The sequence below is a fragment of the Talpa occidentalis genome, unplaced genomic scaffold (assembly GCF_014898055.3).
Source record: "Talpa occidentalis isolate TD23 unplaced genomic scaffold, MPIMG_talOcc4v2.1 talOcc4.4, whole genome shotgun sequence".
NCBI lineage: Eukaryota > Metazoa > Chordata > Mammalia > Eulipotyphla > Talpidae > Talpa > Talpa occidentalis.
Genome location: NW_023604295.1, coordinates 15,827,487 through 15,899,575, shown reverse-complemented (window position 1 = coordinate 15,899,575; position 72,089 = coordinate 15,827,487).

The following is a 72,089-nucleotide window of genomic DNA, read 5'->3' as shown; positions in this document are numbered from 1 at the left end:
CTTTAAAACAGAAAAGTGTATCTTTTTTGACATAGGAAATAAAAGCGATGCTTCAAAGCATAAAAAAGGAAAAATATCTCCCAGGTTCCAATCTATCTCTAGTTTTGCACTTCCTTACTACAGTTCAAACTAATCTCTGTCTAGAAAATCATTCCTCCATCCATTTAAAATTGCAGGCAATAGGTAGAAAGAACTTTCTACCAAAACCATCTGCTTCTAAATAGGATAGTTTAAGTCTGATATGATATCTTTCTTATATAATGTTATTGAAACGGAAAGTAAAAAGCATTACACCCTCGAATATTTTTTTTTCCTTACAAGGACTTCACGGTTGTAGATATTATTGTTCTTGACATCCATTCCTTCATTCCTTCTGCTCCTCAAAAAGGATTAGACAGACTATCACAGGCAAACGAATCACCTGTGTTTTTGATGAGTAATTACCCTCCCTCTTCCCTGCCAGGACGTCTCAGTCTTATGACTTGCTTTAATCTGTGAGATTTGAGCCATTAAACTTTATGTCACAGTTATATCTTATGTCACATCAGAGCAGAAGCTATCACTGGAATTGGAAGGTTCAACTCATTTTTCCTTCTCTCCCTTGGCCACAAAAAAAAAAAAAAAAAAGAGAGAGAGAGATATGTTCTTGTAGGGGCTGGATTCCTGCAATGGAGACAATCTGAGAGAATTTAAATTAAACTGAGCTAAATATCACTGTTTCAATCTTTAACGTGAGCAAGAAATAAGTGTTATTGTAAGCGACAAGATTTTGGAGTTGTTTGTTAGGCAAGAAAGATGAATATTCTGACTTCTATAATGAATATCAAAGCAGTTATACTGGTTTCACTATCCCAAACCAGGCTTTTACTCAGCTTATTTTGAATTAGAAGGATTATTTTTATTTTGTGCCTTACTATTAAATTTTTTTTAGATGCAAATGATAGAAAATCTAAAAGTGCTTTGAAAAGTAGTGGGTGGAATTTATTGGTATACATCACTCAGAATTACTGAATTTTAAGCAGAATTGAAATCTGAAATTAAAATAATTTTCCCAGGACAAATCCTTCTATTCTACCATGTTCTGGATTCATTGTGAAACTCAAGGATGTAACATGGTGTCTGCCAACTCTTTGTGGCTTATATTTTCATAGGTACCATTATAATTATAAAGTTCAATTTTTGAGTGTTTCCAGTGTGGTACTCTTGTAAGGAATTTACAAGAATTAATTCATTGAATCTTCATAATTATTCCATGAAGTAGAAACTGATACTATCTTCATTTTAAAGATAAAGAAATTGCTATACAGGAAATTATGTGCAATATCTCATGGTAACCTCTATTAGTAAAAAACTATAAGAAAATGTTATATTTTTGCAACATATTATCATACTCAAAATAGTTATACTTGAACAAGTCTTCAGCCTCACTGTCAATAGTTCAAACTTGGTCATAATTCTATCATTTACTGAATCTTTCTGCTAAATTAAATCTAGTGCTCTACTTGTCCATAGCTGAGAGTTACGTTCTCTGTTTAGCTGTGTGAATTTTTTTTTACCTGAAGAATATGTAAATGAAATGATGACAAGGATGTTCCTCAGAGAAAAATAAAGGCATTGTTATTAGAAGTAGGTTGTACAAAAAATGTTTAAGCATCTGAGATTTTACACTATTTGCAGGCCAGCCAAAGATTCATGGATACTGAAAAAAGATAAGAGATTCCTGGTTCAGATACAAAGGACTTTGTTACCATATAAACAGCATGAATTTTGTGTTCTCTCTGCTTCTCACCTCAACTCCTTCCTGAGTAGGTGACAGAGCTGTTCTGGTAGATATGGGGATTTAGGCTTAAAAAAATGAGTGTGCCTTTCATTGGCTTATAAAAGCCACAAAGTTGATTATTCTGTACCGTTAACCCTATCAGTAAATCAAAACAGAAGACACATTTAACAAATTGCATGTTTAAATTCACATTGATAATTAACTACTTCAGTTATGGGAAGGGTATTACTAGTGCTGTTACTATTATTGTGAGATTTTATAAATAGAAATTTTATGAAATCATAAATTTAGGGCCTGGTTTCAGGCATAATGAAAATTACTTTTAGATACAGTTAAATATAAAAAATACATAAAATTAGGACGTACCATGTTCCCATTGCTGAAACTCAAATTCAAACCTAGGGTATCGTAGCACAGGGGTTTAGTCTCAGCACTATGAAGCTATTGGTAGCCACTGCAGCATGAGTTCAATCCCTGGCCAGGGAGCTAACCCACATGGCCCAGCAGACCTCTGCTGTCTTGCCTGCTGTTCCCCTCAGTAGTGTAATTCATTTAATCCACCTGTTCTGCTACCCACTCTGTCTCTGGTAAATCCTCTCACCCCCCCCCACACCACTGGTCTACACCCCAGCTCTTGTATGTATATACAAATAAAACAAATCTTAAAAAAAAAAAAATTCAAACCTAGAAGAAAATGAGACAGACTATTGAACTTATTGACACTTAAAATCTTAATTTAAACTAAAGTTTCTTAATTTTAATTCATTGTCTTATGTAGCAGTAAAACAATATCCTTTTAGCAGTAGTTTGAATCTATAGATCTTCTTCCTCATTATTTTTCTGCTTACTCTAAGTCTCTTTCTATTCAATACTGTAAGAGCTCTTACAAAGATGCCATTCCTAGTTATTTATAAGCTTGTTAAAGTCAATTAACTTATGTCTCTGTAACTACACTGAGCTCTAAGCAAAATGGCAGAACACACTTAAGCGACTTAAATAGTTGATACAAATAGCATAGTAGAATCTGGGTTCACTAAGAAGGAGCAGGTTAATTTACTGCTCTAACAGGAAAAATTTTAGAGTGAAGAGATATCCTCCCTAGAGAAAAAGCTGCATAATTTTCTTTGCCTTTTGAAAATAACTGTTATTACTATTCCAGGTGTTCATTATTGAAATCTTAATTTGTGTAAAATCACTATTTCTATTTTTCTTAGGGCTGTCCTAGAGTCAGCATAGCCCTAGTGTCCAGTGCATTTCTCCTTTACTCTGGTAGTTTATCAGTTGCTCTTATTCCTCTTGGGGACTTAAGGATCATTGCTATCATTCAGGTCAAATTCTGAAGACTACCATTTTCTGTCTTGCTCAGATCACATGTCCATGTGTCCTCACTGTCCCCTCCCCCAACCCACTGCTTCTCAGGACCATCCTTAAGGTGTTGATGGACTGAGTGGAGAGAGAACAGAGTGCCCAGGAAGACTTTGCTCTCACTAATCATTTATTTACCTTCCCAAATCTTTTATAAAGGTTTTTTTGTATTTTTTTTTTTTTTTTACTGTTTTTCTTTTGGGAGAATTTAGGTTTCTGGAAAGTAAAATCCAGTCCACACCTGGTTTTCCTCCCCCCTAATTTCTACTGTCACATCTTTCATCTGAGGTAGAAAGCTCAGAAGATTCTAATTACTAAAATAAGACCAAAGAAAAAAACCCCTAGATACTGAAGAAGGATAATTGTTAATTTTTCAAAATACACTTTCTTGCCACATACATAAGTTAACAGTTTTAGAATCAAAACAAAGGATTAAGGAACACATAAGCAAAACCAATCTGAGTTAGCCTGCTTGAGAAAATATTGATGTTCTATTTTAGAGCATGAATAGCTTGGGGGAAAAAATACACCTTGTATCCTCTGAATACAACTTCTTGTATGATAACATGGGCTGTGGGATAAGGGATAAATTGCTTGAACACTACAGATTATTCTTTAGAAGACTGCCTATGAAAGGAATATCAAAAAATTATAAATTTTCTATAATCTCTATGTGTAGCAACAAAAGGAGGTTTCAGTAACATATTAAAGGAAAATAAATTGAAGGAAAACTGAAAAAATATACATTTATCTCATGTATATACATTATACTGTTAGCAAAGTAAGAGGATTTTTATCATATAATGTGAATTTTATTTTTTAAAAAGCATTGGAATGTGATTTTCCAAATGTTAATGAGATCAGAATATTGATCAAATAAAATTTAACATAATATGAGCCCTGATCAATAAATTTGGGTTGTAAACCCTTCCTAAATAATACATTTGTAAGCATTTAATAAATATAAGTAATTTAATTTGTATAAAACTATCTCAGTTAATTTTTCTCCAGCTACAAATCCCTTCAAGTTTCTCGCAGCACACATGCCTTGGAATTTGTGAATTCTGTTCCTTCTTTGAAAGCTCTCTTTCGCAATGTTTCTCCTCCAATTCCTTCAAGTCTCTGTTCAAATGTTACTCTACGGGAAGAGCATTTCTGAAAATCCTGTATAAAGTAACACTGCTCTCGTCACCTTCCATTCTCTATTACACTTTTGTTAACATTTTCTTCTTGTCATTTATCACACACCTTATGTTACACATTTGGAAAATAGGGCATTGGACAGAGATATTATCTTGTCTATTGCTATATCCATTTTGCTAAGAATAGTGTCAAATATTTCTGAAATAAATATGAGTAGAAATCATCTTACCACTCAGTAAACTTTACATGTTAAATTTTGTCAAAATAATAAATTTTATTTTACACTTGTTAGGTTGGATTCTTTTCATTTATCAGAGTATGTTTCTTAAAGCTTCATGACTAGGAGGCTCTATGATAGATAGATGGTGAAGCATAATTTTTACTTTAGCTTTAGGCAAATCATTGAAAAAATAAATGGTTGATCAGTTATTTAAGATTGACATAATAAGATTCCCATTATAAGTTCATAATAAGATTCATAATAAGATTCCAATGTTTGTAATAAGATTCCAATATTTCCAAAATTATTAACTTATTTTGTGAATGTTTGACTACATAATGCTTATTTGGATAGACATGTGCACATACATCTATTTTCACTTACATTTTTTTTTTTTTAAGAGGCACGTATTTTATTTATTTATTTATTTGTTTGTTTGTTTATTTGTTTGTTTGTTTATACATGCACTGGGTACAGTCAGAAGCGCGGGAGGGTGAGAGAATTCACCAGAGCCAGAGCGGGGAGCAGAGCAGGCAGAAGGACCGAAGTACACTGCTGAGGGGAGCAGCGGGCGGCAGGAGAGGTCTGCGCGCCATGTGGGACCCTCCTCCGGGGGAGCCACTGGGGATCGAACCGGCGCCGCAGAGGCCGCGGGGAGCTTCACAATCCAGCGCTCAACCGCTGCGCCACCGGGGAGGCCCTCACTTACATTTTATTACAGTTCTATGAATTCAATAGCATTGTTATTTTCATTTTCCACACTGAAAAATTGAGGTTTCTAAATACTCAAGAAGTAAAGCACAGGTCTGAAATTTAGAAAAGGAATTCTTCAGCTTATACTGAATGTACCAGTTTGCTTTAAATACGGCATTGTACTCCAAATTGCATTTTATTTATTGAAAAGTCACTTCAGAATATGTCTTCTTAATAGTGTTAAAATATGGATTAAAACACAATTTACTTTTTGATTGAAATTTTTATTTTCCTAGTTAAGAAAGCAACAGCAGTGATACATTGAGATTATGAGAAACATTAAGTTGCTGGAAGTGGTTGAATTAGTTTATTCTAGTGGGTAAAAAGTTGTTTAAGTGAAATTAAAATAAGTTAGGCAGTGAAATTGAGTACTTCTATTTCAAATATGTTTACTCCCCTATTAAATCATATTGAATCAAGTTACTATAAGCTTTGGGAATTTGTTTGTTTGTTTCCAGAGTAATTCAATTACTCTAACAGCAGTACCATAGTGGACTCTGGAGAAGTAAAATTCAAATTAGTTATATAAAAGGTTAGAATGATACTTTTAAAATTTCTTTAAGCATTTTATGACCGTTGGCATTGTCACAGTGCTCCTGGGAGTACAGCATGAGAAACAGGACCTCATTTCAAAGTGAGTGTGTTTAACGAGTTAGAAAAAAGACTAAATGTCTCCATTTAATAATGGAATATAGAATAGATCTGAGACTTTGTGTTTACTACACCTTTGTGGAAGGTTATTTATTATTATTGTTGGTGGTAGAAATTAAAATTGAGTTGAACTTTCAAGACAAATTATGCACAAATATAGGAAACGTTTTTAATGGGAAATCTTCACTTTCATCAATGTCTTACATTGAAATATATGCCATAAAAAGCATTTCTTATCATTACATCATGACTTACAACTTAATGTTTTTTCTATTTCTTACATGATAGTCTACATAACAAGCCCTTAGTAATTTAGTTTGGTCATCTGATTGTATAGGAGGGTACTTCTTCTTGTGGTAAATTTTATTGACACTATGGTAGTAAACTTGCATCTCAGACTAACGGAGGGTAACTTTCAGAATGAAAAAATCATTTCCAAGAAGACTTGGACAGTCCATTCACTCAAAGAAATCTCACAGCCACATAATTACAATTTATTCTATAAGAAATGCATATATTTGCACATTTGTATAAAATCTCTTGTGAAAAAGTAATTTATCTATATTGTTCTTAGGAGAATCCAAAATCTTCCAGCATACGCACATCAGAGAAGTAATATAATTTATGTTATATTCCACTGTTAGACTGAGGATTCAAAGATGATAAATGTAATATAAATTCAATAAGTTAAGAGAATATTAATTTTCATCCCCTTGTGGTAACTTGGTTAGTGTTAAAAGATCAGCTAGAAACTAAAGGTGAGTTTTCTTTATTTTCCTAGTACCATTCCTTTGCACAGGTTTCTTTCTAGGATAATTGATAGTCTCTGGAGAACTATCTGTCCAGTGATCCAGGTCATTTTCTTGGAAACATTCTAGGAAGTAAAGAATAGATATCTCAAGCAGGGAATATATTTCTTTTTCATTGGAAATGCCCAACTATTTTTATCATATTAGATAAGGAAAGGTTCCTAGCCATTTATAAGAAAATGCTCATTGCATGCCCCTGAGTCCTGTACTGATATAAACATGGGATTTCAGAGCACCCTTTTAAGATTCTTATGCTCTTCCTTCACAGTCTGGTGGACACAGATACCTCACACAAACAAGGACTCCAGTCAACCTTTTGAGTAATTGGTGGCAACTACAAAAAGTTAATAAGAACAGACAGTCTTTACTTATAACATTTCAAGAGATTTTTAGACTGCTACAATGGCCCACACTTGATTTACTAGAATTCATTCAAAATCCAGCTGAAAATTTAGGAAGTATAGAAAAACAGAATCTTCACAGTTTAAGACAGGAACCATATGTTGATTTTAAACTCACAGAGCCAAATATGTGGTTTGTGTAATAAGCCTTTATACAAATCTTCATAATATTTGTGATGTTACAAATTGGTTACTTTTACTGTGAAATGTTATTTAATCAAATATTCTTAGGCCAAAACATGACTTGAAATTTATAAACCACTAAGAAACCAAACACAAGTTAGCAGTTTGTTTGTTTTATATATTACTGTTCATATTGTACTGTTAGTTGATTTTGTTCTCTTAAGCAAACCATAAATTCTATGAGTTTTATATGAAGGAAAATCTTGTCAATGTTTAAAAAGATATCATTAGAGTTAGTCATTTCCCTTCATTTCTTTGTGATGAGAAATGTCCTCTAAAAGTATTGTAAAATAAAAGTTATCATTGTTATCTCTTATTAAATTCAGAACCCCCTTCAGGATTTCCAGAGACACCCTTTAAAATCTTTAATATTATCCATTCCATTTAATATTATCCATTCCAAGTATTGTTAATCTATTTTGGGGATGAGAAAAAAAATGTTTATCCAAATATCAGGTATTGGTGGATTTCTATCACATTGGTAGGACTTGGTGCATCTAAGTATCCTACACTCTATTATGCAAATACCTCTCAGCTTCAGTCTTCAAGAACAATTAGGTTTTTAATATCTTTTGTAGAGGGGACAAGAATTAGAAAAAAATAAGAACATTAGCATTCTGAAAAGAGTTACCTTTAATCACTATTGTGACTATACCAGAGACAGTCTTAACTAAAAACAAACAAACAAACAAACAAACAAAAACAAAAACATGGAATCTGCTCTTTTTACCCCCATGAAACAGTTCCAGTAGAGGCAGGTGATCACACAGGTGTGGGATGGTGGTTCTCACTGTTGAGGGAATGTCTGCAAAAGGCTCTGTTAATTTTATGGAGCAGAAATGGGGAAGGCAGGAGAGGTAGAAGGAGGAAAGTAATGAATCAGTGTGAGGAGAAGTATTCCCTTCACCCTTTCACACCCAGGAGTCTTGGGAGAGGCACTTAAAGAGGACCTTTGCCTGATTTCAGATAGCGACCAAAGAATGAAGGCAATTGGACTATGAATACAGATACATCAGAGCGTGACCCTGCCTGGCCAAAAGCCAGAGTCTGAGACTATAACTTCCCTCAATAGCTGCAGTGTACTGACTTTGCACCAAGTCTCTCTGGGAATGGCAGGTTTTCCCCATGGAAGGCTGACAGAGAAAGACTTCTTTTGTAGTTGTCAATGGTCACGCCTCAAAAGTTGCATATTAAATTTTAACTAAGATCCTAAGGAGTAGCAAACATGTATTTAGAAATCTAGAAGCTTTTAGTGATAGAAGTTACTTCTCTTGACAGTACTTTGAACCATTTGTTGAGCAAGAACCAAGATATATCAAGCACCACACATATATTATCTTATTTAATCCTCAAAAGAATTGGTGACACTGATGTTATTATAATCACTTTGTAATGAGGAAGCTAGATTTGAGAGATTAAGAAATTTGCATCATTTATCATATCTGGTAGGTTTTCTAAAATGACATGGAATTGTTTGCAAAAACAATTATTTTTAAAATGACATTCCAATACATAATAAAAATTACTAATCATCTATCTCATGCCATAGTTTGGCAGATAATGTTTGCTCAAATCTGATCAACTTTAAAAGTGGGTGCTATATGAAGGGAAGCGTAATGAGAAAATCACTGAAATGAAAATGATGACAAAACATTTCTTGTAAATATGTATTGTGAAAGTGACATTTTATCTACAGCACATAGAGTATTATAAACTATAAAAAAGATATTTTGGTGGTTCCACAGAGCTTTGCGCTACATATTGAAAGAGAAGCTTCATTCTATAGAAAAAAGAAACCAACTACTGAATATCCAAAGAGTACAATGTTACATGATTCCTTCCCATTATTTATTTTTAAGGTGTGAACTACCTTAGGGAAAATCATGTTAAAAATGATAGTTATAAAGTTTCACATATAACACTTGTCACTGTATTTTGTTGACTTTGCTTTCCATGAATTCTCTAAGCAATTCTCTTTACACCAAATGCAGAAATAAGTTTCTTTGCTTTTTTGAATAATTAAATTTTTTGTTGTTCAAATACATGATTATAATGCAGTTCAAATTGCATTTTATAATTAAATAAAAATAATAACTGAATGCAAAATGATTGATAGAAATTGTCTTTGGTAAGAAAAGGATAAACTTATTAGAATAACATAAAATGACATGTATTTCATCTGTAAATATTCCATTAATATTTGAAGGAAAATATGGAAAAATTATAAGTTAATACTGAATGGTAGTTTTAGAGTTTGAAAGATTCTTCTCTAGATATTTCTTTATTTCAATATACAATACTTAATGAAAGGTTAGTATTCATTTTTCCTTAATGTCATAATGGGAAAATTGCTTGACTATTTACCAATAAGGAAGTTTTAGACAATAATTATTGCAGTACTGGATTGAACTGAAGAGTGATTTTTATTAAAAACATCCCTAAAAATAGCTTCCAACTGCCAGCCACTGCTTTTGTTAACTTATGATCCATGCTTCATCTGATAATTAGAAATGACCTTAATAAATAGGCAGGATTCAGAAACCATCTATATGGCACTATTTTATGGGCAACAGGAAGGCCAACTATCCAAAATTTATACCCTGAAACTTGATATGGTTTCTGAACTCAATTATTAGGGATTTATTCCTTTGATTCTCAAGCCATTTTCTGTCTTCTTAACCACTGTCAGAATGCTAATAATACTCTGTGAACTCCAAAACCATAGTATTTACTTTTTTTTTTAAAGCATCATTTAATCCAGACTTCTTATTTTATAATCTTATAACTGACTATAAATGATATAGCTAATCTGTAGGGCCTCCCTGGTGGTGCAAGGGGTTAAGACACAACCTGTGAAGCTATCCGCAGCCACTGCAGCACCTGTCCTGACTCGCTCACTGCTCCCCGCAGCAGTGTATTTCAGTCAGTCTGCCTGTCCTGTTCCCCACTCTGTCTCTGTTGAATCCTCTCACCCGCAATAGCATCTCTGGCCTGTACCCAAGTTCTTGTATGCATAAATAAATCTTTAAAAAAAAAACCTAATCCATGATTGAGTGAATTCAAATCAAGACTCCCTGTCAGTCTGGTTCTTTTATTTTATAATAGACCCTACGAGGTAGGACCCTACTAGGTAGGAACACCAGATACACAGTTTTCTGCAGGAGCATCTTTTACACATGATTCCCTACCCCAAATCCACAAATCAACAACCTTTCACTAGAAATAAAATAATATAAAGGGCAGATTTATTTTAAATGTGCTTTGCATACTTCAGCATGCCTTTTTATATTAAAGACTCACATAAAATAGACTTTGACTTCTGTATCATCTTCTTTCACATGCAAGAAAAATTAAGTCAATGAAAAGAAATTATTTATGTATCAAAATGTTAAAATAGCAGAGAATTGATGAAGCAATTATTCAACAATTATTATTTGAAATTCATTTGCTCAGTAGTAGTAAATACTTTTATTCTTACAAAGTGTGATACGTATTTCCATTGCTCCTTCCTATCTACTTAGTAATGTTATATAACAAAAACGTTGAATATGTTTAGCATCTCCAATAAGTTCAGGAAAAAAAAATCACATTTCCTACAGTTTCAAGAGGTAATATTTCTTTTCCTACTTCATTCTGACCTTAAGATTCTTAAGGTCTGAGTGTGACTGTCTACCATGGTTCCTGATAACACACCTCACCTCAGGGTGAGGTGTCCCAAAGGAATTTGTCCCAATTCTTACTGCTTGCAAGACTTTCAATACTTATTTTACTTGTCAATATTTATTTTATTTGTCTTACAATAATACCTTACAACCAGGTTGTCAAACAATTTTCACATCTTATTACAAACATAAATATCTTGTGTAATGCCTGGTACTGTCAGCCTTCATCTTTCATAACATCTAGGTTCTTTCAGTCCACATTCATCATGCTTTTCAGTCAATGCATTACAAAAAGGTTGTTAGCATGTATGTCATATCCATTTGAAAGGAGAATGTATTGGTATCTGTTCTAAGACCACGTGTCTAAAGCAGAAGGGTGGACACTGAAGGGAGAATAAATGATGCAAAGATTGTATTATAGCTATGTCAGATTGCATTTTGCTACATGTCTTCCCTATTCTTTTTTCTATAGATGATCAATCCTCTCCACTAACTATGCATCAAACTTCGTGTTTATCTCTGATTCAAAATTTATGATATTGTAAGGCATGATGAGTGTATAAAAATATTTAACCCATTACATGAAAACTACTATTCATTTGTCTATTTTTATTGTCCAGAAAGGTGGTTAGCAAAAAAAAAAAAAAAGTCAAGTATGTATGCTTAATGAAGATTGAAAAAATTTGCAATTATGTTTCATTTTTGTGTAGTGAGAAATCATTAATGTGAAAAATTGAGCTAAAGTAAAACATACATTTAAAGATTATCCATTAAAATATGGGCAAAACAAAAACTTTTAAATTAGAAATATTTTCATATAATTAGTGTAATTTTAAAGGTAGAAATGTACAAATGACAGTGTCTGTGCCAAGAATCAACAGCAATAAAAATGGATGGCTGAATTAATATGTGAAGCTTTGAGATTATATATATCGGGTATAGAAAGAAAAATGAAAAATAAGATTTTCTTTAGAAGATTATCCCGTTTTGCAGTTTATAGTGAATTCTTCATGCCAAGTGAACTTAACAATACAATCAGATATCTTTTATTTTTAATGATTCTAGAAAATGGCATTCTGGCTTTAAAAAGTTTAGTGTAGACACAGTAATACCAGTGGCAGGCACAATATGTGGTAGCAAGAACTGTTTTTTGAAAGTCAGTTTTTGTATTAAAATCAAGAATGTGAAATATAACAGTGCAAAATGCATTAAATATGCTTTGTTTTTATGGGTATAATTCCACACATTTAAATATTAAATACTCTTTTGATTTTTATCCATCTGCTATTTCTTCAGTTTTTCCTCTCTCAGCTTTCTAGTTAGATTGTTGTTAATATTTTGATAAGAAACAGTGAACTGAGTATAATCTTTCTTAAAGTAAATATGATTCCACTTCTGCTCCAATAAGAATGCTCAAAACTGAATAGGCATATCTAAATCCTTTAGGGGAACTCATTCAATGTGAAATTGAATAGATGTTCAGATAACCAACAAAACATATTCTCTTAGAAACTAAATTCAGTATATCCAAACTTGAACCTCTTCTCCAAATCTTCATCCCTGTCAATGGCAACAGTATTTATCTGATACCAAACACGCTATTCTAGAAAAAACTTTTTATACCTTCCTTTCTTCTTCTTTGTACTCTTGAGTATTTGTGCTTAACTTTCTTATCTGAAAATAAGATGTGAAAAGTTCAGCTATGTAAAATCAACTAAACATCTCTGGCAGGTGGTGCATATTAACAAATATTAATCCTAAATATCAATATCAAAATCATGTTCCCCATCAACAGCCTCTGGCCAAACTTTCACATTCAAGAAATCTCAATTTATACAGACCCAATTGTGTCTGTTACTTTAATTTTCTCTTTGGATTTTTGTTGCTACATGTTTGTAATGAACACTTGAATCTGCCTTTTTCATTTTCATTGAACATTGACTTATAAAACAATGTATATATTTTATCATAGAAGTGAGAAACCTAGCAGCAAAAAATCTAAATTTTTATAGTTAAAAAAACTTGCTTTTATTCATTCCATCAAACATATATAACCTTGTTTTTTCATTCACAAAATTATTTTGGCCTGATTTTAACTAGAATTTACTGAGAACTTACTCTGATATTGTGAAAGTCTGATATAATTTACACTGAAAATGGGAATGGAAATCTTAACAGCCTAACAAAAAAGCTTGCTACTATTGCTAAGATTGAAAATTTGAATATCTGCATTTCACTTAAACCACTCCTAGGTGTACACTCAATGAAAATTTTGACTTCTTGATACAGTAAGTTGGTTACTTAGCTATTCACTGGAGAACTGTTTGGAGTAAGGAAAAATGGAAAATGTATCCTTTCGAACAATTGCAGGTCAAACTAGTTATCAGTATATCACATTTGTAATGCAACATTGTTTTGAGAACTACTTTTGAGATTGCATTGATCTGAATGTTTATGTTCCTCCCCAAATCATATGTTGAAATCTTGTTCCTAATATGATGACATTTGGAGGTAGACTCTTTGGGAAATAATTAAGTATGAAGGAAAAGCCCTCACAAATGGGATTAGTGTTCTCATAGTCAGAGTCAGCTTAGTGTTCTCCACCATGTGAGGACACAAGGAAAAGTCAGTTGTCTGCCACCTGTGAGAGGACCTTATCACGCCAGTTCTCTAATCTCAGACTTCCAGCTCCATAGCTGTGAAAAATAAATTTCTGTTTATGAGCCACCTGCCCATGGTTATTTATTTAGCCCTGAACTGACTTAGAGAGGGTTATAAACTGACTCACATGTAGTATGACTTTGACTCTAAAAATTATTGGAACAGTCAGGTAAAATTCCCACAGTGAAGTAGAGTGGTAGAGGAGTACTGGACATGGGAAGACCTTGGTGGCCCAGTGGAGGTAGATGAGTCCTTGACATGTCGTGAATAAATTTTCTGGGAACTGGGAAAAAAGCATCAAGCATCCAGGTATCCCAGAATAGTCAGAGCACTTGCAGTCAGTGAAAAATAGGGTAAATTGTCAAATTTTAGACAAGGGTTTGTGCTCCAGAATAGATTAATTTCATCAAGTTGTCTAAAGACTCAAGTGCCAGCCCTTTCCTTGCTTGTAACTCTACTCATATCAATTTTTCACATAAATTAATGAAATAGATTTAATGTTGAAGTGGATATTTAAAGCAGAAGAGAGTAGCAGAGTTTGATATTTGTTCTTGAAACTGAGATATCTGGTTTAATTTTACCTTATATATAATTTAACTGAATTTTTAAACAGATCTTTATGAGGTTGACTCTTTAGGTTTTTGTTTTGCTGCTATATTAAATGTAAATGAATTGTCTGCCTTACCTACAATGTATCTTGTGTGTTCATGTCCCCTCTAAAGCCTTCTAAATATTTTTTTTCTGTGGCCATGAGCACTTTTATCTTATGTCAAAGGCCTGCCCATACATTCTCCTCAGTTGGTTTAGACTTACTTAAAGTCTTAGCTGTCCTCATCCCTAGTTTTAAATTCCATTTTTGTTCTTATATATTTGCTTCCTTTTCTAAGCATATGAGCCTAACAATAGAATCTATTTGCCTGTGTTTGTTCATCCCATTAAACTGCCTTTTAAGGGCAAGGACTGAATAAGAACTGTAAATCTCAAACCACTTATTGCAATGTCAGGCACCTGGGAATGCACAATAAATATGAGTGGGTGACAAATAGTGCCTCCTTGGAAGGCATAAATAAAGACAAGGAGAGTGAAAATCTAGTACCACATGACTCTTAAGCAACTTTCCTTGCCCTGAAAAACCCTCAGAGTTAAGGTCAAAAATCACCAAGTTTTGTGATGATTAGTTCGGTACTACTTTCCTTTTTACAGTGCAGGGTGCATAATGCTTAGTATTGATTTTACTCTGATGATTGCTTAACAAGCATAGTTATGCCTAAGTGACTGATGAGACAAGTGACCTGCCAAAGTAGCAATGGGAGAAAGAAATGTATCTTCTGTAAAGGTAAAATAATTAGAATGAAATATACTGACCAGACTTTGCCAGTGTTGACTTGCTGAGTGAAATTTTAAGTAGGTTTTTTCTTAATAAGTGGGAGAAAATGCATTGTATAAGGATATTAACATAACTTCGCAGAGGGTCTCTTTGATTTCTGCATTGGTTTCAGAATACTTATGCGATATATGCTTAAATAGTAAGATTGCAATTATTTACCTTAGGTTAAAACATCATTGTGTTATTAAAAATTCTGCCTTAATGAAAACGGAAAGAGTTATGTTTTTATCTAAAGTGATATTTGACTCTTTAAGATTTCTTTTCCTTAACAAATAGAACACAACAGTGTCATTAGCTCTGGTGATATAGCAAAAGTATGAGAGTTTCCAGTCCTTATGAGGACTATCACATCTCATTATAAACTGAAATAGCATGAAAAATGTTGCTAAAATAACATATACTTTTGCCTGGAATTTTAAACCATTTTAATTTGATCTTGTGCCATCATTCAACATGCTTTTCTATAAGGGCTCGAGATAAAATATACAAAAAATTAAAGTCCAAATTCAGTTTAATTGGGTGATTAAATAGATTAAATGAATACAAAAAATGACTAACACAAAGTGTGCCCTAAGACATAGGTTAACTGCAAGATTTAGCCCAAATGGAAGTTTCATATTAGCAGGAGTTTCCACATTTTCTGAATTTCATCTTTAAGCTTACTCAAAGTTCAAGTTGATATTATTCATTATTTTCTCTATTCTGCTTCTGGATACTTATTAATTTTAACCTGCAGTCATTTAACTTATGACCTGCAACTACTGAAATGACTTATAGGGAAATTTAATATTTATTTTGGAAAGGGCATAAGAACAGGTTCAAATAAGCATAGAATTGAAATTTTGTCATACATTTTCATTTGTTTGGTGTTATCAAAATTAATTGGGTTCAACCAAAGGACCTTGATGATAGACAAGAGCAAAAAAGCAAGGAGGTACCATCTTTTTAAAATGTAGTTTCCATTACTCACTGAAAATACTATGGCATGTCCTGTTAGAAAGATGAATCTGGTTATTGAAAAAATAGAATATGAAAATCAGTAATAATAATAATAATAATAATGATTTGGATTTCTTGCTAGCTAACAGGAAAAGGGCAAATATTGTAGGAGTCTCTAATTCTTCATTCAACAGATATCGTAAGCCATAGTGTACCCAGAAATGTACAATGGAGAGAAAGAATCATGATTAGACAGAAGCAGCAGTAAAATGAAATACCTAAATAATGAGAAAAACTAAATTCCACATCACTGAAATCCTGAATGATGGGCTTTCTTTTAGGGAGAGGTGTTAAAACAAGAGAATTGTGTTCAGAATCAATCATATTAATAACTCCTGTTTTCTCAATTTGCTAACTCCCTTAATTTTTTTTTAAAGATTTATTTATTTATTTATACAAGGACTGGGTACAGTCAGAAGCACGGGAGGGTGAGAGAATTCACCAGAGCGGGGAGCAGAACAGGCGGACTGACAAAATACACTGCTGAGGGGAGCAGCGGGTGGCAGGAGAGGTCTGCGTGCCATGTGGAACCCTCACCCAGTGGCTGGGGATCGAACTGGTGCTGCAGAGGCTGCGGGGACCATCACTCAACCGCTGCACCACTGGGGAGGCCCTACTCCCTTAATTTTTTATCTTTCTTTGTTGAGAGTGGTCTGAGGGCATTGCCATTTACAGCGTAATAAATGATAAAATTAGCATAAATTTAAATGAGGTAGTTATTGTGTATGTCAGGCAATCCAATATTCCTGAAGAATGTTTAAACTGACAGTGTAATCGGCCAGTGCAGTAGCAAGGAGAAGGAGTCTAAGTCATTTTCACTCTCGTCTCAGTTTACTGAATGTCACTGATTTTCCTTTTTTTCATGATTCAACCTTTCATTATTACTGATAACTATGGAAAAGCACAATTTTCACTTATTTTCATACAAAAATAATGACATATTTTGGCTTAGTCTCATAAATATAGAACACTCACTACAATATAATACATCTAATGGATTTTTATTTTCCTACACAGTTTGGTTCATGTGGATGATTTTTTTTTTGTATTCACCTAGTATATCTCACAAATTAAGTTATGCATAATCAAACACAAATTTCTCTTTATATTCAGAGTTTTCACTAATGTATCAATCATGTGGGAGCAAATTTGTGGTTCTAAAAAAGCATTTTTGCAGAACCAGCTGTATGTATATATTTTGATTCCTTCCATGTGGCCTTAGGCTATGTAGTTTCTAAAGCAATTTTTAACACAGTGCATTTTGTGCTTGCTGTTGAATTCTCTTATACTTAACTCTTCTACAGGAGATAGAAATCAGTGGTTATGGAGAAAGAATAAGAGAGAGATGGATCTAGATTAATTATTACAAACATTTCATGGAGCACCTATGCATGCAGTCATAAATCTTCCCTTTTCTTGAATACAATGTAAGACATTAACTTATTACAATGAATGGTATAAGCATTTCTCATTTGACAATATGCAGGTATTTATAATTTAGGCAACACAAACAAACAGTAGAAGTAAGCATCCTTCTTAAAAGTGCTCTCCATAAAGCAAGTTCCAGGATGATTCAAAAAAATCTACTTAAGTCTTGATGACCATAGATGATGAAGTCCCAATTTCAAGTGTGCTCTAGCAAGGTCTATAGAAATGATACCAGTGTGGGGCCTCCCTAGTGGTGCAAGGGGTTAAGCACAGCACTATGAAGCTATCCACAGCCTCTGCAGCATCATGAGTTCCATCCCCAGCCAGCCAGGGAGCTACCAACATGGCGCAGCAGACCTCTCCTGTCTCTCCCACTGCTCCCCTCACCAGTGTGTTTGAGTATATCTGCCTGTTCTGCTACCCACTCTGTCGCTGGTGAATCCCCTTAGCCCCTCCCCCCCCACCTCTGGCCTGTACCCCAGCTCTTGTATGCATAAATAAATAAATCTTTAAAAAAAAAAGAATAGAAAAGAATGGGAAGCACCCTAGAGGGGGCCCCTAGGAATGACAGTTATGCAAAGTAGAGACAGGAGCCTCTATCCTCAAATAATTCTCATTATCTCAGTATGTGTAGGAAATAAATGTGTGGGCGTATAAGGGATACCTTGTAGGTACATAAATATCAATTCCATACACTTGCTTATTTCTGCTAAATGTCAACGCTAAGTAATTTTAATGTATATTTATTCACTTTAATAATAATTTCACATCATTTGCATCAATTAAAGATCTCTGATCTAGTACCAAAGATATTAAAATCTGTGTTTAATTTATACCTTGTTCTCTAAGCTGATAGGTACACATAAAAACAAAAAGACAAATATATATGTTTCTGTCACAGCTTTTTTCTTCTTCTAAAATAAAAATGGAAAGTTGTGCTCATCCTTTTATAAAAGGAAATATCCAGAAATGTATTATATTGTAAAAATCAGTAGTAAAAAAGTTGAGCTAAACTTTACATATAATCTCTGAAAGAGAAACTATTTCTTCCAGAACGAAAACTTTTTTTTTTATCACAGAGAAACTCTAAGTGTGTAAGCAAAACTGAAGTATGTTCTGAATAAATAAAACTGCACTATCTAGAACATGTATTTCATTCTCCAAAGAGTAAATTCCTACAATCTTAACTCCTCATTGTTTGGTTTTCTTTTGAGCAAGTGTTAGAATAAAAGCTAGTTTAACAAAGATTCTTACTTTACTGTTTTTAAAATTGTGAATATACTTGTTTTTTAATTGTTTTCATAGTTCAATATGTGTTGAAAGTAGTTCCACAAAGAGTGGGATTGGCAGAGCAAACGGAAGAGTGTTCTCCCTATTACATTTCATCACAGAAGAAAGAGAAAGTGGTTAGGTTAACAAAAAAATCTTTCTTGGTAGTAACCAACACAATCATCGTTCTATTATTAGATATTGAATTGATGATGATTTTCACGTGTCAGTAAACACAGACACAAAGTCATTTATAACCTCTCAGGTGTTTATAGGTACTGTTGGGTCTCCAGGGGCTTCGTAACAGTGCTGAAGGCTATTCTTCCATTATGATTTTTCCTTTTTTATTATGTTTGGACTTACGACTGAGTTTTCATCAAAGGTCAAAGTATAAGTTTATTGCCTGAAGGCCTTCTTTTTGAGTCCAAAGAAAGTGTCAACTAAAATAAAGGATCTTCCGCTAACATAGCCACTTCTGCTCTCGAGTTCATCAGAACCTTTGCAATGATACTGAAATAAATTCCCTAGATGCGAAGAAGCAAACTCAAGTCTGAATTAGTTATTTACATATTGAGTGGAATTATAATAATAAATTAAATCCTTTTGAACTCAACACTCTGTGGATGAATCACCATGTGAGGTATTTTTTGCAACATTCCAGAGGAAGTTTTGTTATTTTTCTGTTGGGACTGAGTTTTATTGCAACATACTGTGAAGTATTAAGTTGGATCAAGTCAGCCGGGTTTTATAGCAGGACTGATGCAGTTTAATCAAGGAAGCAAGGACACCATATCCTCTCTTCAAATGAAGAAACAATACAAGGGTTAGACCACAAGAAACAAAGGAGCAAATGGCGCTAAAATTACAAAGAGCATGTTTGTCAATTTCCAAGCATGCTCTACGCTTCCCTCCTTTCCATTTGTGGTGAGAGAGATCCAATCTCTTAACAAGTTTGTAAGTACACAATACAGGTACAATGTTGTACAAGAATTTCCAAAGTGTCACCATCTTACATAACTGAAACTTTATAAGATTGAACAGCAACTTACATTCTCTACTCCCTCCAACTCCTGGTAACCAACATTTTGCTATTTGTTTCTACAAGAAGAACTATTTGAAGGATTTACATGCTAGTGGAATCATGCAGTATTTGTTTTTCTGTGTAAGGTTCTTTTCACATAGCAATCCTCAAGTTTCTCCATGCTGTCACAAAGAATAGGTTTTTTTTCTTTTGAATAATATTTGAACATAGGCATATGACACATTTTTTTCTTATTCATTATTTCATTGATGTACATTTATGCTGTTTTCACATCTTGGTTACTGTAAATAGTGCTACAGTGGACACTGGAGTACAAGTATCTCTTTGAAATTCTTATTTCAGTTCTGTTGCATATGTACCCAGAAGAGGGTGTGCTGGATCATAATGATCGTTCTACTTTTATTATTCTTGAGGAACTTCCTTACTGTTTCATCTTTCTTTTTTTCTTTTTATTGCTATACTATTAGCTTACAATACTATGTAAATTTCAGGAGTATACAGTTTCAGCCCTCAATTAATGTGTGTGTTGTTTAACACCAGCCAGTTGATCCACTTTAACTGTTCTTCACACTGCCTTCCATTTCCCCTTTGGTAACCAGCATTGTTTCCAAGTCTAAGAGTTTGTTTCTGTTTTGTTTTGTTTAGAGTTTAAATGAGAGTAAGATATAGCATTTGACCATATTCCCCTTGTAACAACACATGTAAAGGTTCTTCTACTACCAACATAGATTGTAAGAATGGCACTTTTTTTTTGACCAATGATGAATCTATATTGATACATTGTATTCATCCAAAGACCATAGTTTCCCCTTGTAACAACACATGTAAAGTTTCTTCTATTGTCAAGGTAGATTGTAAGAATGGTACTTACTTTCTTGACCAATGATGAATCTATATTGATACATCGTATTCATCCAAAGACCATAGTTTACCTTAGGGCTTTCTCTTGGTGTTGTACTGTCTATGGATTTGGACAAATGTATAACATTGTATCTGTACTTAAAATATCTAGCAAGGTATTTTCACTGCTCTTAAAATCCTCTGTGCCATATCTGTTCACCCCCTTCTGCGAAATACTGTCACCCACTCATCTTTGTTGCCTCAGTAGCTTTCCAGGCTTTCATTTATTTTGAGTCATACAATATGTAGCCTTTTTTGATTGACTTTCACTTACTATTATGCATCAAAAGTTCTCCAGAGCTTCCCTGGTGGTCTAGGGCTTAAGTCTCAATGCTATCACTGCTATAGATTGACTTCTATGCTAACCCACATATGGTGCGGCAGACTTTTCCTGTCTCCTGCTGCTCCTGGTAGTGGTGTATTTCAGTAAATCCACTAGTTTTGCACCCCACTCTGTCACTAGTGAATCCTCACACACTTCCGCCCCCACGGACCTCTGGCCTACACCCCAGTTCTTCTACGCAAAAATGAATAAAATTAAAAAAAAATGTTCTCCAGATCTGCTTATGGTTTGATAGTTCTTTTCTTTGTCACACTGAAGAAAATTCCTACAATGTACGGTTCATCACCTTTTAGTTTCCCTCTAAATTTCATCTCAAAAATCTGTTATTCAAGAATTCTATCCTGTTTTTTCTCATAGTCTTAGCCTCTTAATTCCATCCATATTAATTCCATTTCATTTTATAAATGAAATTCCTCTATTAACTAAATTTCTTATCAATCTGATTGGCAGTAAATCCATATTTCTAGTTATCTTTCAGACATTCAGGCAGTCATTTCAATAAGACTAACATAACGATACCCTCTTTCCTACCCAAATATCCCTTAATTTCCAATTTTTTAGTCAGTTAAAAATATTAATGTTGATACTGCTAAACAATTTCAGACTTATTACAGTCTTATAATGATTCCTTTCACTAAATAATGCCATTATATTCTTGACAGTTTCTTACAGATAGTGACTTGTCATTTATTATCTTGAGCAATTATTAATGTTGTCATATTTCTAGGTCTTTCTTCAGTTTTTCTAACTCCCATTTCTTCCACAGTTGGTATCCTTGCCATCTGAAGCACAGATATGATAATTCTATTTTTATGTTTAATGTTATACAATGATACCCACTTGTAAATATATATTGGTCAACAAAAAATAAACCATATAACTTAATCCAAGCATGTAAGTTTGATTCTTTATATTTTGCTTACAAATTTCCTTTTTCTAAAGTCAGTAGCATGTATTTTCTAGTTTGCTATACTAAAACTACACAAATCAGTCCCCTTTATTTTTCCAGCCAGTTATATATGTTGTTGAAAAATTAAGTTTCAAAAAATTGTATATTTGATTTTATTTACTAGTTTCCATGATTATATTGATAATATCTTTTGCAAAGTAGATTTAATTCAATCATTTCTGAATAATCTTATTTTAAATTCTTCAATAGAATCTTCAAAATATCTATTCACATTTTATTCAACTTGTGTTTATATATGATTCACATATATGAGTACTTCATCAATTTTACTATGATTTCAATTCTATTCAGTAGAAAATTTGACTATATAAGGGTGATGATTAATAACATTTAATAATTAATGTGATAACATTAAATATATTTTCTTGACACTCTGAATAGGTATGTTAGTATTTGCGTATTTCATAAATTTGAGTTCTGTCTGTATATACAAAGAAACCATATATACACACACACACATATATGGTCTGTATATACAAACAAATCACACACACACATATATACACATCTGTATATATACGTGTGTATATAAATATATAGATATACATATATTCAATCATTACATTTCATTTACCAGTTTAATGGTAAATGTTTGTTCTGGTACAAGTTCTTCCTGGTTAATTTTACTTTAACTTTAATGTATCAGTATGAATATTCATAATATGTAGCAATTTTACAAATGTGCTTGAGTAGGCAGCAGTAATTGCTTCAATATGTTGAGAGCTAAATTAACTGAAGAAAACAAAAGTGGCAGGAACTAATTAAAAAAAAAACAGTACAAGAATGAATGGGAATTTTTTAAGTGCCTTATAAAATGTTTAGTAGCCAATTCATTTGTGAGAGGAAAACATATTATAATTAAGAGATTATTTTTGTTCAGGATGTATTGAATATTTGTTGCCTTTCTACTAATTATTTTGGCATTAACAAACATATAAAAATAATTAGTTGGGACAAATACCTCTCTGATATGCCTGGAAGAATGTTTGGTTTAGGGAGGAATAGTTAATAATTAATCAATTACATAAGCATTTTTATGGTCATTCTGCTTTGCATAAAAATATATTCAGTAATTTTGAGGGATTACATATTAACAAATACAATACTCAAATTAAGAAATAATACAATTTATTAGGAAAAATAAGATGCATATTATAATCTGAATTAATTAGGATGTTACATGTAAGTTGATAAAAGGAATAAAATTAGTTGATGATAATAAGAAGACATCAGGGGAAGATTTAGGAAAAAGAGTATTTTATGAAGAGAAAATAATCTGATATAGTGGTAAAATGATAATGTGGCTATAGAAAATGCTTTCTTGCTTTTCCTTAGTATCTAGCAAAAATAATCTACACTTGGGCCTCCCTGGTGGCGCAAGGGGTTAAGCACTGCACTATGAGGCAATCCACAGCCTCTGAAGCACGAGTTCGATTCCCGGCCAGCCAGGGAGAGACCCACATGGTGAGGCAGACCTCTCCTGTCTCACCTGCTGCTCCCCTCAGCGCTGTATTTCAGTCAGTCTGCCTGTTCTGTTCCCCACTCTGTCTCTGGTGGATTCTCTCACTCCCTGCCCACCGCATCTCTGGCCTGTGCCCCAGCTCTTGTATGCATAAATAAATCTTTAAAAAAAAAAAAAAGAATAAGCTACATTCCAGCCTTTTTGGTAGTTGAGTGTGTAGATGTTACATCCAAGGAGCTTGCAAATAATGTCCTTCAACTGTCTTCCATGTTCTTGCTGGAAGGAAAAGACTTCAAAGCCACAGAGAACATGGGGCACCACAATGGAAGAGTCATATTCATGATTTCCTGATGCTTCTATTTCATAAACACCATCTAGTAAATAGCCATAACATAGTCATATGAATGAAAAATAATCTTTGCATGTATTAAACCACTAATATATGATTGTTAACATGTAACAGGATAAATTCTTGTCCAACTAATAAAGGAAGCATATTCTGTTTTTCTCTAATTCTTACAGATCATAAGTAAGATAGATGGAGGAGTATAATGAGAAGTAAAAATGGTAAAGCAGATTGGAAGCTGATTTTCAAAACAATCATATTCCAGAAAAGAAAATTTTTGAACTTACTTTCTTGATAACAAGATAAGATGGGAGGGGATAGGATGAGATGGAATAAACAAAACTATTATAAGAGTACTCTGGCAGCAAAATAAATGACACAGGATGGAGGAAAGATTCCAGGAAGTGGAGATCAGCAAGTATGTTATGTTTAGAAGAATTAAAATACTTTAATTGCAGAAAATGTAAATGTAAGTGTAAAATAGTTTCAAAGATAGAATTGACAGACTTTTAAAAAGAAATGATAAGACAAAGTGAAAATCTAAGACTGTTAATGACTGAAGACAAAAGCTTAAGGTAGAGAAACTTGACTGAATAAATCTTTTGCAGGGTTAAAATCTGACTTAGCATTTACCTTTGATACACTCAAACTCATAGTAGATTCTTTAAGTATGTATTCCGATAATTTTTGTGTTAATGTGTGATTTGTAGGCAATGTGTGACAATCTCAGTGGAATATGGCTCTGGTAGAATATCATGCATAGGGCAATCCTTATATGACAATTTTTTTTTTTTTCTGATGGGAAAAACTACTAGATTCAGTAACTGAATCTGATCATCTGGAATCTGCTGAGTAAAAATTTTTGAATATCTTTATCATTTTTCACTAAAAATTTCTTTATCCTCGTGCCCGTCGATTTTAATTAATCTCATCATCATGTAGTGAGGAATCTCTTACTTTTTATTTTGTGTTTGCTTCAACTCTTTTATACCCTTTCTTTTCTATACTAGCTCCTATGGAATTAGTTAATGTCTTTTATTGCCTAGTAACATTGGTTTTGAAAAAAAATGTTTTTGAGTGTAACACATCCAACATTTTAATATGATACATAATAGTTTCACTGCTTGAAAGTAGAGTCATTAAGCTTTAAACCAAGTGCACTATTCTGAAGATTTAAAGCTTTGATATGTAAAAGGAAACAATTCTTATAAAACAGAACATTTGAGGTTGTAATTGAAGTAATTTGCATGTGATAACACATTTTCTTTAGCTATATCCCTCAAAGTAACAATAGTAAACAAAAGTGATCTTAAACTAGCCTATGTAGATAACATCTACAAGAAAATGCGTTTCATGACAGTTTTCAAGAAAACAAAGAAATTGGGAGTATGTTGCATGACTAGAAAGGAAGGTCAACCTTAAATTAGCCCTCAGTTAATATAATTTGGTTAGTTACAGAAAGATTAAATGCTAGTTAAAGGAAAAATAATGAAATAGTAAACATAGTTAATATTAAGTTGTATTCCTTAGTGGAATGAAATTATACTTGTAAAATATTAAGATCATAGTGCACTAAAACAAAATCTTAACCTTCTCACAGCAAGTTTTGTATAATACATGTTCATGGAATATGTAAGAGGTTTGTTTTCATGAAACTGCAATGCTCAAATAAACACACAGGATATACACACAATACATAATATTTAGAGTAAGAAAATATGGGTGTGTGTGTGTGTGAAATTTTAGGTGTATGAGAAAGTTAATCCTTATAGTGCTAATTGGAAACCATTTGATGTTGTTCAATAATTATTAAAATAATAATGTACAAGTTTGCAAACATGAGACTATAAAGTGGAAATCATGTGTATTAGTTTTCGTCACTAACACTTATATTTTTATTTGTGTAATAATAAATCTTAATACAGAAATGCTATGAGGATTATGAAAGAAATCTATGATAAAGAGCCAGCATGAAGCCAAAAGCATCTGAAATGGGTACTTTTAAATATATAAAATACAGGTTATTTTTCTTCTGACAAGAGCATATTGGTGTCATAATAAATAAGATCAAGGTTAGAAACCAGTATGGGCTCCCAGCTGAAGGACTTTCACTGTTAATATTTTCAGAACAGGAACAGTTGGTGCCTGATCTTAAATAGTGTGTTTCTTCTTTGCCATTACTTGAAGTGTCATAAATTGCTGTAGTAGAAAACAGCATAAAGGAAACCAAAAGGAAATTGTTGAACCTCCATTATTGGATTGGGTGGTAAGAACAAGGTAGGAGTGGTACTTAATGTTCCAGCCAAACTAAATGGATCCTACAGCTTTTCAACAAAATTAAATTATTCTCTAATATTTTTAAAAGTTTTCTAAAATAACAAAATTCTAGAAAGGAGAATATTCAGCATATTCTTCCTCACTGAAAGAATACTTGGTTAAACAGTGCATAAGATGGTTAATGAGGAGATAATGACAGTCATGAAATAAAACTTGCATTTTGACTCCTTTTCAAGGAATTCAGAATTTTAGTCTGTGTTAAAATATAAGAATTTTGGCACAAAATATAGTGAGCATTTAGAGATAGTCATAGACAGAAAACTTCCTTAATTTTTAGAATGTGTAGGATTTCAAAAATCATTTTTCATTTTATTCATAAGTGGGTTAAGCCACCATTCATTCTAGCTTCTAGAAAGCTTTAATTGAATAGAATGAAACACTGAAACCTGAAGAACCATGCTGCTTCCTAGGGGCAGAGACTTATATCCTATTAAAACCCTGAAGTTCATGGCTCCTAAAGAAAGAAAAAAGAAAACCCTCATATTCTGCAAAGTTCATCTTTCCTTTCATTTTCAGTTTTCTCAAAGTTTCTTTTAAAATAATTTATAAGTTCAGTATTTCATATGCAGAAAAAATGATTATCTAGAAAATAGTTCTACCTCCAACCTATATTAAAATGTCAAATAGGGTTTACTTAAATTCTTTTTCTACAATAGATCCTTACAGAGCAAATTTTCAGTATAGTGAGATCCTAGAACAATTCAGTAATAGGACCAGATATTCTCTCAAGGTTGCATACCAAAATATATACATATAAACTATACATACACATTAATATGAAAATACTAAAGGCTCTCATAGTCAAATCATTATGACATATTTTGTTTAAATTATATAATCTTTTTTTAAAAGTATTTTTTATTGACATTCCATTGGTTTATAATACTATGTTTCAGGAATACAGCTTCAAACTACTATAAACATATAAAACACAGAACACCCATCACCAAAATTCTAGGAGCCTTCATGATTACTCAGTTGATCTATTTTACCCATTTCCCCCACCTCCCTTCCCTTTCTTCCTTGGTAGCCACCATTTTGTTGTCAGAATCTAAGGATTTGCTTTGGTTTTATTTTGTTTGTTCCCTTTCTTTATATCCCACATATTCGTGAGATTTCACAATCCACTAATTTGTCTTTCTAATCCTAATTTATTTCACTTAATGTAATCACCTTAAATTACATTCATGTTGTCGCAAATGCCAAGATTTCATCTTTTTCATAGTTGAGTAATATTCCATTAAGTATATATACCATATCTTTTTCATTGGTGTCCCTGGAATCAATGGTTACAATTATATTTTTAATATGCAGAAAATATTTTTACAAAGGAAATATATTTCTGAGTGCTCAGTATACAAAGTAGATAGAGTAGTGAATCTGCCCTCAGACATATTCTTTTCGGGTTGATATGACCCCTAGTTCTTCTCAGAACACAGGGCGACAAACCCTGGACAAGATCTCAATAAGATCCTTTTCACCTTTCCGATTATCTGGTTTTAGTTACCTATCATTTGCCTAAGTATTTCTGTGATTCTTTTTCATTGACCAGTATCATTGACCTCAAGGGGACAGTCTCAGATATGCCAGCGCCTTTGACCTGACCCCTTTCTTGAACTTCTCCATAATATACAGATGTGACCAGTTAGAAAAATATTTGAGAAGTATCTTGTTGGCTTTTTCAGCTTCCAAAATGATTATTTTCTCCATTTAAACTCTGAGTTTTTGGAATTTGCTATAGTGTGTATGTGTGTGTGTGTGTGTGTGTAACACATGTACACATTAATATGAAAATACTAAACCCTCTCATAGTCAAATCATGACACATATATCACAAGGTACTGGGTGATTACCAGTACCTTCTCCTTAAGTCCTTTCCATAGACCCACCAATCTTCCAGCTGTAATGGGCTTGTTGATATAAGTCCAGTATGAGGAAAATGACCACTTAACAGCAGAAAACATAGAATAGAAATGAATATTTTACAGTGACAGCAGCTACTCTTTAGGTGTTGGAATCTTCTTGACCATTTTCACAGTAATTTCCTATAAGCAATATTCCATAGCCATGTGCACTGTAGTCCATGAGATTATATAACAATTTGAAGACTGTCTGAACATGTACTTTGTGACAATTCTAATATAAAAAATGTTACCACATCAAGAGAGGAGTAATCATGTAGTCATCTTTCTTATCTGTGAGCTCTAAAATAATTTTGTATTTAACTTTCCACTTGTTTGAATATAAGCCCATCTTTGAAAATGCAATTTTCAAAACATTGCACCAATTGAATTATTCATTTATTGATGTTTGAAGATACAATAAATTATATGTAGCTGAATTTTTTTTATCTCTTTATCTAAAGGCAGAAAATTACTTTACTAGATTGGATATTTAATTTACTTAATTTCCATGTTAATGAAATAAATGAGTAAATAGCATCAAGGAGATTAAATAACAAGATTTAACAGAAATATTCTAATCTTTTCACTAGCACTCATTTTAATCTTTATACTCTTCATCATTATAGATTCATGACTTTCTAGTTATACATTATTATCAATTGAACTCGGCCAATATTCCACCTCTGGTGCTCAGATTTTTCAGCTTGGACATTGGGCACATTTTAGATTGGCTTTTGTGTCCTCCCAATACAATTTCATTAGTCTTTGACAGTTTATTTTGGTTTTAAACATGATGTGTCAGAATCAACTCATCCCAAGTCCGGACATGAAATCAGTCATATTTTCCAAGAACTTTTTCCTTTTAACAGAAACTAATTTTAGCAATATGAGTCTAAGTTCAAAGTTATTTCATGATGGAGATGTTATTCTAACTCATTTCAGTTATATAAATACTAATATATATAACACAAAAGCATATTACATACATACTATATATTACATATTGCATATGTAGTATATACATGTTATATACATAATACAAATACATAAATGTTTCTAATTTTATTATTATATTCAAAAGTGGTCTTTAAGATATTCAGTATAATTTTTATTGGTTTGCAAGGAGTGATTGTAACAGGACTAATTCAACTAAACTAATTTTTTCTCACAATGAAATTCTTGATCCCTAACAAAATTAACATGATTACTCATTGTGCTATCAAATTTAACAAGTAAATTGCTGAAAAATAACAATGCATTTTTAATAAAACAGTATAATTATGAAATGGCTTTTTTAAAAAAGATTATTTCTGCACACAAGAGCTAGGGTACAGACCAGAGATGTGGGGGGTGAGAGGATTCACCAGAGACAGAGTGAGGAACAGAACAGGCAGGCCGACTGAAATACACTGCTGAGGGGAGCAGTGGGTGAGACAGGAGAGATCTCTGCCTCGCCATGTGGGTTTCTCCCTGGCTGGGGATCGAACTCGTGCTGCAGTGGTTGTGGATTGCCTCATAGTGCGGTGCTTAACCCCTTGCGCCATGAGGGAGGCTCGGAAATGAATTTTTTGATATTTTATAAAAACCCCTTTTTTGGGTGAAGTAAATAGGTAATAATAATTTGTATAATACATCAGACATATATATTCAGTTTGCATGGATTATAGATTGCTTTATAAAATATATAAAATATTATTTTAAATAGTATAATACACATTCAACATAATGTTTTTCCAAATGAAAAAGTATTTACATTTTTACACTTTTTTGCCACATGTTCTGCTTTGTTTCAAATTCTATCAAACTATTAGTAACAGTAAATAACGGGCAACAAAGGGATTGACTTGGAATACTTAATGCTAGAGAAATACCAATCATGAAAATTGTTTAACTTTCTCTCAGCAATGACTTGCTGTTATTATTTTAGCCACTTCCAGTATCTTGCTGAGGATTGCTATAAAAAAAAGTTAGCAATTTGCAAAAAATGCCATCATGTTAATGCATCCAGCTTTCTTCCTGTTCACAATTTGTAAAATAGTGTACTTTATTTTGCTTTTGCAGATTGTTGAAATAAAATATATCAGAGTTTTTCTGAGTAAAAGCTTGGGATTATCTTTTTTTTTCTTGCAATTTTGTTTTTAATTCAGCCTAAAAGGCAATAATAATTAAGTTTGCTAAAGTTTAAAAAATGTAAAATATGTTTGAGTAAATGTTAATGTCCACTTGAATGAGCAAATGTAATTTACTTCTCATACACATTTTTAAAGTTGTTTGGATATTTTGGGTTCAGTAAAGACTTTGTTTTAATATGTTGCAACATTCTCACTTTCGACAGCCTTGTTAAAATGATTGGATGTCATTCTTGAGGAATATCATTCAACAATGAATACTAGCAGTAGCTTTGAAGAGTCACTGCTATACATTTTCTTCTTAGAGGTACCGTTTATTAAATAACTTGCAGTCAAAACTTGATTAGAACTCTTACTATATATATACAGCAGTTGATCTTTTCCTTTTAAAATTTTTCTCCAATAAGGAAGACAGGAATAAGAAGAAAATAGATTTATATCATTGATACAATGGAGAAAAGAATAAAAACAATGCCTCAAGTATACCTAAGACAAGTATAAATTTCGTAAAAATGTTAGCCTTTCTTCTTGCATACACACACACACACACACACAGAGTAAATGCAATTTTGAAAATATATATGCTAAAAGTAAAACTTAACACGTACATATTCACAGGGCCTAAGTTATCAAAAGAATCAATTATGATCATATTTAGTTAGAAAGCTAACAAATTCAACTAGAGTTGGTTGGAATATAAAACTATTGTCAATTTTATCTGGTTTTGGGGCATTCTACTTGGTTGTAAATATATATGTATATATTTATATACACACATATACTATTACACATATACATATAAGTATATTTACTATGTGAATAATCTATATGAGTCAGTTACTGGATGTATTTATAACTGCATATGACAATATACATGTATTATCTATGTAAATAGAGATGTATATGAGTAACTGACAAGAAATTAGTGTCATCTTCAAAGGTGGAAGAAAATGTGGTTGTGACCAATGATTTTGTTTCAGTTATATTAATAGAAACAATACTTGTTTTTGAAAAAAAATTGGTCTACATAGATGAAAATTTGCAGTATATAGTTATTCAAATATTCACAACTTTTATAATATTGAGCAATAATAAAAATCAAGAGCACTGACTATCTCTTACTATTCCCATAGTTCATGTAACAAATTAAATGATACAAAGTACACTTAGTAAAACCCTTTGAAGGAAAATTTTGGAATAGAGAGATTCTTGAATATTTTATATGTAAAAATTATAGAATAAAATAAAAATTATGAATAAAATGGGAATCAATAATATGTACAAGCTATTTACCAAAATTTTCCATTTTTATCACTAGCAATGATTTACTGATGAGTGCTAAATGGCTTCCTAATCAACCAAAATATGTTTTTGTTAACTGTAGCAGACTATAACAATTAATAATAGAGTAAATGAATGCAGTTTTTTCATTTTTGAGCAGTACACTGTGATTTGGGTCATATTTTATTTATAAAATATTAAAATTTTCAGTCTGTTGGCATATACGTACTTAAAAATGAGTTAATATAATTGCTTAGATTATACATCAATTTCAGCACCCCTAAAGCATGCAAATAGGAGTTGTTGTAGATCATTTTTGAAATGTGATATGAGTACAGATATGTGACATGTATATCAAGCTGACAGTTTAGTCTCCATTTGATATGTGATAGGAAGCTAAGAAAAATCTATGCATATTGAACATGATCAGAAGTTAAAATAAAGCAACTCAATGCTAGAAAAACATAGAAGTGAAAAAGTGAAAACAATATAATGTTTGCTCTTAACAATGTTTTTTCATAAAAAAGTGAAAATCACAATATAAACAAATATGTAAAATTCAATAGGAAAGAGAGCAATAGGCTTATTCATGTAGGTTCTTCCAGGTACAACACTTAGAAATTAACTCTATTATGGAGACGTCCAAGAAAACTTGTTTCATATTATTTTACTTCAATCATTAAGTATTAATGAAGAATTTCATATCCTATATTTGCATCAGATTCTGTCTCAAACCTCTTCATCACAACATCTAATCCAAGAAAGCTGAGGAAACTCTACCTCCCTGAATGTGCCTACAAATATCTGTTCTGGTTTACTATTTGTGTGTATACATATAAGCTACCTACATTACCAAATCAATTTGTGAGTATTTTATAACTGATTGTTCTATTATATCTTCTTAAGTGCTTACCCAGGGCACTAAATAAATGCTGTTTCTATTATATCTGTTTAAGCGCTTACCCAGGGCACTAAATAAGTGCTGTCTATTTAGGAGAAGAAATAACAAACATTAGTTTGATCATTTGATACTAAGAATGAAATTGAAATATCTGAAGATTCTATTAAAGTATCTCTAATCACAGAAATAGCTGTCAGTCATCAGAAAATTACTGGAACCCTGTTATGCGTGCTCTGTGTGTGTGTGTGTGTGTGTGTGTGTGAGAGAGAGAGAGAGAGAGAGAGAGAGAGAGAAAGAAAGGAAGGTGGGGTATGGGGCAGTCAAAGAAAGAGAAGGAGGATATGTGAAAGAGGAAGAGAGAAATGTATACAAACTGAAACTATTAGAAATAGTTATTAGTCACAGATTTCTTGCCACTATTCCTAAGGCAATTTTTTTAATATGTTTATATTTTTACCTTACGATCTGATAGGACGTGAGACTTACAGACATTGCATGATGCTGAGTACAAAGATTTTAAATAACTAGTGTGTTGTTTAAATACAAATTTTGTATCAATAGATGTTTAAATGCATTTAAATTGAAACTTAAATTTTTGTATAACTGTTAGTGTTAGTCATTTTTGTTCATAGCACCCCATCACAATTATACTTCCCCTTGTTGCCTATAAGAAATTAGGAATTTGTCTTAAGAATAAATTATTGTTTGTCATGTAATTGGAATTTGGCAAAGAAGAAATTCTACATTAAAATGCAGTAATGTACAGGGTATAAACAAGCAAATGGAGAAATTGGTCAGAATACAAGAGTGTACTCTGTGTGGAATACTTTTGCTTACTATGAATAAAACATAGCTACAGTTATAAAGTTAGTAGTAATATTGATCTCTCTTAAAGATGAAGAAAGATGAAAAAAGCAGGAGATGGGCAGAAGACACATGAACAAAGAAAATGTGATTTATATTTATGTATCATCATCTATCTGTATGTGAATATTATTTAGTCATTAAAAAGGAAGGGAATCCTACCATTTGTAACAACTTAGGTGAATCTGGAGGTGAAAGAAATCAATTATAGAAAGATACATATCACATGATATTACTCAAGGTGTAATATAAATACATATATCATATATGTATAAGATACAAGATAAATAAGTTTTGAAAACTTATATGTAGCCTTAGGGCTATATATTAACAATCCTATACTTGAAATTTATTAGTTGAGTAAATTTGGGTATAGGTTTCTATAGGAGGTGATGAGTATGTTGCACTACTTGATTGAGTTAATCATTTTACACTGCATACATAATCAAAACATACAATGCACATTCAATTACACAATTTTATTTGACAAAAATAAATATATAAAATAATTTCAAATACTTTTAATATATAGAAGAAAGAAGGGGAGAGTTATGTTTTCTTGAAATGTCACTAACCAATTAAGTACTTTTGGTTGTTGTTCGAATTACTTATGCCCATATGAGGATCTTTGAATATAAAAGTACATGAAAAAAATATTTGTTCAAAAATAAAATAAAATCATCTTTGACCCATTCATATAATAGTTGTATTAAAAAGTTGCATATTATTGCTTCTAAAAGTCTAGAAAGAAGTTGAAAATTTATTTGATCCAACCTAATAGTACTTTAATAGTTGGTAGTGTGCTTCCATTTTTGCTTATTTATTTGTGTTGCATTTCAAAACCCTGGCTTTGAACAGTAGAGCATATCGCTGTAATTAACATGCACAGTGCACCATGGAGTATAACAAACTATGCCTATTATCTGTACCCTGTCAAGGCAAGGTGTAATGTTTGATAAACATGGTGTACTTCTGGGAGTTTACAGGGAGAACTGTCTTGACAATGCTGGGACTTTTTCTATATTTTCTACTTATCATCTCTGTCATACTATTAAATTCAAAAGAAGAGCAATTATTTGTCCTGCAAGTAGAATGAGATGAAAATGTTGTTGAGTTGCAGAAATAATGCAGCTCTCCTTCCCATTCATTCATCTTTCCAAGTGTGTTTTCTTTTCTGAATTTTCTATTTTCATTTCCTGCCTGGGGTTTGCTCACGGCTTTTCCCACCACCTGTTACACAGCTTATTTCCCTGGAGAAAATTTGATAGTGTTTATGGTCAATAACTTCTGTATTCCCCTTCCAATTGTTTACCTCCCCTTCTAAAAAAAATACTATCAGGAATAGAGCTGTCTCATGTAACAATTCTTTTTAAGATTTTTCAATTAAGAAAAAAGAATTTGAGAGTTTCTATTTGTAAGCTAAAAAAATCCATTTAATTCAGTAATTCCTATTTCAGTGTGGCAGGAATTAATTTAAATTATGCTTTTCTTTTTTTTAATATTTATTTATGTATGTATACAAGAGCTGGGGTATAGGCCAGAGGTTTGAGGGGTGAGAGGATTCACCAGAGATGAGTAGGGAACAGAACAGGCAGACTGACTGAAATACACTGCTGAGGGGAGCAGTGGGCAAGCCAAGAGAGGTCTGCTACGCCATGTGGATAGCTCCCAGGGTGGCTGGGATTGGAACTCATGCTGCAGAGGCTGCGGATTGCTTCATAGTGCTGTGCTTAATGCGCCACCAAGGAGGCCCTATGCTTTTATTTTCTAGGACAGAAGTTGAGAAAATAATTTAGTTGTTTGGGATTTTTTGTTTTAGTTAGCTTAAAAGCTTAGTTGTCAAACTATTCCCACATCTTTAACTTTCACTATACTGCTCACGAAGAGCAATGTGCAACTTCCAGCTTGAAAAGAGCAAATTTCCAGGATCTCAGGGTACCATGGAAGTTGTAAACATACATATGGAGAAGCTACTTAGAGGGCCATAGTCTTTCAACACTGTTGATAAATCAGGTGTGTTAGATTGCTGCTATCCACCTCTGAGAACTGTGACTGTTGGAAATTTTACTTTTGAGATGACTCTTTATTTAGTCATCCATCCATCCATCTGTCCATCCATCCTCATCTGTTATCTCGTTTTATTTTACATTCTGCCAGTTGAAAGAATGAGGCAATTAAGAGACTTGTTATCAAAAATAGGCTAATATGTTGTTCATGGCAATTTAGGTCTTCTTGAAGTCAGTTTAGGATTTCTTTATAAAATTCCTCATTTGTTTTAGAACCCTCATTAGCAGCAGCATCAATGCCCCTACTTTTACCAACAACAAGGTAGTCTGGGCTATTTTTACTATGTTCCTTGATAACCTCTAGTCTTCACATACCACCAAATTGCAAAGCCATTTCCACAACTTAGGTATTTTTTCCAGTAACATTCTATTTCCAGGTAGCAGAAACTGTATTAGTTTTCTATTGCTGCATAAAAATTACCACTAGCTCTATTTGAAAGCTTAAATAATTATTCTCCCTACCTAGACATCCAGTTGTATTACATCCAATTACCAGTTATACTACAACATGTAATTATAAAATTTTAAGCAAAGCATCTCTTTATGTTCACTTAATTTTTTTGTGGCATCTTCATTAATTTAGGTATTTCTGATTAAGCTGTGAATTTGTTTTCTACTTTAAATAATTAATTAATGCAATAGTCCCAGATTGTTTAATACAATTGTATCTATAAAATATAAAAAACAAAACTCACTAGAGTTTTTGCTATATGAAATTATACAATATTATGAGGGAAAATATATGACTGAATCTGTTGTAAGCATAGTCTTTGCAACAATCAAATGTTAACTAATTCAAAACAGAATTCCAAAAAGTTATTTATTATTAAAAGCTAAGGAATCTCAAGAATATTTCCATAAATACGACTTATGAATAATTTTTATACTTTCTTACTGACAATTTTCAAATAATCTTACACATTTAAATTAGTTTCAAAATTGTATTAAGCATTGGTTAATATAAACTGCCTTAAGAGAATTTAATGGTAATCAGTTTGAATTTTGCTTTTGTAGGATGAAATTGAATGATTGATATAGACATTAATGTGATTGTATTCAAAAACATGATAACTTCAATAAATATTTATTGGTGAAAATATATTTTCCAGATATTTACCTGCTTCATTTGAATATCATAATAGTCTTAAAGTAAGGTTATTATTAATCACAATTGTAAAGATTCATAAATTAAGGTCAGAGTTCCTTAACAATAACAACAGCTAGAAAACTGGTGAAATATATTTATAACCAAGTATTATTAAAGCAAGCATATCTTTTCTTCTTATAAGAGTAATAAATAAAAAACAGGGATTTTGACCAAAAATAACAGCATCTCTTTAGACTAGTTAATATGTGTGCCCACAAATGAGAGCTATATACTCTTTGCATTAAATCATTGTATTAATTAGAATTCTTATCCACTTTAAATGTATAGCATAAATAACTACTTGCATTTTTAATGTTTCTGTACTTACTAGGTTTTATTTGTTTTATTTAGCTATCAAGTTTTCCTTTGATTTTTAGTGTAAGTTATCAAGATAATTTTTTAATGCACAGGTTCTTTTCTAAATAATTCTATTTAATATTGACAGCTTTATTGTGCTGTGATGTTTGTTTAAAGTTAGAAATCACATTTTATCTTAATAATTAAGATCATTAATTTGCCATGAATTCTTGCTTTTTTGTTGTTTTGTTTTTTTGGTGTATCTAATTTTTTTCCCCAGAAGTTATAGCAGTTTCAAAAAGGTTTTCTGGAATTTTTTGCAATAACGATTTCACAAACATTACTTGGCATCACTTACTAGCTGAACATCAAAATCTTCTGTTCTTTCTGGATGGATAGGTTGACTACATTCCCCAGTCTCTGTTGTTATTAAATATGGCAATATGACCAAGGCAATGGAATAAGAGTTTAAGGATGTGTGCTATGAAAATCCAATTCCATTGAAATCAACCTTGCTAATGAGTCCATGCTTTTTCTCTTGGTTTATTGTCTGGAATGAGTAAAACTCTCAAGGAAAACTTATATTCCACATGTTGAAGATACAAAGGCCCCAGGCAGTCTGTCCCTCTCAGTGGAAGTGGAACAAAGCAGGATATAGTCATACTGTTACATGATAATGAAGTATGTGTGTGTGCACGCGTGCGCGCGTGTGTGTGTGTGAGACCTACGCTGTTATATATTCTCAGTTTATTTTTACAGCTATTAGCTTTTCCTCCTGCTTAAAAAAACAAGGGGTTTGTTATGAATACAAGTTGGATCCCTGCTTTGGAATTGGTCACTGTGGTTACAAATATTAGTCCTTTACCAAGTGTATGCTTCTGTTCAATTGTGAGGGTTGATTCAGGTTCTCTAAATTATTTTTTGTCTTCTCCCAGGTATTAACTCAGGCACAGTGTTTGCATGCATATCTCCTAAAAATGTCAGAAACCGGTGGAATAGTGTCCTTGTTTCCAATTGCTTTCCTTTCCAGATGCCCTCGTCCTTATCACTGTGAACATCCCTTCCTATTTTTTAAAAAAACTTTTATTTATTTACGCATACAAGAACTGGGCTGTAGGCCACAGTTGCTGGGAATGAGAGTGAGAGGATTCACCAGAGACAGAGAGGGAAGCAGAACAGGCTGATCTACTGAAATACACTGCTGAGGGGAGCAGTGGGTGAGACAGGAGAGGTATGCTGTGCCACGTGGGTAGTTCCCTGGTGGGGGATCAAACTCATGCTGCAGTGGCTGTAGATAGCTTAATAGTGCTGCATCCAGGGAGGTCCTGTAACCTCTTCACCACCAGGGAGGTCCAGTGTGCACCTCCTTTCATCCTAAAACATGGAGAGACTAAATTCATCTATATGATTCTTCCTTACCTCAGAATCTGGATCCTTGGTCAGATTTGATGAGAATAGGAGTCATTTCTAGCTTAGAATACAATATTGAGTTTGGAAAAATAAATTCTTTACTAAATAATTAAATGGTACTGTAATTACCTATACACCGAGAAGTATATAAATCTATACAACCTTACAAAAGAATATAGTTATACAATATTTAATGGTCACAGAAAGTCTGTTCTCACTTGGTCTTTCACTTCCAAATGCATATTTGCATATTTAGCCAGGAAGAGGCAACATAGGGATAAACTTGTAGTAAAGAATGACTTGAATAATATTCAAGGATATAAAATATGGAACTCTGAAAATAGAAAGATACTTCTCTTTATGTGAAAAGAAACTTTCTAGAAATCAGTTATTTCATCTAGTCTTAAAAGATATTTAGACTTACGGAGACCAGTTCTTCAACTATATTTCAAAGGACTCCCAGCCAAACAGAACAAAAAAGAAAGGACATTTTAAGGTAAACAATGACAAATATTAATAACCACACAGACTTCCATGCCTTCCATCAGTGAATAAGACAAAGATGATTTAAGGCAAGAAAAAAAATGAAAATCATCATTAATAACAACCAAATTTTCAGGGTTCATATTTTGTGTACTATCCTGCTAGAAATCTTGAAGAATCTAGAGTTTTAGAGAATATACATTGGGAAAATATACTGTTTCTCATAAACTGACACTTGGGGAAAAGCGATTTTGTAGAAGTAGTTATATTTCCAACCATTGATATATATTGATCATTTCTCTACTGAGAATAAATATATGAATTCGTAAATTTTAAATATATTTAATACAATATATGCTTACCTTAGAAAAAAATTATTCTAGTCAATACAATGTATTGTATTGACTGTAGACCAATGTATTGTATTGAATGTAGGCTATCTGAAAGAAAAAAAAAAACATGAGTTTAACTCTTTTGTCATATTTTATATTTACAGAGAATGTTATGATTTGAAAATAAGCATTTGGAACAGATATTTAATAAACTGACACACACACTGTCAAAATAAAAAGGATGATGTTAGTTGAATAAATTCTAAACTTTTAAAATTACATTTCTATAAATGACTAAACAGAAAGATAATGTTTACAAGTGACAATAAGGCATAGTGATTGCTTTACTTTTCTAGGGCTGCCATAACAAAGTAGCACATAATGACTTATGTGGAATTTACTGTAGTAATTTTTTCACAGTATTTGTAAATAAAGTCACCATATTGTATGCTTGAAACTGACCAAAGTGTTTTTCAATAACATTGGAGAAAACCAGAAATTTATATTGTCTTATTGTTCCTCTTGAAGACTGTAAGGGAGAATTCTGTCTCGTGTCTCACTCTAGCTGGTGTGCTGACAATCTTTGGGAGAGTCTTAGGTTTCTTCTACATCAAATTCTTTGCCTTCACCTTAATTCTTTGTCTTCACCTTCACATGGCATTGTGTGATGTCAAATTTCCTTTGTATGGCGACATCAGGTCTATTGAATTAAAGTATCAGTCTATTCTTACATGACAGTGTCTTATGTCTTAATCATAATTGCAACAACCTTATTCCCAATTAAGATTGCATTCTGAGTAATGGAGGTTAGGATTAACATTCAATTTTTTGAGGAAACAATTCAATTCCTTATAACAATAAAAAATACTTTTCCTAGAATACTTCCCCTCCAAAGTCCTATATTGCATTGTGAATTGAATATCAAATGGGGCTGAAGAATATATTTTGAGAATAATGAATAAAATTGCTCTAGGGTTCATCAAATTAATTCTTTAAGAAAATAAAATTATTAAGGTATGAACAGACAGACAATATTAAATCGTTTATTTCATATATTTTCTTTAAAATTAATGGTCCAGGGCCTCCCTGGTGGCGCAGCGGTTGAGCGCTGGGTTGCAAAGCTGCCCTCAGCCTCTGCAGCACTGGTTCGATCCCCGGCTGCTCCCTGGCCACCAGAGAAGGGTCCCACATGGCGCGCAGACCTCTCCTGCCGCCCGCTGCTCCCCTCAGCAGTGTATTTCATCACTCTGCCTGTTCTACTCTCCCCTCTGGCTCTGGTGAATTCCCTCACCCTCCTGCGTTTCTGACTGTACCCAGGGCTTGTATAAATAAATAAACAAACAAACAAACAAACATAAATAAATAAACGAATGAATTAACTATAAAATTAATGGTCCTTTTAGTATATATTGTGCTTGTGCACCATCTTAAGACTGAGGAGTACTAAAATGTTTGATTGTTACTGAAGTTGATGATGATAAATATTGGAGTGGCAATGTAGAGGAACGTAATGTTTTATACCAAAAAAAAAAATAATAAAAGGATAGGTATAAGCAAAAGACATTTGAAGACACATAGTTGAATTAAAATTGTCTACTAGGAAAGTAGTTCCAACTTCAGGATGAAAAGAAGAATCTAACTGTTGAATGAAAATGACATTTTTATCATAGTTATCTAATACTAAATGATGGCTTGGTTTTTCTAGAGAAAGGACATAAATCATCAAAGAAGTTATCAAAAGTGGCTGCTGTCACGTAACTTACAAGCAAAGTAAAAGGAATTTAGAAAGAAGAGACAATGCAGTTAATTTAATTAACATAGAGTTAGAGATTATGATCCCAGCTAAGTTCAATTATTAAGAAATTTGAATTGGTAGATAAATATAGCAATCTGAAGTTATGTATATTTTCTTTAATTCATTATTTGTAGGTCAAACTAAAACCATTTCTGAAAACAGAATTAAACTTTAAAAAGTTATCTTTATTTTAGAATAACATTTTAATATATAAAAACATCTTATATAAACACTTTTATTGCTTATTTTGTTATTTTGTAGTTGCTATTTCTAGGTGAATTATTTGTTCTATATTCTTTCCCTATCAAATATATTCAAACATGAAGCACTTAGTATTTCCATAAAAATAAAAATGCTGGTGAAAAATGTGTCCGTTTTTATAGACTATTCACTCAGCATCATTATTCATATTCATTTATATGTTATTTTCCTGCATTTTCTGCAATGGTTATCATATCTCAAACTGACAGCTTCCAAAATTAATATTGAGTCCAATTCTTTTTTGTGGTTGTATGTGGAATTGATTAACATCCCTTCAATACCTTTTTTTTATGCTGAATTGCTGCACATAAGCAAAATATGCATATAGGACTAAATACAAAATAATTGCTGAACTTTTAAAATAAGTGCATAATGAAATGGATTAAAAATTAAGAAATAGAAAAAATAACAGAATGAATATAGAAATCAGTGAAAGACATATACAAGGTAAATTGCTAACCCCAAATTTTAAAGAAATTTTCCTAATGTCAACTTGCCAATTTTTATCTACCAATTGGATATTATTATCATTTATAATAATGAGGTGATTGTTAATCAGTATGTATTGTTTAATTATTCAGAATATTTTTCTTAGCGTAATTATTGTAAAGATCCTATCAGGAGGGGACAGCCATCCTCAAATATTAAAATTCAGAGAAAACATCTGTGAACAAAATCCTCAACCTATAATATGAAAAAGAAAGTTACACAGGAATGATTTTATTTCATTTAAATGAGAAAGTATATTTATATTTAAGTGGTTTTTGAATCACACTTGAATTTTGATTCTTCCCTAAAATCATCAAATTTTTAGAGTAACTTCTTACTCATACTTTCAATTTTGTAAACGTTCCACAAGTAGAAATACACTGTGTGTTGAAATTGAAATTTTTCATAACTTGATAAAGTTATCCTTTCTAAACAAATTCAGAATTTTATTTTGAAAGTCTTACATATTTCAATGGTGTGTGAAGAATATTTCAGTAAATATTATTTAGCCATTTTTGACTGACATAACTTTGTTTCTTTTGCAGTTTATGTCTAGTTAATTTACTCCTTCAAGAAGGTTCCTTGTTTCCTGATTATATTTGTTACTACTTTATTTGTTCATGTTTTCCACATTTAGAGAGATAACCTCCTTAAAATGTACCTGTGACTATGTATTTATTTCCCTTAAAATAAATCTGAAAAAAAAAATCTGATCTTTCAATTATAGCTTTATTTAAAAAATCCATTGAGTTTTATTATGTGACAATTTATTGTGCTTATTTATGTGAGAAATTAAATTCAACTGGAAAACATCAGAGAGAAAAACAGGAAACAAAAGCTTTAAAACACCAGAATTTCAAATATTATTATCCAATGTTACAATAATGAAGGACTTGTGAAACCATTTTGTGAAAAATTTTGAAGATTTAAAAAAAATATTTAATCATAATTATGGATAAATTATATATAATATTAACCATATACTTGTCTATTAATACTATTTGCTTTCTTAAAATAACATATTATTGATTTTAATTGTTTGCTTAATTTGCAAAATGTAAATCACAGTTGAATGGTCAAAATGATATTATTATATTAAATAGCTTTAAAATAATTTTCAAATTACTGAATCTTTACATATAAGTTACATAAAAATTCCACTGACTAATTAGGGTCTTAGTATAATTACATGGAAATTTAGTGAACTGGAAAATATCCTACTACAAAAAATATATTGAACTCTTAAAATAAGCATATTAATGGCAATTCAAATGTTTTATTTTATGTTTCACAATAATATTTACAATGTAACAATGCCAAGGCTCTCTTTCAGATTTGAATATATTTGTAATACACTGTTTGCAGAGAAAACATATTCTCTAGTTTTATAGTTTTTGGCTTAGTCTAATATAAATCTCAAAAATATGTGCCTATGTCTTCTGCTACTGATGCTCAAAGCTGGAATCAGTCAATGTATAAGACAAAGACTATTTGATGAATCCCAACAAAAGTATATGGTAAGAAATCCCTTCACTATAAACTTTAACTACCAGATAATTTTTTGTATTTTATTTTATATATTTTCTATATCATTTTTCATTTTTGCACAATGCATGCTTTTTCATCTTGGTTATAGTCCCCATACAATTCCCACCCCTCTTATTTTGGCTGTAATCCCTCCAACCTCTCACCCCCCCATAGTGTGTCTCTGGCTTATAGTTGCTTGTTGATTTTGATTTTTACTTTATTGTAATTAGTCTTTCTCCTGGTCCCTTATTTAGGTTTTCTAAATTCCTCCTATGAGTGAGACCATCCAACTACCAGATAATTTTAACATAGTATTCATATAATTTATCTTGCATGAGGTCTGACCTATAACTAAGTTCTAGCAAATGCTATGTGATGTAAAATATCATAAGGAAACGTCTAAAACCCTTCCTGAAATATTGTTTAAATAAAGCTTTTGTTCTTTCTTCCTTTTGATTGAAGAAAGAATGTGTTACCTGGAGCTATGAGCATCTTTGATGGGGGATCAATTGTTGAACATAAAAGGACCTCAATCTCTAAAGACTTTGTGGGCTAAGATACTTTATCATGATTAGTCTACCTAGCTCTTGGCTAATGTGAGAGAAAATTAACTCTATCTTGTTGAAGTCATATATTGTTATGTGCAAATGAGAAGGAACCTAATGTTAGTTGATACACGTTTGTAGTTTATCAATGTCTGTTTATAATTTATCACAGTATATCTAACAAATACAGAGCTAATTCTACCTCTACCTTGAGCAAATGAATATGGAATTAGACAGCAATAATGTCCCCTCAATAAAGCCATCATAGTCGATTAGATAGTGGATGCTACCTATGACTGATAAAAACTCCCCTCTATTGACACACCTAGGTTGCTTCACCAAGCATCTATTTATTTTTAATTTAATGTATTATAAATGTATTTAATTTTAAGTTACTTCTTTTGAATTTACTACCTGATCCCAAGATGATATATGAGTAGGTCACATGGGAACCTCTATGAAAAACTCATTAAATACACATTTAATGGAAACAGATGGGAAGTTAATATTGAGATACTGGATGGAACAGGCCCAGGAACTCTGGTGGGAGAATCTAATACTGAGATATTAGATGGAAACATTTGGGCAGACAAAAATGAAAATGAAAAATTTGATCTCCAAAACATTCCTTGTCATAGTTCACTCACCTTTTCTGCGGTAGCTGGTCTTTCCCTACGTAAAATTCTTCCAAAGACTTCCTCAGGAACAATTTCTTATGAGGTGATGCTTTTTCTATTGAAAAATCAGATGCAAAATGTTTCATTCTACCTCCAGCATGTGAGAATTGGAATCTGATAATTTATTTAGAAAAGTGTAAGAAGTGGTCTATGACAAAATAAACCACACACACAAAAAGTAACATGATTGTCACCTTCATTGATAAATGATCCTTAGTGATTGGGATGTTTTATGTATTGATGTAATGATCCTGACTGATACAGAGATGGGGCAATTGAGATAGAACAAGTGGAGTCATCAATTATAAATCAATTTCTTACATATGAAGATACTGATATGCAGGCATGAGGAAGGCAAAAAATGATAAAAACTGGGCTGTTGGAATGGCGCTACAAAAATTAAAATTAGCAGGCAGTCCTGGTTGCATCCCTGAAAAGTGGTATAAAGACAGGCATATAATTTAGCCAACTTGAGATGTTTATGAACTTCACTCCTGTGGTGTTGAAGCCTTCTCCAGGCTTTATTGACAGTCACCACACTGTCTCAAGCTAAGATGCTCCCTTACCTGCAGGTGGATAGTTACCAGGATCTCTCTAACCGGGTCCTGCCCAATCTGCACTGGTAGTTACCTTGGTATTGTCAACTATCCATAACCTTTCCTCTTTCATTGCCAATTTAAATGTATCCTTCTATTATTGTAATGTGGATGCTCCCAATAATTTTATGTATGTGCGATTATATGCATTTTGCTTGAATCAGTGAAAATTTACCTCTCCAGGGGAAGTTAGGACTTTGGTGACCTGTACCTGATACTGCAATGCTAAAGGAAAGCAGAAAGCCACCTATTCTTCTCTTAATGTTATTTTTCATGAACAAAATTTAGGAAGGTTACTGCAGTTCAAATTACCATTTTTTTGCTTCAAGTCCTGTTTAAAAAGTAATTGCTTACTTCTATACGCTGAAGATCATAAATATCTAGATATGCTTTCTTTTAGATAATATTGCTATATCTTTCCTATTTAAGTATTAAATATAAATGAATATACCTGGAATTAATTTTTGAATGCAATAACATCAAGATTCATATTTTCCCAGTAAATACCCATTTGGCTAACTTTTTTTTTTTTTTTTTTTTTTGGTGGGACCCTCGTCGGCGGCCAGGGAACGAACTGGCGCTGCAGAGGCTGTGGGCAGCCTCGCAGCCCAGTGCTCAACCGCTGCGCCACCAGGGGAGTCCCCATTTGGTTAACTTTTAAACTATATTCTTCTCTTCTTCACTGTATAATAACCTTTTAATGGTACCCCATTTCTTTCATTGTAGTCTTCCAGTTTATTTCCCTATTTCTGAGCTAATGATAATTATTATACATAGTTCAACTTTTTATCTGATAATAAGAATTCTTTACTTTTTTATAGGTATGCATGTTTTCCCAAACTCTTCTTGACTTTTTTAAATATAAATTTTAGAAACAATTAAGGGAATTCTGCTGGATATTTACTGGGATTGCTTAGAATCAACATATTAATTAGGAGAGATGTACATCTTCATAATAGTGTTTTTTCCAAACCTTGAACTTGGAATAATGTACCTTTTTGTATTTACTAATTAATGTTATATATGTTTTGTAGTTCTTAGTGGAGGGTTATTGCTTTTCTTTTAATAGATTTATTATTACTCTACATTTTATTTTTCTTTTGACTTTTGTTGTTTTTCTTCATATGTTGAGATTAAGCTTTGTATATTGCCATTACACAATTCCATTATCATTGTCTATATATCTTAAAATTTGTACATAAATAAATATAGATACATATTATTATGCTATTTATGATGCAGTTTTATTTTTCCCTTCTATTACTTTACCACATTTAAAAAGATTCATTCCTCACTGCATTACCATAATTTCCACTATGATATGATAAACCTCAATATTTTTTAAATATCCATAAAATATTCTAAGATGAAAAATCCCTCTAATTTTATTATTTTTTAAGATTTATTTATGCATACAAGAACTGAGGTACAGGCCAGATGTGCAGGGGGTGAGAGGATTCACCAGAGACAGAGTCGGGGACAGTACAGGCAGATCCACTGAAATACACTGCTGAGGGGAGCAACACGCAAATCAGGAGAGGTCTGTTGCACCATGTGGGTTGCTCCGTAGTTGGGGATTGAACTTGTGCTGCAGAGGCTGTGGATTCTTCATAGTGCTGTGCTTTACACCTTGTGCCACCAGGGAGGCCCCATATAACTTTTAATAAACATTCTTTCAATTTTCCCTCACTGTTTAGTCACTTAAAATAGTACACTGAGTATCCCTTGTCCTCACCTCACAATCATTTCATATCTTGAAGACATACTGATTTCCCCCACCTCATTTCCATGACACTGTAAATGCAGCCATCACTCTCTCAAACTGTATAATTTTCATTTCACTTCTCTGCTTTATCTATAACCCTTCTGAATCTTTATTGCATTCTGTGAAGCCACAATTTTGTAATGTTTATCAAGTTTAGTTTTCAGAAGAGGAAATTTAAATCAGAAAAGGCTTATGTTTCCTTCTATTAAGAGTTTTCTATTTAGCCATTTTAAATTCTCTAAGCCTAATAAATTTTTCTTTATGTGAGACATCATCTGATTACAACGTTCACATGGAAGAAATATGTTTGAATGCAGTGTGAGACCAGTCACGTGATAGATAAATACTTTTTGCACTTCTTTGAAATGACGTCTTCTTGGATTCTTAAAATTAGGTATTTCTACAGATTTTATTTAAGGCTTTTTCTATTCCCTATCACTCTTCTTGAGTGGTGAAATCTTACTGTCTTTGACATTTCATCTCTGCTTTCCCTCCTTCTTCTTCCTAAGTGAATCTAAAATCTTTTCTTTCCTCGAGTTCCCATGTAATCTCACATATAACTTCTCATACACAACTCTTCGAACACCCACAATCCTGTTTTCTCAAGTTTGAATTAATTTGGATTTTTTTTTTTTTAAAGAAAGTTGTGTTTCAGTTCTGTTCCTGAGGGTCTTAGAACTTGAGGTTTCATGAAACCCATTTGCTCTTTTATTTGCACATAATTCTTTTCAGATTGTCATTTAGATATATCATTGCTAAATCCATCACAAGACTTTCACCATTATTATTAACTTATAAGTATATTATGATACACATAAGTTATCCATAAAATATGAAAGTAAAATACTCATAAATGACGGACTTATGTGTGTATATTTCCTACTCTGCTCTCCTCCATTTCTTAAAAGAATTCTTTGCAAAGTTCTTTGCAAACAATGTTGCATTGAATATTAATTTCCCTATGGCACTCTTGATAGAGAATCAACATGTCAAACATTACCATATATTAAATAATGTCTCTCTCAAAGATTTAGAAAATTTATGATCCCACCAGTAGTTCATTATTACTTTTTTTTGTTTGCCCACATCTTGATCAACACATGGGATTTTAAGAGTATCTAATATTTATAGACTTAATAAACTGAAATATAATTACTGTTAATGATAAATCTTTATATTCACTATTCTTGTATGTTCATTAATATCTGAATTTAATTTATATCAATGCTCCCTTTTGTTTTATGTTGATTTTTTTCTTCTATTGGAATTTTTTTTTTCTGCTTGATATATAACTGCTGTTTTTAATTTTGTATTTTAATCAGCCATTTGTTTTATATATGAATAGCCTTCAGTTTTGTTTATTTTTAACATTATGCTTTTGATATCACAGAGATATTAAAAATTTAAGAAAATCAAGTTTTGGTATATAAGTTGCTCCACAGTTTTGAAAACTTTTTGTTGGGCAGCTTCATATAATTTATTACTTCATATAATTTATTTATTTATAATTTGGATTTTCATCATCATTATGTGATTTCATTAAAAAATCACATTTTTTCTTTTTCTCTTCCACTTTTTGTTTCTCAAAATTTTGGTCTTATTTCTTGGCTAGGACTTCAAGTTCCCTGCTGATTATGAGCTATATTAGTGAGCAAGCTGGCATATTGCTTATAGTAAGAGAAATGAATACATTTCCCCCCTTAAGTTTGATGCCTCTGATTCTTGGCAGAGAGGTTTATCAAGTTGCTAGGATTCTTCATAATTGGTCCATTTTATTTTAATCAGATAACTTCTGTATCTACTGAGAATTTTTCTTTTTATCTCTAATCATTTAATATGGTGATTTACAATCATAATTTTTTTTTTAAATACCAACCCTTTCTCTTACTCAGGGAAAATTATACCATGTAATGAGTTTAGTGGGTTTTAATACTCTTTGTCCAAATTATTTGTTTAATATATAGGATTATCTCTGCCCCAGATAGTCTCCTAAAATTAAACTTTAATAATATATGGAACACCTGTGTTTTCAAATGGAAATATTTTTGCCTATTGATTTGGTTTGTGAAAAGTTATTAGTTGGAGTTTCTTATTATTCTTAAGTCATTCTTACACAAATGGTAATTGTATTATTTTTCTATTGCTGCGTAGTAATTCCAACCTCACTGGAATTAACAGCCTCAGTGGGTTAAAAATAAATCTCATTTTTTTATCACAGTTTCTACTGATTAAGATTTTTTTTAAGATATATTTGTTTATGCATACAAGAGCTAGAGTACAGGTCGAGATGTGGGGGGTGAGAGGATTCACCAGAGACAGAGTGGGGAACAGAACAGGTGAATTGAATGAAATACACTGCTGAGGGGAGCAATGGGTGAGTCAGGAGAGGTCTGCTGTGTCATGTGGGTATCTGCCTGGCCAGCCTGGGTTCAAACTCATGCTACAGAGGCTGCAGATTGCTTCGTAGTGCTATGCTGAGGCCCTGAGTAAGATTTTGAGTATAGTGTACCTGGGTCCTCTACTCAAGACACTTAATTACTGGGGCCTCCCCCGTGGCGCAGTGGTTGAGCGCTGGGTTGCGAAGCTGCCCGCAGCTTCTTCAGCACCGCCAGTTTGATCCCCGGCCACCGGGTGAGGGTCCCACATGGTGCGCAGACCTCTTCTGTCGCCCACTGCTCCCCTCAGCAGTGTACTTCGTCAGTCTGCCTGTTCTACTCTCCGCTCTCCCTCTGGTGAATTCTTTCACACTCCCGCGCTTCTGACTGTACCCAGTGGTGGTATAAATAAATAAAATAAAATATTTTTAAAAAAAGTTTATTAAAAAAAAGACATTTAATTACTACAGCCAAGTTAGTTGAAGAGATACATTCTGATCAGAGGAACAGGGAAAGATTAGGTTTTAAATTAGGTTTTACATTTGTTGTTGACAAAGTCCAGTTCCTTGTTGATGGACAATTTATGATTTATATTTCTTCAACACTGATAGTTCAGTCAAATCCAACATGTGTTTGCTTAGTGTGAATTGGGAGGATCCCCTACATATCCACCAGACATTTCTTGTGTATGAATTACATGTACTAAACTTCAACTCAATTCTGACACCATCTACCTGGATATAGCACCAGAATCAACATGATAAGGGCTCAGCCCCACAAGAACACATGCCGGTGTAGATGCCAACCCCAAGCCCAGGTTTTCCTTGTGTTTCTGACCAACCAACTACAGATTCATTTCAATTAATTGGCTGGAGTGGTTTACAAACTCAGAGAAACATTTTATATAGTAGATTACATTGTTTATTATAACTCAGAACAAGGAGATGGAAGAGATGCATAGGACAGGGCATTGAGGAGGTGGGGAGGAGCTTCCATGTCCTTTCGAGGCACAACACTCCTCTACCACCTGCAACACAGGTTCACCAGGTCAGGATCTGTTGATCTCCTCACATGCACAAACACACGTGCACATGCATGAAGGCCTCTTTACAGATACACAGTTTATCAAATCATTGATAATTGGTGACTAATTCAACCTCCTGTTTCCTCCTTGAAATAACAAGGTGGGACTAACTATTCCAACCCTTTATTCACAATTGGTTCCCTACAACCACACTCCATCATTGAATGCTTTACATACCTCACCACATTAGCATAAATCCAGATGTGGTCACTTTTATCACAGAGGATTTTTAAGGGACTCAGGACAAGAGAGTAAATATTAAAACAAAAGATGCTCCTATTGTTGCTCAGGAAATATATTTGGTCATCTGAATAACCAAATATACATTCCTTACAAATCACAATATCACCACTATTAATAGGGGGAGAGTCTCCCACCTCATGGGGGGTTCCAGTCCCACTTTTAGGAAGTTTATCCTGTTTTAAATCAGGGTGATATAAGATGGCCACCTTTTGCATAATTCAAATTCAATAAATGAATAACTTTTAGTTTTGACATCCTTTTATGTTTTCCATATTCTAATGGTTAGAAGCAAGTGGCAGAGTCTGCTTACACTTAAAAGGAGTTGTCTTTCACAAAATTTGTCTTTAAAAATATGTATCTTGTGGGTATATGTAGAAGGGTCTTATTTTTCTATTGCTAATATAATTTATCTCTTTTTTCCCTTGGCTCCTCACCAGTCTGTCTACTAAGTGGTATATTAAAAGATTCAAAACAAAGTTTCCCTTAGTTGATACGATAGTTTTTATAAATAAATGGTAACAAAATTATGACAGTGCGTAATTCTTCTATTTTTATACAGATTATAGTTTCTTCTGGAACTTAAAAATAAGAAATGACCTTAGACCATCTTAGCTCATTGTTATTTTTTAGAGAAAATTTAGGTTCAGAGTAAAATTCAGCAGGAAGTGCAGAGTTCCCATACATGCCATGCTCCTCTCCAAGCCCCCCACTCTGCACCATAGGCCAAGACTTTTACATTATTACAATCACTGACTCTACATTAACACATCATTATCACCCAATGCCCATAGTTTACATGAGGGATCATTCTTGGTGATGTACATTCTAAATGTTTTTAACTAATGGTAATTATATGTATCTACCACTGTAATATCACAGAAAATAGTTTTTCTGCCTCAGAAATCCTTTGTATCCCACCCATTCATTCCTTGCCTTACTCCTCACTGGAAACCATTGATCTTTTTACTGTCCCTGTAAGTTTGCCTTTTATAGATGTCTTACAGTTGGAATCATACAATTTATAGACTTTTCAGATTGGCTTCTGTCTTTATCCATTTGAGCTGTTATAACAAAATATCACAGACTACATAGTTTATAAACATTAAGAATCAGTATCTCACCCCTCTGGGGCCTACAAGTCTCAGGCTCACAGCCTTTACCTATTGGGAGTATCTTATTGTATTCTTGCCTGACAAAAAGGGTCGTGGAGCATTTTGGCACTTCCTTTTTTAAATTAGGGCACTAATTTCACTCATGACCTTCATAACCTAATCATCTCCAAAAGATCTCAACTCCTAATATTGAAACCAGATATCCAGGTCACAACCAGGGCATGCCTAGCTTTTCCCACTGCCTAAGCAGCCAGGCATGCTGGCTTTGTTGGCACCACCTGCCCCAATGCGTACAGTCTTGTTCTGGCCAGTCAGGCTACTCTAAACATGGCAGAATCAGAGGGCTTTCTACCACCCCCCCCCACCTCCAGTGTGAGCACCCCATTGAAGCTTAGGGGATGGAATTCAGGCAGCAATGATTTTCCCTCCACACTGCCCCAGGACATGCAGTTCCGCAGGGCAAGCTCAGGACAACAGAGTAAATCCCCAACCTCTTGTTTGCTGGTTCAGCCCCACTGAGCTATGTTTGGCACTACAGCTCCCTAGAGTCAGTGAGACCCATGGAGTACCAGGCCAACATGGCATGCTCCCAGTGGAGCCTGACCTTAGCAGCTGTCACCCTTGTCCCAGTGCTGGTACAGCCCTCCTTCCATTGTTATACCCACCACTGAAGTGGGGGCAGTGTGCCTCCAGCCCCACTGAGTCCAGATCCAGATATGGCTCCTTAGAGCCCACCAGTCCAGTGCAGGTGTTTGGCACCTAGAACATAAATGAACCATTCAGGTTTAGTCATTATTCAGATTGAAAGTGAGCTGATTGGTGATAACTGGCACCAATCAGACACTTAGGATTGAAAATTGAAAATGTGGGGTAGGGAGCCTGAAAGAGGATATAAGGCAGGGCGAGACTCAGCCTGTGTTCCTTCTGCTCCTGGAGAGAGGGATTCAGAGATGACCTCTGAAGAAGCAGAGAGCAGACAAAGTCTTGGGATTCAGCAGACCAGGTAGAACTCTAGATTTCTGTGAACCTTCTCCCATTCTTTCTTAGAGGCAGTGTGACTACAGTATTTACAGGTGAAAGCACACAGGTGAAACACAGTTGCAATCACAGGAAATTGAATTTTCCAAAGAGAACTTAACAGTATTTCCCACAACATATGATTTTCTAGAAATATGCTGCTAGTTCACTAAGAATGATTTATTCCCATCCTCTTCAATTTTAGAAGACTTTGGAAAAGAATGCATTGAAATTACGCTGTGGGGTACTCAAACAGTGGCAAGAAAATGGCAGGCGATGTGATTGCTTATTCTTAGACTCCAGCCTACTTTCTAAGGAAGCTCAAGTAGGAGTTCCAGATAAGGTCTCAGTCAACAGTGAAGATGTGTCCGTATTTCCAGCCCATGGCCATCAAGTTAGTCCTAGTTTGTGAGTCTTCCTGACTGAACACTAAACAACTGGGGAAAGTGACAAGACATTCTTTATAAATTCTTAACATGTGAGCATTAACAGCATAACAAACAGTTGCTCTTTTTTTTAAAGATTTATTTATTTATTTATGCATACAAGAACTGGGGTACAGGCCAGAGGTGTGGTGGGTGAGAGGATTCACCAGAGACAGAGTGGGGGAACAGAACAGGCACATCTACTGAAATACACTGCTGAGGGGCACAGTGAATGGGAAAGGAGAGGTCTGCTGTGCCATGTGGGTAGCTCCCTGGCAGGGGATCGAACTTGTGCTACAGTGGCTGTGGATAGCTTCATAGGCTGCATCTTAACTCCTTGCACCACCAGGGAGGCCCTAAACAATTGCTCTTTTATTCCACTTAAGTTGAGGTGTGAGTCAATGAGAATGAATAGAATGTTGGTCACTATGGCAGTGAATAAAGTTGGAACCAAATAAATATTAGGATGTTAGACAAGACAAAAGGACTCATTAAAGGAAATAAGCAACTGGACAGCATTGTAGTGTTGGTCTGTCCACTTTCTAACTTTCTGCTTCTTGAAATAAAGTAATTTTACTGGAGCTTCAGTGACTCGTGTGGTCTTGAGGAAGGAAGCTGGAGAATGGCAGTATAGCTATGTTAGCAAGTTCATCCTCGCATTCAAGAATTTTGACCTTTGGAATTAAGCTATATGACAGCAATGTTTTGCTTATTTATTCATTTAAGAAATTATTATGGTTCATAGTCTTGTAAGTGTTGTCAATCCTTGACCTAAGTCATGTATCTTTGGATAACAAAGTCAATTGTTCACGTTAATGAGAGAGAGCAAAATTTTATACCTTGGAAGTCTGATTTCAGAGTCTAAAGTGTAATTGTTTAATCTATTTGAAAATCTTTAATATGTTTGAAAACTTAGATTTACAGTCTTTTATTTTACTCTATTCTGTGGGTATTCCGAGTAATGCAGTTTATATATGTTAATTTAATGCTATTTATTCAAACTATTTTAAAGGGAATGATATGTTTTTTTGGTCAAGTTTGTCATATTTTTCTGATCCAAGCTCATTAAATAGCGTACACTCACATAAACAAAAAATCCTAGCTATAAAAGCTAATTCTAAAATAAGTAGCTTCCTTATTGCCGTGGGTTACAAATAATTAAGGAAACATCCAATTCTGTGTAAGTGAAAAATTCATCCTTTCTGATATTCTGTACAATTTCTCACTAGTTTCATTTGTAGAGGGGATATTGAAAAAACATTTCAAGGGCTCCTACCGATTTGAGAAATTTATTGTACCTTAAGGGCTGTCAGAGGAAATTTGCAAATTACTAGTCCAAATTATTTCAACAAGAAAACATACTGATATGTTCAGGTAATGGAAAGGGGAAAAAAGATTAACATAAGTGTCATAAAAAAGCTATTGTGCTGCATAAATCACCGGTAGTCAAAGATGTTTTGTAAGAAAGATGTTGTGCTAAAATGCAAGAAAAATATCTCATACATCCTTTCTCATTCAATAGAGAATATTCCTTTGATTTCAGTATTAAAATATACACTTTCTTTTTTCTGAACAACAGAGAACTTTAAACCACTTTCTTCTTTGAGATACTATTTGGTGAAAGAAAAGCCATCATCTTTCATCTAGGTGTTTTTGTATATATTTATATGTAAATGAAATTTTGATTAAAATACTTAAAGTTTCAATAAATCCACTTAAATCTTTTTTCATTATTTTTTCCAATTATGTTTATTGAAGTGAAGTTGGTTCACATCATTGTATTTGTCTTAGGGGTTATGTGTGGAAACCCCACAAATTTATGTTTTCATGCCATGTATACCACCAAAACCCCAATGTTTTAAAATAATCACCTTATGTAAATCACTCATAACATCAGTTCAATTATATTTTAAAGAAATGATTTATATGATTAAGGTTTTCTTTATAAATCTTTATAGAAATTCTATCACCAATATAATCACACATATAAATTCATTAGTATCTGCAATTGATAAAATAAGTTGAAAGCATCTGACAAGTTTGCATCTAATGGTGGAGGAACATTGTTGAGTTATGAAAATACCTTTTTAGCCTATGAAAGCATTGAAAGAAGGGGGCCTAGACAATGAATGAAAGGAGATAGTGAAGACAGAGCATTTCCATCTGAGGAACTCTACTGCTTTGCTTACAAAAATAGGATTTTTTCTTTTCATTACCATTCATTTTTTATTTTATTTTATTTTTTTTTTACAAATTTAATATTCCTTTTTTTAAAAAAGATTTATTTATTTATACAAGCACTGGGTACAGTCAGAAGTGCGGGAGGGTGAGAGAATTCACCGGAGCCAGAGGGGAGAGCAGAGCAGGCAGACTGACAAAGTACACTGCTGAGGGGAGCAGCAGGCGGCAGGAGAGGTCTATGCGCCATGTGGGACCCTCGCCTGGTGGCCGGGGATTGAACCGGCACTGCAGAGGGTGCAGGCAGCTTCGCAACCCAGTGCTCAACCACTGCGCCACCGGGGAGGCCCACCATTCATTTTTTAAATGAAATATCCCTAGGGGAAATGGTACTAGTGGTGGTGGTAATCAAAGGTGTCAGGGTGTTGGTAGTGACTGGGAAGGAGGAGTTTTGGTTTTGTAGACAGAAGTTACAATGTAGAAGGAGAAGGGAAATAGCAGAGTGGAAAGGACTGTGGCCACTCAAAACAACCAGTTTTATTTTGTTTCCTACTGTGTTGTAATTCAAATTCCCATCACCCATGATTTCAGTAATGTTTCCACAGAAAACTTGACTACTTATTAGTTCCAGGGTAAAGGGTGTAGTTATTCACCTGTAGTATATTTCATTTTAAAGAATCCAAGCAAAGTAATTGAGTTTTATATGCAAATAGAAGCAAGGAGCAAGATACCAATCAAATGGAACAGAAAATGGAACCATGATTTGGGGATGATTTAAAGAGCTTGAAAGTCATCAGGACTAAATCTTTCCAAATTAGCAGAGATGTGTTTCTCCCATGAAGCATCACATAAAGTTGGTCATGTGCATTTCAAGAAATGTATTGTGTCACTTACAAAAACACTTCCCAGTTGATTCTTAAAATGTGTGTGTGTATGTGTGTGTGTGTTGAATTAAAAAACCTTGAACTTTGACAGATGTTCAATTAGTGTAAAAGAAATATTTTTAAGCATAAACATTAATCAGGCCTATTGTATGTAGATGTCTGCCTCAACATAAAATGGGGCAATTAATGTTTATACTTTTTATAAAATTCCATAATTTTTTTCAAGCAAACTTTTTCATATTTAGGAAATAATGTCTTTTTTTCCCACTGAGGGTGATGATGAAAGGTTATATCATACTTCAGTTTCTAATATGTTTAAATAAATGTGTTTGTGTTGGCAGTGCCTGGAAACATTATGTTCCAATGTATAGTGAACTGTCTAATAAGATCTTGATGAGGCAGGCTGCATAACTTTAAATGGATACTTAAAATGGTCTTGGTGAAAATCTATATTCCAAGGTTGGTATTTCTGTTTCACAGAACTGATTTGTTGAAAATAATTTTTCACAGTGGCTATGATATATTGTTTGCACTAGATGGAAGTGGCTTACAACTTGTACTCAGGTCCAGTCCTTATGCAAAACCACTGATAAAATATCCATTAAAATATTATTCCTAATTTCTCATAAGTAAGAATATCATTTCAATGATTGAAATATATTGAATCATACATTTTCAGGAGAATAAAATGGTGCATAAGTGCATGCTTTATCTAAGTAAAACCTTTAAATAATGACAAAGACAATTAAAGTTGAGATGAATTTTGCTCTTGGGATAGTTGTTGTTTCCAGAAACTAATCCACAGTGCACTTGAGATAATTTTTCTTAATTTGAAACTTCAATATAAAATGACTCCCTATTCCTAAAATGTTTATTTGCACAAGTTTCCATGTACAAGGTCCATTCATAAGTGCTGTAGGAACTAAGACACTGGTGATATTGACACATATCTTTTTGCATGTATCAAACTTGTAAAAGTTATGTCCCTTTAATCATTGGAATAACATTTGGTAAATTATGATAAATATACTATTAGTAGTACGAATAAGGGAGTCACTTTCATGTGTGGTAATAAAAAACATCTCAGGCAGATTTAAATAAGTATCAATAAGTTATGTAGCAATTGTGAAAGGAGTTGTAGTAGAAATTCCAGAAAAATGAAATATTACAACAATGTGAAAGATGAGTGATGCAGTAAGAGTGAAATAGATCTGGGTATCAACTTGAGACCCATGGTTCAAAATGTGTGTACTCGGTAAGTTTCTTGGACTACAGTATCCTTATTTTTTTGTGCAGTCCACTTGATCTCAGTGTGCAATTATAGGAAATGTCACATTTCTGTATTTATCCAAATTTATCCTTAACTAGATCTTAAGTTTCCCATTTAGCAGTTTTAAGAATGTCTGCAATCAGGCATGTTTTTCCCACTTTGGAATAAGACAGATTTAAATCTATTTTTTTACTTTTTTTTTCCCTGTTGATAAACTATGCCAGCTATGTTACGTAAATACTTATATATTTTTACCATTATCTGGAAAATGGAGATAATAATGGCTGCCTTCTAGGTTTTTGGACTTTTAATACAAAAAGTAGAAATGAATTGCTAATGTACTATGTTTTATAGTAAATGTTCAATATACTTTAATTAAATTTTTGGAGAGCAAGGTTTTTATTATATCATTTCAATAAGAAAAGAGAATTTCCCCTAACTTATTCTCAACTTGAAGTCTTGACAATATTTAAAATCTTCTTTAAGATAAGGTTTCTTTGTCTTCTTAAGGGGATTGGTTTTATTCTAATAAAAAAATGATATTGTAGCCTTCATTTTCCTTTCAAAGATCAGAAAAATAATTCTGTATTAGCATTAATTCAAATACATTGCCTTGTCTATAGAGTATCTAAATGTTTAATTGCCTTGACATTTCAAAAAGAGATGTTATGTAGCTTGTACTCATACTTTGTATATTTAATGCTGCTTTAAATAAATGAAAATCAAAATCAACAAAAATCTATGAACCAGAGACACTTTTGGGGGGTGGGTGGCGGGAGGGGAGGGATTGGGGTCAAAATGGGGGGGTTGCAATTGTATGGGGAATATAAAAATAAAATTTATTATTAAAAAAACAAAAAATAAATGAATAAATGAATAAATAAATAAATAAATAAATAAATGGCCTTCAATTGTACTGGTTAAAACTTTTGTTACAACAAGACCATTACCTGGTGATATGTTTTCATAGACTAGGTGTTTGATGACACTAGTAAAACACTTGCCAAAGTGTGTAGTTATAAGTATTCCAGGAAAGCTTTCACAGAAATATCAGACAGAATCCCCCTTGAAGGAGAGATCATACAATTCCCCCATGCTATTCCCCCTCACTCTTTCCTTGTCTTATCGCTGATGTTTGTTAATTTATCTTATTGTAAGTGTTATATCATATATTAAGATATATATATTGATCATTGGTAGTCTTGAGTTTTATCCAGCAAGTAGAAAATCACACTGGTTGAGGGCAAGTGGGGGGAAAATATTTTGTTAAACATTTATTTCTCTATGCTAATTTTCTGTTTGCTAAGAGTTTTGTTAAGTTTTTGAAGTATGAGGCCTTATATTATTTCTCAAAATTTAAAAATTTTAGCTATTCGTCATCAAATATATATTATTTTTCTTCTTACTATTTTTACTTGTTGCTTACATATAGGACATGTGATATTGTCCAACTGGTGATTTAGCTTAAAGGACTTTTGTTAGTCTGGCCAGGAGTTAGTGTATTTGATGTTTCCTGTATCTGTTGATATCAGAGACATCAAATTCCTCCAGTGTCCTCCTTGTTTGTTTGTTTTGTCCTCATATATTTGGTCTTTTGTCTTCTTTGAAGTCAACATGAACACTTAATACTGAACTTAAACTTCTAGGGCCTATACCAGGTTAGGTTCTTATGAGTCTCTAACATTTTCATCAACTGAAATGCTCTTTGTTTATCTAGATCCATTTGCTAAGGTCCTTAAAACCAAGCCAGTCTCACAACATTGAAAGCCTGATCTTTTACATAACCTTTTTCCTATATAACATTTAGCAGATATTTTTTAAAAAGTTTTCTGCAGCTTCTGTTCTGCAAAAGCTGTCTCCTCTATAAGTTTAACATTTTTATGCCACATTGCTTTTTGAAATGTGTGAGCTAACCAGCACTAGCTGAGAAAGGTTTAGCATTTTTCCACCCTGGAAACATGACCCTAAATTTCTTTGTATTTTCATCTCTCAACACTGCTGTCATGACTTTTTTTTATTGGTCTATTTTTCATGAATCCAAAAATTTAGCTGCTTTTTGCCATTTTCAATAGTTTTTATCACACACTATAGAAGTTACTTTAGCACTTTCCAGAACAGCTTCATGTACAGTCACAGAATTTCCTCTTCCTTTTTATGGAGGTACCGTATTGTGATTCATTAACACTGAACTCACCTCAGCAGCTTATAACTTACACCTGAATGAAACTGATCTAACACACAGATTTTCTGGGAAAGGTACATCTCAGTTTTCTTATGCTTAGAAACACTCTGTGCACTTCAACATTTCACCTGGGGGGCATTTTAAACAGCACAAAAACTTTTAAAATGTGGCAATAAAGAAATCTCAAAGAAGGGCCTGTTTACATCATGAGAGCTGACACCAGAAGGCTCTCTTCATTAAACCTCGGCTGCAACATGCCAGTGAGGAAACTAAAATATTTCACCCCTTTGTGTGCGATAGAATCTCCTCTAGTCCATGTCCACCACACAGGTGTGGTGTTGGATTCTTTGACTCTACTCCAATTCCAGAACTGTCAGGTAAGAAAGGTCTGGCTGCACCAGGGGTTAAAGTCCATGACATGGTTCTTGCCTCTCTCTCAGGTGAGACACCAGCACAGATGCTCCCCGAACCCCAAATCCCCAAGCCTCCCTGGACTTGTGGTCACCTGAGTCAGGGTATACAGGCCAGGGAGCTTAGGTGGTGATTCTGGAAGAGTAACTGGACTTCCCATAAAGTCTGCTCTCTTGGGAAGCTCCTCCCCAGGACTGTTTTGTTCCCTGAGTCTGTGATTCCGGTAGAGGCTTTTGCACTTTTGCTACACAGGCCTATCTCTTCTGAACTATAGACTGAAATGTGCTTAGGGTTGAGAGCGACAAGGTCAGAGGCCTCTGCTGTTGCTGCCACATCACTCAGGCTTACAGTTAGTGCTGTATAGGGAGTGTGGTCCACGGGATGGGTTCCCAGAGTACAGGAAGCAAAGAAGAAGCAGTGGTCCAACCCTAGTGGCCTGTACCCCACTTCCCATGGGGGCCCCCAGTAGCAATCTCTCTCTTTCACTTTCTCTCTCTCTCTCTCTCACACACACACACAAAATGAAAAAAAAAAAAAAAAAAACAGGATTTTTTTTTTTTGTTTTACAATTTAAACCTAAGAGGTTAATCTCAGCCTACAGATATGCCAGATCGATCAAAGCAACTACTATAGTGCTTGTCATAGTAACTTAATAACATAAATTTGCTAGGATGAAATCATAGGGGAACAAAAATCTGCCACCAATAAATGTGTTTGGCAAAAAGGTTCATTTTATAAGAAGGACTTTGAAGCCTGTATCTAGGTTGCCTTTGAAAATGACATTTGTATGTAAAGTTTTCTCTGTGAGGCTCCTCTTAAGAAAACCTATCTCCTCATCCATTTTAAGTGGAGTAGGCAGAACTTAAATCTACATACTTTTGTTTACCTTGCCTTCTTTGGTAAACTAACTGAACTTCCCTTTACTTTTCCCCAACCTGCCTTGTATTAAACTGAGCTATTTAAGAAGAAAGGTGGTAAGATAGTGATTTTGCTGGATGTTGCCCATGTGTACAGGAAGTATAAATGCTATTTTTAAACTTCTTGATTTTTTTCTCATCAATTTGTTAGATGCTTATTTGATTCTTTGCCAAGCTAGGAGAACCAAGAGGGATACAGGATTATTATTATTTTTTTTTTTTGGTGCCTTGACAAAATAAAAGTAGTTAACTTAATTTTAGTGGAAAACGTGAGTGATAACCAAGGATAAATAATTGAGGTTAAATGATATATAGAGGAGTATAAATGGCTCAAAAGTCACCATATCATTTTCAAAACATTCCAGATACCTTGATGTAAGCATAATAGATGATAGTTTTCTATTCCAAAATGAAAAAAACTCAGAAAGAGATGTTAAAATTGATTTCATTAAAACTTTCAAAAATATAATTAAAATGAATTATCTTACCATACATATACTTTTTATCTGTCTTATACACCAACATAAGTCAATGGATTTAAATTCATATAATGCATAAATGAAATGTATTAAAATGTATAAAAATCTGCAACTACTTTAGAAAACTGATTGACATTATCCTATAAAATAAAATATTCATATAACTATGACCTAGAAATCAAACTCCTAAGCAATGTCACAGTATATGTGCTTGCATGTATACCAAATAATTAAAAAATTATGAGCAACATTGAAAAAAAATTAAGAACTGGAGAAAGAAATGAACTGCTCTTGAATAGTAATATTTGATTACTATTTGATTATGGTATTTTCAGAAAGTAGAATACTATATAGCAATAAAAATAAAAACATTGTTGCTATCTGCAACAGCATGGATAAATATCAAAATACATTATTAAATGGAAGAGCTAGATACAAATAGTAAATGATGAATGATGTCATTTATATAAACTACAAAAAACCCCACAACACTATAAAATGACTTTAGTTGTATCAGGTAGTGAGTATAAGGGTTACTTTTGAAGAGGAAAATATGGAATAATGATTGAGAGAGGGTAATTGGGGTAATGTCCACAACTTTATCTAGGCCGTGTTTACACAAGTGTAGTCATTCAATGAGGTACACATTTATAATCTGTATACATTTTGAATTTTTAATAAAGTCACAATAAATTAATTTATTAAGAAAAATCATAAGCTGAAACTTTCAGTTTCAGTATTAATATAATATAGGTCTTCAAAACTAGTCATCCCCAACCTTAAAAAGATGAAAAAAACTGGACAAACTGAAATAAAATTTTCCTTTATAGAATTGATGTACAGAATAAATCACTATTTTCTGACCTGACTTTCCAAATTTGGAGAATTTAGAGAGATACTAAAGAGATTTTACTGTATGGATCAGAAATTGCTAATACCATACAAAGTATGGGAGCATTTAAATTTCAATGCATTTGTGGAGAATAAACTGTGGGCTAGTTTTAATATGAGAATTTCCAGGAAGGCACAGATTTAGCAGGCTATGTTAATGAAGTTCTCCAGAGAAATAAAACCAATGTTGTTGGAAGAAAAGAAAAGAAAAAAATTCTCTAATGCAGTCCCACAGGACAGAATGCTGAGAGGAATGCTGTGTCTGGCCCCAGCGCCATAGAGGAAGACTGTCATGGCGGTCCACCCAGTGCTGGATGAGTTCAAGGCACCAGCTGAGAATGTGATGCAGCACCTAATAATGACAATTCCAACTAGGAAGACAAAACATATGAGTGAATGAACCTCTGGTATTATACCAAACACCAGTCATTGTGCTACCTTTAGTTTTCAAGTCTAACAAGCTGAAGTCCCAGACTTTGTGGAGCAAAGATAATCAGCTTCTGTTGTCCCCTGCCCAAATATCTTTTTAAACTTGTTTTTTTTTGGAGTAAATGAACATTAGAAAATTTGGTTATATTAACATGATTCAGACTAAATCTTGGTGATGTAATTATTGACAACATTTTTGCAGTGCTGTTTTTTAGATGTCAGAAGCTTCAATGTATATTTGTGATGGAAATATAGAAATGTTATCAAATTAAGGGAATACAATTTGAAATACATGTAAAACTCAGATACAAATTCCTGGGAAATCAGAATATTGTGTCTGCATATTTCAAGGATATAATTTTAATTAAGAAAGATTTCATTTAGTATATAAAGTAGGGTTTTTAAAACATATTTTCAGGAATATAATTCTCTTGTATTTTGTACAATAGATTAAAATAAGAGCTGTGACACTAAATACACCAAAATTTTATGTGTTTTTGTACAACAGTGAAACTCAATATCTCATTTGATGGTTGCATGGATTCTGCAGAACCAAGATACTTGACTAACACTTCACTTCATATAATTGTCAAATATAAGTCAATCTAAATACACAATCTTGCTTAGAAATAGTATGCACTTAAATTTGTCTTTGGGAAATATATTTGCCTTTGAGTGGGTGGAATCAGGAACATTTTTATTAGGACAGTCAAATATATTTTGCAATTATATTGGTAAAATTAAAACCATATACTGATATAAGATCTCCATCTTTGAAACCTATTTATAAATTTAGATTAGGTAAATAATTATTTCCTTCTATATAGAAATATTTTTTCTTTACCTGTGTTTTGGTGAGCCACAAAGCAAAAGACTTGAGTTAAAGAAAATATATTCAGAAATAGACAAACTAAAGCTATCGAGGTTGACTCCAAGTTCTAATCCTTATTGTCTCTTCTCAACTTTCTCCTTTTGCTATTGTGGTACAAAGAAAATCATACTATATTCCTCTGGGGTCTTCTAGGCTAGCAAATAACCAATAAACATTAATCAGACTGATAGGAGAAAAAGCCACAAAGAAGTTAATAAAATAACTTGTATACCACCTATTACATGGGAGAGACCCACTATGATGGAAATGAATGCAGTATAAATCTTTAAATAATTTTTCTACCATATGGGATTTCTTAAAATAGCACTTCCATTGTAGTAATGTCATGGTCCCTGGTAATCAGAGAAATCTTGAATCTGTTGAAATTGTAAACAGGTATTTTCAATGCTTGAAGGCAATGTACAGTGCTAATTATAAGGGTATCTATAGATAATATGCAGACATACGTTAGTTCCCTTCTGGAAACATGAAATTATTGGCTCAGTTAAGTGTCAGGCTTAAGTTGATGGCAAAACAGCTAATGTGAGTTTGAATGCATTTTTTAATATATTTGATTAATCTCATGTTACTTGGTAATTCAGTAGCACATTAACATGTAATAGTTTGTATTAACATGTAATAGTTAATGAAATAGCAAATATTTTAATATTCATGCACCGACTTCAAAATGATACTTTATTGAATGTTTTTACAGAGTGTAGCAAAAATTAGAAACCCTGACTTAAGGTGACATTAAATTATTAGTGATTTTAAAGGAAATAATCTAGCTATTTCATCTTGCCATAGTTACATCTTATATCCATGCCACTAATGCACCTCCAAGTGGCTATGTCTTTTTTCAGAAGAAAAAATACTACAAACATTGCAATGGTTTAATTCAAGGAGTCCTTATACGTAGAAAGGTTTTTATCAAAAGAATATTTTTAAGTAGTGCTTTCATATATACTGCTGTTGTATGAATCTCTAGGTATTAATGAATTTCCAAGAAAGGAAAAAGTCTTCTTCACATATTTCTGTTGAACGCATTAATAGTAATGTACTATTATGCTCAAGAATTTACCTTTCTACATAAAGTTTTCAATTTGTGGAAGACAGAGTTTATTACATAGCACAAAGGGTGTAGCATTTTATATTTAATGTCATCAATTATAGAAACATCCACTTCTAATCACAACGCTTTACTATTCCTTGCACCTAATACATAAATCGTGTATATATCCTGAATTCATAGTCCACAGTCATTTTAATGACATTGTGCAATGGGTGAGATTTAGTTAAATGGAGTTTACTTAATACTGCATCATTTACAAGTTAGCAAGTTATATCACTTAGAAGTTAGGCATCATGATTCAAGCTTCTAAGATATTCCACTAGGTAAAAGTTACAAAAATATATGAATGTTAAAAAATTCATTTACACATTAATATTCTAGGCTATAAACTAAAAGAACACTATACCTACTTTAGTGGGCTTTTTTGTTTTTTTGATAACTGCTATCCAGGCCAGGTTCAGATTTTGTGTGGTGCAAGTTGATACTATTTGAGGTTGATGGAGTCTGTTTAGTATGTGATTCTCAAACAGGGATCACCCGCAGCCCCCAGCTGGGAATTTGGGGGCTATCTTGATGGTTTTTATTGTTGCAGCTCCTGGAATGGATGTTGCACAATTGTTCACATGCAGCAGAAAAAAACAAGTATTATGTCCGCAAAAGTGCCAATGATGCCCCCGTTGAGAAATGCTGCTTTAATTAGGGGAATAAAACAGTAAAATATAAACTTAGAGGAATATGCAAGGGGTTCAGAGAAATAACTTGATTAATTTCACAGGTAAAACTGCTTCAGCTATCACTCCAATACAAATCCTGAAACCATTGCCTTTCTTCTTGGTTACTGCATTAGACCTTATAAATTGACACCTCTGGCTAAAGTTTTCGGAAGACTGGAGAAAATAATGTGCTTTAAATGGCAGGTCTCTGTCTAATGAATTTCAAAGACAAGTGCATAATACATGATAATGTGGTTGGCAAGAACCTAGTTACAACGATTTGATTAAGTTAATGCAGTCTGGTCAGGAAATCACATAGAAACTTCACGTTACAGGCAACATTTTTCTAGAATAGCAAATTAGCAAAAGTAAGAAGTATTTTAAATTCCTTTTAAAATTATATTCCATAATTTCTGCACTTCTTAGTCATTAAAGATGTAACCATTTTGCACAACTCTATTAAAGTGTATTGTAAGTCATTTATTCAAGTCCTTATCAGTGACAGACAGGAACAAGAAGGGCATGTGCCAGTTAAGTTGCATATGTGGTATCATTCATGGACACAATACACCTGCTTACAGATGTGCATGCCCGTGCACACACACACACGCGCACACACACACACTTGTTCAGGTTTTCTAAAAACAGGCTAACTCACTAAACTTCTAGAATTTCAAAAACAAACCAACAAACAACTTTAAACTAATTTTTCTCTATCAGTTTTAATAAATGTAGTATTGCTGACAAGTAGGTTAACTTCAAAATACCTGGTGGGCTGTAGGGTGTTTGTTTCCAACTGAGTCAAGTGTAGGTTCAGTGTCCTACATATGTTTACACCTAACACCGAGAGAGGGTCATCACATAGGCCTTTGTTGACTCTTTTCACTGTGTACTTATATGACATCACACCTTTTACAGAAACAGAAATATAGATTTGTATGATGTTCAGTTGTTTCTGCATGTCTTCTATTTGGTTAAATAGGATTGATTTGAACCTCTTGGAAAGTTAAAAAAATAAGTGAATATTGTTTTAGTTATTTGAGAGTAAATTTCATAAAGAAGATAGAAACTGGCTATAGACTTTCATAATTTTTTTTATTATTTAAATTTTATTTTTATATTCCCCTTACAATTACAACCCCATTATTTTGACCCCAAGCCCTCCTTTCCCGGCCCCCCAACCCCCAATAGAGTGTCTCTGGTTCATAGTTGTTTGTTGATTTTCATATTTTCTTTCTTATAGTTATTCTTTTTCCTGGTCCCTTATTTAAGTTTTCTAGATTCCTGCTATGAGTGAGACCATCCGGTATTTTTCTTTTTCTTTCTGGCTTATTTTGCTGAGCATGATCCCTTCCAGCGCCATCCATGTTGCTGCAAACTGCATGTGGTTATCTTTTTTGAATGCTGAGTAATATTCCATGGTGTATATGTACCACATCTTCTTGATCCAGTCATCTATTTTTGGGCATTTGGGTTGTTTCCAAAGCTTAGCTATTGTAAACAGTGCTGCTATAAACATAGGGGTGCAGGTGCTCTTTGGAATCGATGTTTCTGTGTCCTTTGGGTAAATACCTAGGAGTGGAATTGCTGGATCCTATGGAAGCTCTATGTTTAGTAGGTCCAGAAATCTCCACACAGCTCTCCATAGTGGCTGGGCCAGTTTGCACTCCCACCTACAGTGCAGGAGAGTTCCTTTTTCTCCACCACCTCGTCAACATTTGTTGTTGCTAGGTTTTTTTAATATGTGCCATTCTCACTGGTGTAAGATGGTATCTCATGGTAGTTTTGATTTGCATTTCCCTGATTACAGGTGATGTTGAACATTTTTTCATATGTCTGTTGGCCATTTGCATTTCCTCTTCAGAGAAGTTTCTTTTTAGCTCTTCTATCCATTTTTTGACTGGATTATTTTCTTTGTTTTTGTTGAGTCTCATCAGCTCTTTGTAGATTTTTGTGATCAGTCCTTTATCATTAGTGTTGGGTGCAAAAATGTTCTCCCAGTTGGTGGGGTTTCTCTTTGTTTTTGTTATTGTCTCTTTTGCTGTGCAGAAGCTCTTTAATTTGATGTAGTCCCAGCTGTTTATCTTTGCCTTCACTGTCACTGCTTTGGGTGATGTGTCTGTAAAGATGTCTTTGATGTGCATATCATGTAGTGTTTCGCCTATATTTCCTTTTATGTATTTTATCGTTTCAGGTCTTATGTCTAGTTGTTTAATCGATTTTGAGTTGGTTTTTGTGCATGGTGTTAGGTAGTAGTCAAGCTTCATCTTCTGCATGTAGTGACCCAGTTTTCCCAGCACCATTTATTGAACAAACTTTCGTTGCTCCAGTGCATATTCTTTGCTCCTTTGTCAAAGATCAGTTGACCATAAACCTGTGGGTTTATTTCTGGATTTTCTATTCGATTCCATTGTCTGTGTGTCTGTTCTTGTTCCAATACCATGCAGTTTTGATGATTATGGCTTTTTTTAAGGAAAAAAAAAGATTAAACATCCAAAGCAATACTCAATTGCACCTGAAAATATGAACTATCCTTAGCTTCCATCTTCATGCCATATTATATTATTATATTATACTGTACTATATTTTATTAGTTCTATCAATTATACTTATATTGACATCACGTTATATCATATTATCTTTTCCTTCTCAACACAGGCTTCTCAGAATACTTTGTATTTGAAATCTCAGTATCCCTATAATGCACACATTCCTTATATTTCCTGCTTTCTATTCCCTCTTATACCAAGTTGAGAAATATCATGGAGTTCCTATGTTCATATGTAGTTGTATGTCATTCAGTACTTCACTTTCTTGATATCTCTATCAAATGACACAATCTTTTTTTATAATTGTCTTTATTCATTCAAATAACTTCATATATAAAGAAAAGGAAAAATCAAAACATAACAAGTATTAGCAAGTTTATAGAGATATTAGAACTCACGTACACTACTGGTAAAAATAAAAATACAGAATTTTAATTCAGTGATCACACTTTCTTTTCAAAAGAATTGAAATCAGGATCTCCAAGAAACAGCTTCACTTCCATTTTATTGCAGCATTATTCATAAATGCAATAACATGAAAATAGCCTAGATGTCAGTCAAGAGATAAATAGCTGAAGAATCTGAGGTATACATAGACAATCAAATACTAACATTGCTCTTAAAATCTTCATGGACTTGATCCTATCTTTTTTTTTAATGTAAGATAATATCATTTAAGACCACAATCCTTTCTTGTGTAATGACTCAGAATTTGGGTGATGTTCCTTTCAAAGTAGCATCATATGTTTGTAATTATGGCCTGTATCTTATATTGCCATTGCCTATTAAATGTTCCAAGCAACAAGTTACTTGAAAATAAAAGCGTGCCTTATTTTGTGGCATGTCTCATGCGTAGCACAATCTAGGTGAAGAGCAAGTATGTGATAAATCTTTATTTAATTTCCATTCAGGGTCTGTGCTCCTTCTGTCTCTTTTTTAAATGGAAGTGATAGAGTCGGTGTCACGCTTCCACACTGACACTTGATTTGTAGGAGCATAACGTGCTCGATTGCAGTAGCCATCTTGATTCCTGAGAGCTGCCTACCTTGACTACCTACATACTAGAATGTCAAGTGTTTTTAACAAATTTCTTTCATTTTTACTATGTTGTGTCCATTGGGAAAACTATCTAATGCCTCACTTCACTTATGATTAGTGTTGTGTTCAGCTGCCTCTTAGGATTGCATCTCTAGTCCCAAGATTCATTCCTATGCTCTAGATAACTGTATGTAAACTGAGGAACATTAACAAGGTAAGCCATTCATGCTTCACTATCAGTTTTTCCCATCAAGTTTCCTTTGTAATTTTACTATTTTTTCTAATACTGCTGAAGTGAGGGTCCAAATCAATGAAGCTCAATCTTAGAGTTATTTTTTGACATTTGCTCTTTGAATTGCCCCAAATTGTTTAAATTATTAAAAATTGTTAGTTATCATTTTTTCCTTCTCTAGCTTTCAGTTCTATGGTTGTTTTACCAAGAAATAATCCTTGCCATCAAAACAAAAAACAAAAGCAACCTTTATGCTATGATTAACATTCCTCAATCTCCATTCCAGAGCTGATCCTCAGCTCTTATTTTCTGGAGTACCTGACAGTCATTTCCATTTGTGTACACAAACTCCATCTCAAACAAAAGATTTTAGTTGAAAATAGGTCACAAATTACCTGTTGTGATTATTTACTCTAATCCATATTTATTTGGAAGCAACTATTTCAGTAGCACTGGTTTTGGTTAACGAGATATTATAAGTCTGATGAAAATTTGTGGGAAACTTTTAAGTTTCTGAATAAAATGGGAGTGAGACAGCCATGGCATCCTTTCACACTGCTGCTTGATTTATAGGGACATAATTGTAGAATTTCAGCTGCCATCTTGATTCCTTAAGCAGTGAGCATGTAGATGAAGCCAGTATACCTATAATAGCATAAGGAAATTATAAAATATTAATAGGTGAAGTTCTTGGTAGATTTTAAATTAACTGACTCAATGTTCACAACTTCTAATTCTTTCAGTTTGGGCAATGCAAGAAAAAAAACCCTCTTTTAAAGATGACTGTATTCTCAATATATTCATTCAAAGCCCCAGCCATTCAAAAATGATTCTTTGGCTCCAAGTGTCATTTTTGTATATATTCCTTTAATTGCTACACACACATTACGCCCCAAAGGGATAGATTCCCAATACTATGGAAAAACCCACCTGAACTGAATTGCACAGGGATTATAACAAACTGGATAAAAATAATAAATTTGGAAAATGATTATTTGTATTCCTGCTTGGATTAATAATGGAGGGCTTCAAGATGATAAAGCAGATTATTCTGCATTACTTAAAAATGGTAGGGAGTTATAATGATTTGGAGTTCTATGATTCTACTAAAGTTAGTGAATTTATATAGCCTATAAAAAACTAGAATATATATAATACACATCTATCTATCTATCTATATATATAAAGAGAGCCATTCATTTCACATATTGAGGCCTCCAATTTTTTCAAGTCCTTTTTGATTCTCATTAAATATTTGAAATAGAAGTTTTGATGAAGAGTGTCTCCTGTGTAATGACAGCTGCTAGGTAACTGGAGTGATCTTTTATATGTTTAAAGACAAAATAGAGAAGTAAAGCTTCAAAAATCCCACAAAAGAAAATTGGTATTGTCAGCTCACTTTATCCATATCTGATATCTCAAGTGTATGAAATTGATTCAGACTTCACCACACATAATTGTAAAAGAGGTAAGTACAGTTGATTCCAGCTATACTGTGATCAATGACATTATTAAATTGCTCATACATGAGTACCCACATGTCACTGGAAATGTGCAACAGCAACTATGACAACATAAAAGTACAACATCACATTTAAGTAGTCCATTATCCTTTAAGATTAATATATGTTATGACAAAATTGACTGTCTAGTTGACTTCTAAACTGCAATACCTTTTCATTTTATTAATTAGGAGAATATTTAGAAATGATCTTTCTATATAGGTATTTATTTTTCTGCCCAAGTAAGATCTGTATGGACTCAGATCCTATTTAGTCAGAAATCTGCTAAAATAATAGAACCAAAACTACTGAAGGAAATAAAAAATAATGAGAAACAGCAAAAAAATTAAATACTTCTGGAGGAGAAGGGTTGTTGCAAAAGGCATTGAGAAAGGTAACCACCTTAGGATTTTGGCAAACTTAAGTCGTTACCATTGCTGTGGTCCTTTCTTCTTTCCTAAAGGAGGTTAGAATGAGTTAGAAATGGGCCTTAATGGATGATAGTCATCAGCAAAAACAATAATGGCATTATCAACAAGAAGCATCTCCCTTTTGGGCACAAGCACGCTCTGAGTAGTTCCTCTTCTTAAGTAGAAAAAATTAGGGAAATCATTTTAAAGTGCTTGAGATCGTATGAGGCTTTTGTATGTGTTTTGGAGGTAAATTTCCTCTCAGCTTAATAGCCCAGTATTTAGAATAGAAAATCCAGAGTGAAGGCTTTTGAAAAATATATTTTTGACAAAATACTGTAATGTACACAAAAAGCATGTAATATATAATTAAACCATGAAATGTAATATAGAATTGTACACTTTAAGAGCATAAAACAGAAACAACACTACCATTAATATTAAGGAGATTTCTGTATTTCTTTCATGATTGTGCTGTCCTTATCTCTGCTTTATCACATGCAGAAAACCACTGATATGAATTATTTATCTTAATTTTGTAACCTACATATCTTTGATTAATATATTAGTTTTGCTTATATTTAATCATCATAAAAATGGCTTGATATTTTATGTAAAGTTGTAGAATTGACTATTTTTCCAGCTGTAAGATACCTGTAACATTTATAGAGCCATGGTTTATTATTTTATTTTAATATATTAGCCTCCTAGTGGACACATATAGGAGTTTCTAGGGTATAAATTTATGAAAAGATTTTTGGGACACTGGATTATTTTTAAAAGAAAATGGTTGGTTTGGAAATTTCTATTCTAAAATTATAGTTATATCTGAAGTTTCCAAAATACAAAACAAATCAATCTATTATTTAAGAAAAGTACTGAATAACATTTTAGGCAATATAAAAATTCTGCAAATAGCTATAGTATCTGATTCAAAGGTTCGTTCAGACCTAAAGAGCAAGAATGTTTTGCCTGGCTATTTAGAAATCCATAGGAAGATTCATTAATTGCTTTGTGTTTTTATTTTTACATAAATTACCATAATTATTCTTAATACTAATTATTTAATGCTTGAAACTCAGAACTATAATCAAAATAAGTGGCAATCTACCAGGTGGAGTTTTTTCATGATTATTTCATCAGGAAATATCATTCCAATTTATAAAAATCTAAATTATTAAAATTTCTTTGTATCACAGGTAATGATACAAAAGATGAAAATTTG